Source organism: Haliotis rufescens, unplaced genomic scaffold, assembly GCF_023055435.1.
Source record: "Haliotis rufescens isolate VD_foot unplaced genomic scaffold, xgHalRufe1.0.p SCAF_2, whole genome shotgun sequence".
Taxonomy (NCBI): Eukaryota; Metazoa; Mollusca; class Gastropoda; order Lepetellida; family Haliotidae; genus Haliotis; species Haliotis rufescens.
In genome coordinates, this window is record NW_025963890.1 from 7,729,259 (window position 1) to 7,801,347 (window position 72,089).

A 72,089-nucleotide genomic window follows, 5' to 3' on the forward strand; every position below is an offset into this window, starting at 1 on the left:
CAGTTAACAGTAAGTGATCTATGCATCTGTCGGGAGTCAATCTCATTAAAATCAGATCTTAGTTCTCGCTACTTTGTTTAGCGGCAGCGAGAACTCAGATCTGATTTTCACGAGATTGATCGGTAGTGGTCTGAGATTCTAATTTGCTGATATGCACTTGGTTGATAAACACCTCACTGGGTTTTTTCGTCGGTCTGTTCGTTACTTTCGTGAAAGCCATAGCTATTGATAGAGAGATTAAGAGCTTCAAATTTTAAAATATGTTTAAGAGATATTGGAAACGTGATGTCAGTTATATCCAACTTATCTGCATGTTTCAAGTAATTGACGTCACATTCACGATGGGAAGAGGGCGGGCCTGGGTGGAGATGACCTATGCCAGAATACAAGAAACACCCGCCATAACTGTTTACAATATTTCCTTCAAATCTTTAATGCTATCGGTAAAGGTTGGTTGGTTGGTTGGTTGGTTGTTTAACCCCGCACTCAGCAATATTCCAGCTATATGACGGCGGTCTGTAAATAATCGAGTCTGGACCAGACAATCCAGTGATTGATATCATGAGCATCGATCCACGCAATTGGGATCGATGACATGTATCAAACAAGTCAGCGAGCCTGACCACCCGAAAGGGATATATGAATAACCCTGAACGGACAAAAACGAACCACAGTGAGTTTTTATAGACAGGACTTCTTCAAAATGAGATTTGAACCCTCCCCCTCAAATTAGTCTCGTTTCATGATGATTTTGACAATTTCTTCATATTGTTCTGTTAAACTATCTGCTTGTGTAGCACTAATCATCATGGCTTTAAAATAAGGTTCAACAAATTTGACCTTACCATTCTCTCGTTCTTTAGATAATCTGATTTTAACACACACACCACACTTCACCTAACCCTTTTTAATCTCCCTCTGTAGATGATTGATAGTACAGTTTTGTATGCGAGCTGTTTACAGCAGAACTCTCCTCATTCTTGTTCACGTGGATAAAAATCAAATCACGAGACTCGCCGTTAAAAGCATGTCGCGAACAACCAGTTGGGGTCGTTGAGAACTCTTTGAGGTTGACGTACTCCAATCAGTACTTTTACTTCTTTTCCCACCCGTTGTTCCACTCCAAGGCATAACCTTGCCCTTCTCGTGTGTTGATCTAATTTACCCTTACTTTAACGGGTATCTTAAATTGTTTGATAGGCATTACTTAGAAGTTGGCGGATGACAAGATAGACACAATTTTATGGATAACAACTTCTTTAATACTGTAAAAAGCGACGTTTCGGTATAGATCCTTATACCGTTGTCAAGCAAGACTGAATGAGGGACATAGTGCAGAATATATATAGCAAGTGGAGGATTAACAGTACAACGGTATAAGGATCTATACCGAAACGTCGCTTTTTACAGTATTAAAGAAGTTGTTATCCATAAAATTGTGTCTATCTTGTCATCCGCCAACTTCTAAGTAATGCCCACTCATGTATGCCCTTGTTGTTACTGTTAATCCTCCACTTGCTATATATATTCTGCACTATGTCCCTCATTCAGTCTTGCTTGACAACGGTATAAGGATCTATACCGAAACGTCGCTTTTTACAGTATTAAAGAAGTTGTTATCCATAAAATTGTGTCTATCTTGTTAACGTGTATGTTTACTCAGAGCGCAGGTAATTGCAGTAGGGTGGTGGGGAGTGATGTGCCATTGTCGTATACTGTTGACCACATCTGTTGCATGTAAAAAGGGTCTTCTCACATAAAGCTGTATGAGTACGTCAAGACGTTCTTTCGGAGAATTGTAGAGGACATGGGCATTTCAGTGAGTGGAAACGAGCAATGTGACAATGTATGTGATCTCTACCAACGTGTATACGTTCATGTTAAAAAACGATGCTGGGTAGGAACTGAATAGGCAGTCAGCTTGACTGTCGATGCATTTCGTTCCCCCGAACAGGTGAAGTGTTTGCCATTGTTAAAGAACTGCAATTGGTGAGTGCCGACGCTGCCACCGATCCCACAGCTACCACCACCACTCCAGTCACTAACGTGTGGGAACAGCTTCAACGTCAAAGCGATTTCACCCATACCAACGTAAGTATTATTTTAGTCTAAATAGTCTTTGTCAAAACATATGTTCTGTAACCGTTTACATAAAGTGATTGAGTGAGTTGGGTTTAACGCCGCTTTTAACAGTATTCCAGTTATATCGCTTAATGTGGGAGGAAAGCCCGAAGTGATGCAGGTCTCCGACGTTTACCACTTCGGTGAAACCCACGACCACGGGTATGGTGCTGACAAACCCAGAAACGTAATCGGGGCGAACCGGGATTCGAATCCACAATGATAGGTTTCTGGCGTGCCCAAGGGGCGCAACTCTGCATAGCGAATCGCGGCGCCTTAGACGACTGGGCCACCCGTGCCCCCTTACATAAAGTGTTGAACAGACAATACCTGGTTGAAGCGTATATAATGGTGAGGTGAGGTGAAATTGGGTTTAACGTTGCGTCCAAGATTATTGCACTTATATAGCGACGTGCATGCACGTGTATGTGTCTGCTTGTACTAGTCCGGACTGATGACGATTTATAGTGCTGGCTCACTGAGATACCATGCCGCATTTAATATGAATGTTCCAGGATAAATTTAGGATAGGCTTATGCACATGCAGCAAAGTCACCATTTGAGATAGGTTTTAAGATTTACTACGTCAATGAGAAGTAAATGTTATTTCAGACATATAGCTTTACCATGCAGCTTTATATAATACTGTGTTTGTACTGACATCGACGAGTACTGAGTCGGACAGCAACTATTTGGTTATTTACAGTTAGTGGAATGTTATTTAAGTCATAAGTATTGGCGATTAACCTATTGAAGGCGGGGCTTCATATGATCCACGTTACAATAATGTCATCGCGTTTAAATTTATCGTCTGCCCCGCTAATGAATTTAATATAAATCTCTATCTCTTTATGTTACTGTCGTCTGCTTTGTTTACATCCGGTAATCTGCCTTCCGATGCCATGGGTCGCAAATTCCGGAATTGAGCTGATGGGGTCATCCTCGACCTGGACACCATGGATATGAACCGAATTTACAATGCTTTCAAAAAGCCGATTTGTTCGTCTGCCCCGATCAGTCATATTCCACAACAATCTACAGTGTTGATCTAACTGACTGCCTTGAAGTTGTCGCGAACAAGATGCAGACTTCATTCTTCTCCGAGTCTGGCACGATCCTGGCGACCATCATCCTCTGATAGCAATTGGACAAGTTCTGCCAATGGAGAAGACCAGGGTAGGCGGAGGACGTTGTAACGATCATAATGGTGGCGGATTTCCAGTTTCATCGCTGTCAAGATAACAAGTTTCGACATGGCACCATAGAGGGCTATAAATTGGCTTTATAAAGTAAGTGAATCATTGAGTGATAGACTTAGTCTGACTTACAGACCCTGATACAAACATAATATAACCCATGCAAGTCTATAATGTTTGGCAAGTCTAGATTTCTGCAGTATTTGGAAATGAAGAGAGTCTCTGGGCTCCTTTTTAGTCAATGGTACCTTTAGTAAATGGTAGATTAACACTTCGTCTTTGAAAACTTTTCTTTGAAATAATTGTTATTTATTATTTAAAAAAAATCTTTCCTCCTCTGTTGATTTCATATGTGGAATAAAGGAAACTAGACTTGGTTCAGTTTTACCTAGACTAACGTAGGCTTTTAGTACAATATATAAAAAATGAATATATGTAAAAATTCCACAGTCATGGTGCAGGTGATGTAAAGCAGGGTGTAAATTAAAGTATTCAAGGAGTATCATATATACAGTTATGTATCCCATACAAGTATTGGAAAATATTATTGGACATGATTCATACTTTTAGTACTGTTATCAAATAGCCCTTGTGTGGGATGTTACTGTTTGTTTGTTGTCTAATGCCACACTCAACAATATTCGCGCAAAAAAACCATTGACTGTAAGTAATAAAGCCTGGACCAGACAATCGAGTGATTGGTATTATGGGAAATGGGGGCTGGTTGAGTAGCCAAGTGGTTAAAGCGTTCGCTTGTCACGCCGAGGCCTGGGTTCGATTCCCGACATGGGTACAATGTGTGAAGCCTATTTCTGGTGTCCCCCACCGTGGTATTGCTGGAATATTGCTAAAAGCAGCATAAAACCATACTCACTCACTCACTCACTATGAGCAATGGCCCCTCCCCCTCTGAGGTTACGTTATCCACTGAGTCATCAAGCGGTTGCTGCATTGGTAAGCAATATTGGTTGCTATGCAATGGTCGCTGCATTGGTTAGCAACATGGGTTGCTTGGCAACAGTAGTTGCAGGGCAGCGGTTGCTGCATTGGTAATCAACAGGGGTTGCTTGGCAATGGTTGTTAAGAGTTAAGCTCATTTCTGCATTCCATCAGTACCTCCTCATCCGCGACCATTTCATCCAAATAACACCTCGTCTCAATTTCAACTTCCGCTATAATGCAGGATAGCAGAGCCCAGCTTAATGGGGTTATGTCCTTATATAATGCACTAAGTTATAAATACACACGGTAATCCCAAGCTATACATACATAACAATGCCTAGCACTAAAGGAAATACAATTTATATGATAAATTAGTATGTCTTGTGATTTTTTTTATTGACCCCAGGTTTGTTATTCTCAGAAGGGATATGATAAAAAAAAAGTTCTCCCAAAAATTCTAAATCCCCTTGAGGGGGTGTGTGTGCACTATACCCGGTACTCAAGAAATATGGTACCTGTCAACATTATTTCATTCATGCTTTGCATGTGTGATGATGACATACATGCATCTTGCATGATAAGGGAGAAGATAAGGATGTGCTTGATAGCTGTTTATTACAATTATGCCTTGTACAATAACTCATATTATATACCGGTATGTAATTGTACTGATTTCCTTAACAACACAAGATTTGAATATAGAAACCCACCAGTATATAACGTCAAAAACATATACAAGGTAATTTAAAATGTCTGTGAGTGAGTGAGTTAAAACTTAAAGTCAGTATTTCAGCCATCTTGGGACTATGAAAAGTTATACTTTCATAATACCGTAGTCGACCCAATAAGCGCCCATGTCCCAATATTCTGTATATTTTAGATATTTGTGACTTAAGGCATACTGATGAATTTACGCCAGTTTGACTCTGAATTGGTCCCAATAAGCACCCACCCCTTCTGTCTTTATTTTAAGTGCCCTGGGCGCTTATTGGGTCGAATACGGTAAATAAATTTTGACGATATTAAAACCAACAAAGGACTGTAAAACAACTAGACAATCACAGACCTATTTTTAAAAATATCAATAAAAGATATCACTATACATAACAATACAATATCAGAGACCATATAATAGATTCTCTGACAATATGAAAAAAAGCTATAGAGTGACTTACAATCTCTGCAATAATTAGCTACAAGTTTATAAAACAGCTGCCTGTGCACATCAAAATTTAAGGCAGGCACTTAATGGTATATGAATGGTATACAAAATAGTTGCTTGAATAAGGCAGGACTTTAAACACTTTGTATGTTACATGATGACACTAGCATTGATAGTTGTCTTTGTAGAGCAGCCTAACACACCACTATTTTACTCTATGTCAAGGGTTCCAAACTGTCAGAAAAGTTCACTAATCATGAAAAAATCAAAATGAGAAAAATGATTTTAAAACTTTCTCTCATGTTTCTCTTTGGTATAAATTTTTGTCAAAAGTAGAATTTTCATTTGGAAAAAAGTCTTAAAAGTATCCTGGTACTGTAAGAACAATGTGTCAAAAATTGTGTTGAACAACTTTGTTTTATTCTGATCACACACAGAATTGTACTTTTGAAACACATGTGATGTCTTATTAATGTTTTGTCTGCAAGAGAAAGACAATTTCAAGTCCCCGTTTCTTAATAAGGGATCACTGCAATGACTTCACTGCAGAAGCAAGATACACAACACTTGAATGGTTTTCAGATGAGCCGAAATGTGAAAATAAAATATAAACAGAACTCAGACCATGGCCTTGTTCATAGCCTTTCTCCAAGGCTGTACAGAAAGATACGTCCATGGATATGTTGTATTTCTATCCTTATAATAGGCAAGTCTAGAGAAGTGGGGTGAGGATGCTAGTCATTTTGGGGGACAACTTGTTCTTATTATTTATATAATCTAGAAATAATGATTTTAAATGAATAATTATTGCCTTAGAAACTTGTGCAAGTCTGCCTTATTCATTACAGTACCAGAAGCATGTAATATGGATTGAAATATGTCAGTTTTTGATTTACCTCCAGTAAATACCAAGGGCTGCTATATAGTAAAGTGCTATTTTTTACCAACCAATCAAGCATGGTCGGAAGAGGTGCCAGAGAATTCTATGGCCAATGAACACTCTCATTATATTGGTTTTAAAAGAAATGGCAATTCCTCTAATGGACAGGAGGAGAAAAATCGCTTTTACAAAATTTGACATACATACTGCAATGGTTATTTGAAAAAAAGATGTCTTTTTATGTGTTGGAGTGAGTGAGTATGGTTTTACGCCGCTTTTAGCAATATTCCAGCAATATCACGGCGGGGGACACCAGAAATGGGCTTCGCGCATTGTACCCATGTTGGGAATCGAACCCAGGTCTTCAGCGTGACGAGCTGACGCTTTAACCACTGGGCTACCCAACTGCCCCTATATGTGTTGGAACCCATGGGAGAAAATGTCTTGGTACCAGACATTTCTGTTGGGATGATATAGAAATATCCATGTTCTTGCCCTGCAAACATTGGCTCTGCACATATGCTTCAATGTCAGGCAATGGTAGGCTTGAGAAAAGATCACACACACAGATTTCCGTGAGTTGTACAAGGCCTCATTTTATCAGCTGACAAACAATAGACTTGGTCGCCACTACACTGCATAATGGTCGTCTTATTTTATTCATTTGACAACCGTCTTTGCTTTTGAAATTATTGCTTTGGTAGAACAGAATGAAAATGATTGAACGTGTCTAAACTTTTGGGAATGAGTCTCTTATTATCTGGTTTTAAAGTTAGTTTTTATAATGCTTAAAGGAAAAGAAAAAACATGTCTAACAAGCACATTATTTGATATATACTAGTAATTAAAACCTCAACTTTGAGGTATTTACTGCCAGAAGCATGTGACAAGGTGATTTGCCACACCCACATGATTGACAGTTTTTTAAATGCAGAACAACATTTTCCCTTCTCCTATATCCATGCCACAAGATTCAAACTTTGTTAATATTTTAGGAAAATAGGAATCCATAAAGTGGAAAGGTGGCAAGGATTCAGTGAAGGGCTGCTGTGGTTCTGCATGTCTCTCATGATGCTGCTTCAGTCAGTGGGGGGATCGACAGATATAACGCAGGGTTCAGTGATGACATCTTCACCAGTGGTCAGCTCCCTCCTCTCTCCAGAGAGGAATTCCACCCTAACATTGATCGTGTTCTGAAAGAAAATAATAATGCGTCTGACATGTCCCATAATGGAGAAATCAAGAGAATCTGATTCAGAATCAGTGACCCCTGAAGGAGCTAGTTAATTTCCAGGATCAATGGATTCAAGTGATAATGATAATAATGATATAAATAACAACAATAATCATAATCATAATAAATATCAACAGATTCGATTTGAGTGATATCTCCTACCTAAACCATGTTATGGTTGATATTTATTTCTGTATAATGTTGCATGATGACCTATTATTGTGTCAGTTTTACTTGTTTAAAACGCATGTTCAGAAAGGCCAGGGAACCCCTGGCTCAGAATTAACTGCAACAACAAAAGCATTTATTATTGCTTGGCAATGTTTTTATTATAGTACTTTAACTGTGGCCCTTGTATTGCGTTAGTTAAAAATACTGTTGCAGCATTATTGCAAATGTAGTACAAAGAGTGGTTATGACGGACCACTAATTTTAGTTCGTAATAACCGTAATTCGTTTTAGCATAACTGTTACAATGGTGAGACCACCTCCGTGGTCTAGTGGTAGAGCATTCACACACTGTACATTTTCAAATTTGGGATTGAGAAAGAAAATACTTTTATTTTCGGTCCCTCAGACTTTCAGGATCCCAACCCATTTAACAATGTTTTAAAACAAAACAGATTGCAACACACATTCAAATTCAATTTTCAATTCAATTTTGTAACATCATCACAAAACTGGTTAAAGTGGATTGCAGATGATAGTGTCTGAAAGAAACTTATAGTCAAAATCAACTACAAAATGTTTCAGCTTTATCACTGAGATATTCTGAAAAATGTCTTTTCAGTTTTAAGAATTATAATTGACAATCCAAGACAATAACCAGTCAAGATTGTACGTTGAGACAGATTTCTTTTGCCAAAAAGGGCAAAATAGCTGTGAAAATTATGTTAAAGGACTGTTATGTTGTGTTGAAGCCAGTGATGACACAGCAAAAAGGGTAAGTAAAGACTGTCTGGGGTTTGTACCCTGCTGCACCACCACCAGGGGATCGAAACTATGGACACCCTGTACATCCTATAGAGCCACTTCTCGGAGGTAATGACTGTCGAATACCGTATCTGAGCGTCAAAGACAACCCTCCATGATGTATTTGATGGAACAGTTGCTGATTCTTAGCAAAGTAGTCCCAGCACAGACCAAATGCACTGCACCATGCGCTCTGTGCTCAAACAGCACTTGGGAGACGTCAAGGGTGTATAGCTCACTAACTGGAGCCAAGAGAAAGACCGTCTTCTTAATGAGATTAAAAAATTAGATGCGGAGAGTTTACCTGTGATAATTTCAACCCCAACATACATCTGTGTCTTAATTCTGTCAAGTTTTCCAGCGACCTGTCATACTTCCAACTGCATCTGAAATCATCCAAAACTGATCCATTTCGACAAGGAATCACTCTCATACTTCATCAAGTTGGCAATGCTATTTGTCCAGTAGCCAGCATGCTGAATGACACACGACAATATTATCGCAGATGCACTGTCGAGATTTCAGTGGGAACGATTCCGCAATGCAGCTCCATCAGCCAATCTGCATCCCACACCACTTCCAGACAATCTCTGGCAGGGCTAACAATCGAGGCAGAGAGGCTCCTTCAGCGATCATTGGCGGCAAACACGTGGGCAACTTACCAGGCAGGAACCCAAGCGTTGCAAGCATTCAGGGCATCACAAAACCTGGGAGATGTCTGGCCGGTTCCAATAACTCATCTGGTACATTTCATTGCTCACCTGTCAGTGTCAGGACATGCACCGAGTACGGTAAGAACGTATATGGCTGGTATCTCAACGTACCATAGGCTACACAGCATGGAAGACCGCACCGGCCACTTTGTTATTACTAAAATGATTACGGGGATGCAAAAGTGTCAGGGGAGGCAGGATCACAGAAAACCAATAACAATAGACCTGCTCAAAGTAATTGTAAACAACCTGCAATTTGTCTGCTCTTCTACCTATGAAGTAAGATTGTTCAAAGCAGTATATTGCTTGGCCTTCTTTGGTTTCTTTCGGGTGAGTGAACTCGTGCAAACCAAACTTTCTCAGCCAGGGTGCGCTTTCTTGGACCTAGAAGTCCAAGACACGACTAAGACAGTAACAGTCGCTCTAAGGCATTCAAAAACGGACAGGCACTCACATGGCATAGTTGTTTCCATTTCCGCCATACCTGGCCACAATCTGTGTCCAGTGGCTGCAGTTAAAGCATACCTAACAGTTCGATCACAGGGTCAGACTCAAGCTTTCGTACACTTTGATAAATCTCCCCTGACCAGGTATCAATTTCAGGCCGTGCTAAAAAGAGCACTGGCGCATAGCGGCATCTGCACAGCAGCATACTCTTCGCATTCCTTCAGGATTGGCGCAGCAACGACAGCAGCCGGTAATGGAGTGAGTTCAGATTTGATACAGCACTTTGGTAGGTGGGGGTCAGAATGTTATAAAAGCTATATACGCATACCTGCAAACATTTAAATCGCCAACCATGCAAGAACAGTTTTCTTCCTATTGATTCATGTTTTCAGTATGGTTGATTGGGTCCAGCTTCCTCACCCGGGCGAGACAGCACCTACAGGACAGTGACTTCGGTATTCCAGGGGGATGTCTCTGGTTGGCAAGGGGCGGCATGAGGTGGGAGGAGCTGACCGAGCTGATAGATGCCCAGGTCAAAGCAATGCAGACATCACCAAAGGCAGTGGTGATTCACCTTGGTTCGAACAACCTGGGTAAGGTAACCACGTGTCGGCTATATCATGAGATCAAGCTGGCACTCCTGAGGATACACCTCCTCCTACCTGGTGCTGTCATTCTGTGGTCAGACATGCTGCCACGGAGGTACTGGCATGTAGCCAGCTGTGCCCCGGACCTGGACGGGGCCAGGCAGAAGCTGAACAGACGAGTGGGGAACAGGGCCCACACAGTGTTCAACCGGCAGGAGCAGCAACTGTACCTGCGTGACGGGGTTCATTTGTCACCGGCCGGACTTGATCTTTTCACACAAAACATTGGCAGCTCCCTTTCCGCAGTATGCTTGTAGGAAACAATTTCAGTATAGGATAACACGGTGGGTGTACATGAGCGCGAATGGTCGTGGATGTGGGGAAGCACCTTGGTGCTTGTGGCGGGGTGCTGGTGGACTGCATTACAAGTTTCATTTGGCGTCTTGGGATACATCCCAAATTATAAATTATGTAGGATAGGGTTACCCGCTTTACAGCAGGAACCAATTTATCCATTCTGCTTTACAGCAGATGGCTTAGTGTCCGCTTTACAGTGGATGGTCAGCTTGGCAACAATAGTTGCCCTCGCTTATGGTTTGGCAATGGTACTTGCCTGGCAGCGATAGCTGCATAGCAACATGGGTTGCTTGGCAACGGTAGTTGCAGGGCAGCGGGCGCTGCATTGGTAAGCAACATGGGTTGCTTGGCAACGGTAGTTGCAGGGCAGCAGGCGCTGCATTGGTAAGCAACATGGGTTGCTTGGCAACGGTAGTTGCGGGGCAGCGGATGCTGCATCGGTAAGCAACATGGGTTGCTTGGCAATGGTTGTTGCAGGGCAGCGGTTGCTGCAGTTGGGGTTGCTTAACAGGGGTTAAGCTCATTGCCGTAGTCCACCAGTACCTCCACATCCGCGACCATTTCATCCAATAATATCTCTTGTCTTAATTTGAAGCTCTGCTATCATGCATGATGGCGGAGCCTGTCATAATGGAGCCATGTCCTTATATAATAAATTTTTGTTGCTATTTCTTTGTTTTGTCATTTATAAATTGCTGCTTAAGTCGTTAAGCATAGTTTATAAAGGCAAACATTATTTCGTTTCTACATATTTCAACCATTGTTACCTCACAATCTATATTTTAAAATTTAGCATTTCTGTCATTGTATTTTTGTATTGCTACATAATACGTAATTTATTGATCTGGTGCATCATGTCCGGATGTTTTTATCATTTGCACATGCGTAGTATTTCTCTGTCAGTATTGGCATCCGCGCATGCTCAGTAATATCTATTGTCAGGATGTCTATATTCCACGCATGCGCATCAGTTTGTTTTGCGCGCCATTGTTAGCAGCTTTTTTCTCACGACGTACCCACCACCATCCCCAATCGCCACCATTGCTGGAAATAACAATTCTTGTTAACATAAATATTATTTCTATATCTAGTTTTATCATGTGCCAAATCACATTATATGTATTTATTTCTTACATGCTTCTTGCCATATTACAATTCCAGCAAATGTACATTTACATTATATATCTATCTTACCCTGTGCCAAGCTCTACAATTTGTACTCATAATTGTCTAGATATTCATATCAAACTACATTGCTTATTCATTGCTCCTTCCAACCACCAAGTACTCAATTTCATTCTTTTTACTTGTCATGTATTTAACTTGCATCCATCATGTCCATTGCTTGTATAGTCACCACCAACTTTACAAATGGTTACATTTAGCAATTGTGCTTTTATATGTCATGTATTTCCACCTGGGTTCTCATTGTAATAAGGCTAGCATCCACACAAGTGGATCTTCTTCCCCCCTTCCATAAGTAATTCAAACCACCATTTTGCAAATTGCAACTTATCCTCTAGCAACCAGTGAAGTGCCCCTACCATCAGGGCAAGCTCGAGGTCTGGGAACCATGCTTGTAGCTTCACTGGACTACCTGGTCGCAGGTAGGCTGACCAGACTACCTGGTCGCAGGTAGGCTGGCAGCCATTCTAACCGGTGCATTTATACTCGGGCGCGAGTATATGCACATCATTTTTTACCCAGTCAGGCTTAATTATGGTATGCATATTGCAGTATGCCTGACTGGGTCAGTATTACAATGAGAATCCCCCTGCCAAACATTAATAAATTTTTGTTGCTATTTCTGTGTTTTGTCATTTATAAACTATAAAGTAAGAAATCATTGCAGTTTACAAGCCAAATTTTATTTAATTTAAGAATTATAGTATACACTTAAAAAGCCCAGGATAGTATTGTTAACAACACATGAACAAGAGCTAAAATAGAAATATGAAATATCAAAGCACCAGACATGCAGACAACGTGGCAAATCCCAAATGGCAGATGGAACAAAACATGCACAGAGTAAAGTGTGGCAGAGGGCCTAACTCGTGCTTAAATTACGCTAATTGTAAACCTGAAAGGACCACAATAACATGTCAAAACTATATTAAATACAATTATGAACGTATTAGTAACCAAAAGGAGAAGCAAAGGATGCTATCTGTTTTGTAGAAACTGAGAGTTTATTACTCAAACGTCTAAACAGTCTGATGACTAGCAGTTATGTGATTATATGTGATCTTAGTTCTCGCTAACGCTAAACAAAGATCTGAGGACATGCCATTACGGGTCATGTCAGACCGACCTTGCACGAACTTTGACCGACCAATGGAATGACCAATCAGAAGGCAGCTTTCTCGTGCTTTACGGCACTAATTTCAAATTAGCAACTACGCTTCGAAACATATTTTGACAAGTTCTCGATTACAAATTTGAACAGAAGGACGTTCTGGAATGGCTAATAGATGGTCTAGATTGTATGGATTCAGTCTTAAGCCCGTAACGATCGTTCGGAATATCCCGTGTTAAAGTTTTTGAGGTCGAATGATTAGAAATCACATTCTGACTGTCACGTTCATGATCTGGTAAGCGACGCTCTGATTGGTCGGATGAAAGGTCGTTCTGACATGAACCGTAATGGTATGTCCTCAGATCTTTGTTTAGCGGTAGCGAGAACTAAGATTGGATTTTAATGAGATTGGCTGAGGAAGGATATGAGCCATACAACTAGTTTGAACAACATCTTCTGCAGCTCGTCTTTGTAGTAAAAAAATCAGTAAAAGCATTAAGGTAGCAATGCAGTATAACTTACAAAATAATAATGTACACACACCATAATGTCAATCTCCTCCTTCCTAAGAAGCTTATTGAATGTGATTCTGCCTGTGCCCACCAGTCTGATGTGTCCAGATGTGATGTTTAGGAGCCAATTGTATCTGAAGATCCAGACCATAACTGCTCCTGCAATATACGAGGTATGTCAAATACAATCATTGACAAGCAGCAATCACAGTCTACGACTGTCATAGAACTGAACGACAGGATTTCATTACATTTGTTTAGAAAACAGTTAATTAGTTCTTGTGTTGACATGCAAGTTTTATAGACAATCAATGTAATGATATCTTTTAAAAAATCATTTGTATCATAAATGAGATTACATTTGCACATGAACTTATAAACTTATTGTGTGATTTCCTGTGCAGGTTTTATTAAAGATCAGGTGGACATATTGGTCAAAGTGAATTATCTATTACCATGATTACAGTTCAAATCGTGCAGTTCAATGTGAAGTTTGAATTTGCATTATTTCAGTAAAAAAGTAAATGGTTTATTTTAGGAATACTTTTATGAGGTCAATATAATTTACAAATAAACATGTAACTTCTATTTTGTTAAAATGTCTACTACTGCTGCCTCGTGCTTGAATACTTCGTGTGACAATGACTTAAGGTATCAAAGTGATGTTTAACAGATCTTAAGTCTTACTTTCATAATATGGAGTCAGGATGTCAATAAAGGGATGTCCATTGGTGTTCCCTTTAATACTTCCAAGCAACTTGACAGGAGAATCTTCTTCTGTGAGATCCATAATGTCTTCCAATAGAGGTGATGGAAGACTGAATCTTTGTGCCCTCACATCAAATGCCAGTCGTAGCTGAAAATGAATTTGATTTATTTCACAGTATACCAGATTTCTTGTATAAATGTATGTTGATGCAAAGTTGAACACAAAGTCTAAAATAAAAACAACTACAAAGATGTTTGCATTGCATGGGAAAACTACGGTGGCCCATACCCGCCACTGGTGAGATCATTTTTCACTGTATGCCTCTTTATTTTATCTGGCGGCCGCCAGATACTTCCACTGGCTAGATAAGATATAGAGGTTTACAGGAGAAAATGATCTCCCCAGTGGAAGTATATATATATATGCCAACATGAACAAACTCACATATTCCTAGGTTTGGTTAATTATGACATTCAAGAAAAAATGTTATTCATAATAAATCTAGTCATGCAGATATGTTTATTCTTTTGTGGTGGTTTATTGTATTAATTCTTTATAGTATCCAAATATGAATTCTCCTTTTCTACTATCATTACTTCCTGAATGAAACATTTCATTGCATCTTGTGACCTGGGCCCCAACCCACAAAGCGTTTGTAACTTACATATATCGTAAGAGTTTACAATTGAAATTAAGAGAATTCTACCAATATTTATGACCAATCCACAAAGCGTTCTAATCCGTTCGTAAATTCATTGTCTTACAATCATTGTAAATTAAGATCGTTAATAGCCATCTAATAAGCCAAGCAAAAAATATCTTGATTCTAAAGCTACGACAGAAATGTTTGATTTACAATAGGTACTGACCACTTGTAACTTTACTCTTAGCTTTACGAGATATTTTCCCTAAGTTGGCTTTGTGGATCGCTTAAGATTTTTGTCATAAAGTTATGACGGGCTTTACGATGTTTGTAGTGCTACAAACGCTTTGTGAATCAGGGCACTGGACTAGAAATTTGACTGAATCATCACATAGCATTCCTGACTGTTCCAATAAACTCCTCATGCAGGCCCTTACTTTTTCTATGAGTATGTATTTTTTGCTTGACAGTGCACATTTGACCTCCTTCAGATCCTTTATTGCATGTTACGTGAAACAGGTTGAGTAAAGCCGAACAACCATTTCACTGAAAATAAAAGGTAAAATAAAGTACAAAGTGCAGCTAAAATTATTCACATACCCTCATCCTTCCAACATATGGATAGAATATATTCTCTAGTCTTAGCAGTGTCACTTTATCTCCAATCTCCTGGACAGTTCTGCAACGGGCCTCTTCCAAGTCCCTAAGGCTGAGCTCCTGCAACAGATCATGTATATTTAGGAAAGAGACTGGAACACATTTCATGACATTCTGCACATACACTCAAAGTCCAGACAACTGATCATAACCATTTATTGACACCTGAAATACTACTTGTGTGAAGATTTAGAGTATTTTGCTTCACTGATTCTTCTAAGTCTGCACACAACAATACATTAATCAAGACAGACCAAGACAGTTTGATGATGTTTAAATCTATAAAGGGGTCACACAATAAATAATCACACCTCAATTTCTTTCCCTTCAAACTGCATTCCGGGTAGAATAGGTCTTCAGCAACCCATGCTTGCTGTAAAAGGTGACTATGCTTGTCGTAAAAGGCGACTAATGGGATCAGGTGGTCAGGCTCGCTGACTTAGTTGATGCATGTCATCGATCCCAATTGCGTGGATCGATGCTCATTATATTAATCACTGGATTGTCTGGTCCAGACTCGATTATTTCCAGACCGCCGTCATATAGCTGGAATATTGCTGAGTGCGGCGTTAAACAACAAACCAACCCTTCAAACTGCTCTCCTATTGAGGATTAACAACAGTTAGACATTTCACCACAACTAGTGTGAAGAACACAAAAATTTCTGAGCAGAATTAGACTTGATGTTTTGAATTTATGTAAAAGAGTTTTAGTTCACAATTATTGTACCTCCAGTCTTTGGCTCGTAAGCTTATAATCATCGGCAATTTCCGGAAGTAATCGTAAATGTCAATTTTTTCCTTTTTTAAATAAAAGCCTTTCTCTGCAATTTATAAGATTGGCAGAACTAATTAATTTCTATATTCAGTTTATTGATTAAAGGGGAAGTGTACACGCAAAAATCACTTTCTTTCTTTTTCTAAACAAAACGCAATTTTAGAATTAGTTAGTATCTGTGTTTGAAAATATACACTCATTTTTTTCACAGTGAAAGTAGGAAGCTCACAATAGTGTGAAAATGATATGCCGTTATGAGGCCTTCGTTTTACGAGCTAAACAGGCCTGAGTTATCCCCCTTAGATTATGACGTAATTGGTGCCAATTCAACTGGGTCCCTGTCTATTCTGAACGCAAAAGATATCAAGTACAAGTTTTCGGTAAAACAACATGGCCTACGACACACTCCGGCGCAGTGGTGACTCAGCATAACACTATGCTGGCTGGCATCTGAGACGCTAGAATCACACACCTGTACCTACACCACGTGAAGCGGCTCTAACAAAGCATGATGACGTCATAATGTTTATCAATTGGCACCAATGACGTCATATTGCAAGGGACATAAGCCATGGTGTTTTTGTTATGGAAATAGAACACTTGGTAAATGTGAAAAATATAAATCGTTTTAATGCGAAACATATGTTAATTAATTGTGATATTTTTATATTTTTGTCTATAACACTTCTAGGTTAACACTTTTATTGTGGAAAAAGTACAAGAAAATTAGGTTCATTTCCGTGTGAACTTGCCCTTTAAGTAGTATTTTCACTTTCTATATCTTGTAACGAAAATGTTCCACATTTTCCCATGGTGCATTTTTATTATCATCTCATCTCGCGCCAAGCTCATGCTGATGTAGTGTCTATTCCCAGCAAGCCATTTTCAACGTTTATACTTCATTTCCCAGAAAATAACGAGAGTCACCATGGAGATGTGTTGCTCCATCTGAAGTGTCTCAGCTGTTTGTAGACTCCTTGGGGGTTACGCCATGGGTGGCTACGATTCTAGCTACTACGGCGAATAAACGAGATTGAAGAGAGATATTTTGCTTGGTCCTCTTTAACCCCCCACAAAAATGGTGTCAGAAGTGGGATTCGCCAACAAGTAACCCCCAGGGAGAGCTGATGTGTCGTCATCATGGCAGAAGAAGATGTCCTGCACTTGCAGATGGACGACGAAAATGAATCTGGACCAGATGATGGTGCAGCTCTTAACCTAGCAGAGGAAGGTTCGATCTCCAATAGCAACATGGAAGCACTGGAAGAACAACTTGCTGCCCTTCAACTACAAATCGCTCAACAGAAGCAACTATTGGAGCAACAGTCATCCAAGCCAGCCATGGTTTTTGCCACAGGGAGTAAGCTCAGCCGATTCATGGACAGAGCAACGAAAATATCCGATGTCACGCTGGAGGAATGGCTAGCAGACCTCCAAGCTGCCAGCGAATCTCGCCATTTGACCACTGCAGACCATGCACAGCTGATGGTGGAACATTTGGGCGGATGGGCACGTCGTGAAATCCTCAACCGGGAGGAGTCTATCAAGAAAAACCCCACAAGAATTGCAAACCTTCTTCGTCGTGTTTTTGGTGATGGGGAGGATCTGGCGGCTGCCCAACACCGCTTCTACTCTCACAAACAACTGCCGGGTCAGGATCTTGTGACCCTTTCCTTAGATCTAGCGGATCTCTATGCAAACATTGTAGAAATAGACCCGTCCTGCAGATCCAAGCGAGACGCAGCCTTGAAGGGTAATTCGCCGAAGCAGCTGCCAGTGATGTCCATCGGCGCGAAATAAGATGACTTACTCGGGAACAGCCTGAGTTATCCTTCTTCGATCTATGAGACACATTGGTCAGCTGGACCAGAAGCTCCTCTAACTCCACTACCAGCGGCAGAGTCACTATGAATGAGCATACAGCCTTAGAGAGTGTCGTGGAAAAACAGCAGCAACAAATCGAGCAAATCCTCAACTCCCTCAAGGCTGTTCAGCAAAACCAGAGAGAACGGTCCTTTGCCTGCTGGTTCTGTGGACAAGAGGGACACTTCCAGCAAGACTGTTTGGAGAGACCGCGGCGAGAAGCTCCAAGAGGTCGAAGGGGTGGTCGAGGTGGTCGGGGTGGATCTTTAAACTAGATCCACCCACTGTGAAGGATCACACAGTGGGGACTGATGTAAGCGGTCCAACTTTTCCTAAGATCGTAGGGACTTGTCCTGTTACTGACTTGACATCGGACAGATGATTCGCATTGTGTCAGGCAGTGGATCCGAGATTCCCTACGTGGGCTGCATCGTCTTAAAAGTAAAAGCATACGACCACGACCTTGAAGACGTTGCTTTCCTAGTAGTCAGAGATACCACAGATTTAGAATTAGGGAAGCGCAAAACAGAAGTTCCTGGAGTCCTTGGGGCTAATGCCTTGCGAGATTTTAAGAGAACAATTGATCGAGACAAGCTTCAGATCTCGGATGAACTCCAACGAACTCTTGCTCTCTTTGAAGAGATCACAGTACCTTCCGAGTTGAAAGTACGAATTCCAGGGAAGAAACCAGTCCTCATTCCTGCACGCTCGCTTCAAGCCATCAATGGTAGCGTCAGAGCCAGCAAACAGCCATTCACTGGAATCATCGAGGCAAGTTCAACTCCACTGCCGAAAGGGACCCAGTTAGGTCGAAGTGTCGTGACAGTTGATCACAGTGGATGTGTCCCATTCCAAGTTGCTAACTTTACTGATACTGATGTCTACCTGCGTCCAAGGACTGTAATTGGTCTTCTTAGCAGAGCCGATGTTGAGCCAAGTGTCGACGTACATTTGGAAGAAAATGGGGTACATGTAGTCAATTTAAACCATTGCGCCAAGTCTGAGCTCACCAACCAGCTACTCCAGAGAATGGATGTCAATCAAACACTTTCTGACCCTGAACAAGAAAAACTTAAAGAAATCATTTCAAAGCATAGCAACATATTCAGCAAGGACAAAGATGACATTGGATATTGCGAAGCCATCAAACACCGTATTGTCTTGGAAGATACAAAACCTATTCGGGTTCCGCACAGAAGAGTACCACCAAGTCAATGGGAAGAGGTTCGGGATTATATCAAGCGTTCCCTGAGTATTGGGTTAATCCAGGAGTCTTCAAGCCCCTACGCGTCTCCAGTCGTCCTCGTCCGGAAAGGAAACAAACTAAGGGTATGTTGTGACTATCGTGCGCTAAGTCTCAAAACCCGTAAGGATGCCTATCCTCTGCCGAGAATTGACGAAGCCCTGACAGTACTGAAAGGTGCCAAATATTTCTGCTCCTTAGACCTCGCTCATGGTTTTAACCAGATTGCCGTAGAGGAAGAAGATGTTGAGAAGACCGCGTTCCGCATTGGTACTGGAGGCTTATACGAGTATTTACGGATGCCCTTTGGTCTGACTGGTGCTCCAGCAACATTCATGCGTCTAATGGACAAAATCTTTGGCGATCAAAATTCCCAAACTCTATTGATATACCTTGACGACATCTTGATATTCGGCTCGACATATGAAAAAACACTTGAACGGCTTGACATGGTGCTAGAGAGGCTGACAAAGAACAACTTAAAGGTTACACCAGAGAAGTGTCAACTTTTCAAAGAAAGATTGCGGTATTTAGGACATATCGTGTCGGCAGAAGGTATTGCACCAGACCCAGAAAAGATCCGAGCGATCACAGAGTGGTCACCCCCCAAAACCGACAAACAGCTCAGAGGATTCCTTGGCATCACCGGTTACTACAGGAAATTTGTGTCTGGATTTGCTTCTATAGCAGGACCCCTTCATGCTCTATTACAAGGCCCTACCTCTGGGAAGAAGAAAAAGAATACTAGGCAAGAGAAGCGTGGAATCGATGCTTGGGACAGCTCATGTGACGGCGCCTTCGAGGAGCTGAAGCGTCGATTGACCATGGCACCAATACTTGGTCACCCTGATTTTTCAAAGCCCTACATCTTGGAGATTAACGCGAGTCACTTAGGATTAGGAGCTGTGTTATCACAGAGTCAAGAGGCCGGGAAGGTTGTATTGGGATATGCTAGTCGTTCTTTGAGGCCAAGCGAGAAGAACATGGAAAATTACAGTAGCGTAAACTAGAGTTAGTAGCACTGAAGTGGGCAGTAACGGAAAAGTACCGGGATCTTCTCCTTGGAGCTGAGTGTGTTGTGTACACTGACAACGACACATTAAGCTATATCCAAACCTCTGCGAAGCTCAGTGCCACTGAAACGAGATGGATGGGAGAACTCGCAACTTTCAACCTCACCATCCGCCATAAGCCTGGAAGGAAAAACAAGAATGCAGACTCTCTAAGTCGGAAGGAACAGCATGGTCCAGAAGTTGTCAGGTTAGAGGCCATATATGTCCAGCCATCCACAACGAGATTACCCTCTGACCTGATCAAACAAGCTGAGACCGACATCAAGACTGTCAGGATCGAGTCCATCGTTGTTGGGATACCACAAAAACAAGCCCCACTGCCTTCCATACAAGTTCCTACTATAGCGAACAAAGAAATGTCAAAATTGCAGCGTGAAGACCCAACTATGGCCCGATTCCTAGTCTACAAGGAACAGGCTCGTTATCCTTCTCGACGGACTCTGAAGACTGACCACCCCAACACCAGAAAGCTTTACACCTTGAGAAAGAGCCTCATCACCAAGGATGGGATACTCTACAGAATTACCAAGGAAGGAGGCAAAGTCCGCGAGAAAGTTGTGATACCACAAGGCCTGCTTACCAGAATCCTCACGTCAGCTCACAACGACAGTGGTCATCCTAGCACAGCTCGGACATTGGCCATATTGAAGGACAGATGTTTTTGGCCATACATGGCAATAGATGTGGAGCAACACTGTTCTCAGTGTCAACGCTGTATGCTGGGAAAACATGATCCAAGTGTAAAACCAACCTATGGTTCCATCATCACATCCAAGCCTCTTGAGATTCTTGCCATGGACTTTACGATGTTGGAGAAGGGATACCACAGTTTTGAAAATGTCCTTGTCCTCACTGACGTCTTCACAAAGTATACCCAGGCTTATCCTACTCGAGATCAAACGGCAAGAACAGTAGCAAAGATCCTCGTCACTGAGTGGTTTGTAAAGTTTGGTGTCCCTATCAGGCTTCACAGCGATCAAGGTCGATCCTTTGAAAACAAGATTGTACAAGAACTATGCTCTATCTATGGAATATCGAAAATGAAGACCACTCCCTACCACCCAGAAGGCAACGCCCAATGTGAGCGATATAACAGGACGCTTCACAACATGTTGAGGACTCTTCCACTTGACCAAAAGCAGAAATGGCCAATCTTGCTGCCAGAGCTGTGCTATGCCTATAACAGCACTCCACATGCCTCCACTGGATACTCTCCATACTATCTGTTCTTTGGCCGGGATCCTATACTACCAATCGATCTAATCATTGGCAGCAGCTCAGAAAACAGTCAAACAGAGTCTGAGTGGGTCACCGAACACCAGGAGAGGTTACAGACAGCCTACCAACAAGCTAGCAAACGAACTGAAGCAGCAGCGTTGAAACGTAGAACAGTTCTTAACAAAAATGCCAACAATAAAGAGATTCCCATAGGCGCTAGAATCTTCCTCAAGAACCACCCACCAGGTCGTCACAAGATACAGGACATGTGGCGTCCAGAACCCTACAAAGTGGTTGGAAAACAAGAGCCAAGCGCCTACATCGTTTCACCCTTGAATGGTGATGGAGAGAAATGGGTTCATCGCTCAGAAATGCTAGACTCTCGTACTCTTGTGCCGGACATCCAACGAGTATCGTTAGATCAACAGACGGAAGTGGCAGATGATGTTTGCTTGAATGGGTTAAGTGAACAGGTCGATGAGGTCTTGCCAGAATCTACTCTATTCAGAATATTGAGTCCTTGTGAACCTGAACCGGAAAATGTTCCTGCGAAGAGAAGTGCTTCTCCTACAGCAGGGGAGGAAGAGATCAATACCGGTGTTCATGATCAGGTGAATGTCCAACCTGAAAGTGTTGACTCCACTGAACAGGTGCCTAACGTTCAGCAGATAGAGGACACCGAACCTGTAATCAAAACTGTGATTACAGATTGTGATCATGACAGTGTCATAGTGAACCATAATATTGTTGACAATGTTGACTTGCCTGACTGTGACTGTACAAGTGTAGTTCATGAGGCTAGCCTCCCTCGCAAGTCAACACGTTCGACTGCAGGAAAGCATTCAAACCCATATGCTTTGCCGAAGTCAGCAGTGCAAGAAGAGATTGTCATGACACCAGTTGAAAATCCCAAAGAGACTGTTGATTTAAAGTTGCTTTTGGAAATGAGCAAAGCTCATTTATTGCTGATGGAGATGCTATCAAAGTCCAGCAAATAGTTGTCATCCGTCCATCCATTGATTATACATGTATAATACGGGTATATTTGCATTCTAGTCATATCCTAGTCCTGTTAAAGTTGGAATGTCTTTCTTGGTTATGTTTTATTATTGACATTTATGCTGGTGCTGAAAAACTAAAAGAAATCTCAGGATGCATACGAAATACATTTTCTTGCAACTTGCTAATTCTATAGAAGTTTGTACATGTACTTCACGAAGATTGTGCAACACATTCATTGTTAGTCTTTCATGTTCATGATGTAATGAACAGTATAGTTAGTTGTCAGGGGCCAACTTTGTAGCAGGGGAGTGTAAAAGAGTTTTAGTTCACAATTATTGTACCTCCAGTCTTTGGCTCGTAAGCTTATAATCATCGGCAATTTCTGGAAGTAATCGTAAATGTCAATTTTTTCCTATTTTAAATAAAAGCCTTTCTCTGCAATTTATAAGATTGGCAGAACTAATTAATTTCTATATTCAGTTTATTAATTAGTAGTATTTTCACTTTCTATATCTCGTAACGAAAATGTTTCAACGTTTATACTTCATTTCCCAGAAAATAACGAGTGTCACCATGGAGATGTGTTGCTCCATCTGAAGTGTCTCAGCTGTTTGTAGACTCCTTGGGGGTTACGCCATGGGTGGCTACGATTCTAGCTACTACGGCGAATAAACGAGATTGAAGAGAGATATTTTGCTTGGTCCTCTTTAACCCCCCACAAAAAAATGAAGTATAAACGTTGAAAATGGCTTGCTGGGAAAAGACACTACATCAGCATGAGCTTGGCGCGAGATGAGATGATAACAAAAATGCACCATGGGAAAATGTGGAACATTTTCGTTACGAGATATAGAAAGTGAAAATACTACTAATTAATAAACTGAATATAGAAATTAATTAGTTCTGCCAATCTTATAAATTGCAGAGAAAGGCTTTTATTTAAAATAGGAAAAAATTGACATATACGATTACTTCCGGAAATTGCCGATGATTATAAGCTTACGAGCCAAAGACTGGAGGTACAATAATTGTGAACTAAAACTCTTTTACATTTATACATTGTTAAAGTGCCCTCTATTTGACATTTGCATTTTGGCCATGCTCCTAATTTCCTCAAAATGCATAATTGACACCATAAACTTTTCCTATGAAATTGCCACACTGAGGGAGCTGAACTTTGCATGCCTTCTTGTGATGACATTAGATTTCAGTGTTTAGATCTCAGTATATATGCAGGAGATATTTGAATATTTTGAATGGTTGACAACATATCTGTTGAGCTGTCGTACTATGTTTCTTAGGTACACCCACCTCACTCATGAAGACATGAAGATACGAGTATTGGCTGATTTGCAGAAGTTTAGCATATAGATTCATTCGGCCTGTCACTGTCCTGTTATCCTCCTGTTGTTCATCTTGGACTGGTGTTGATTGGAATCCACTGTCATCTGATGTTAATACAGCTGAAGCTAATTGATAAATAGTCATTAAGGTTCTTCTCCTACACATCATGTATGAAGGATAGACAGTCCTCTTACAGTGTTGTCATTGCAGGAGTTACAATGTATGTATATTGTGTGATTGAGGAATGACAGTACTTTGACATGAATGAAGTTAGTGTTACAATGTATGTATATTGTGTGAGGAAGGAACGCCAGTACTTTGACAGTGTTGTGAAGGCAGTTTGTGTTACAATGTATATGTATATTGTGTGATTAAGGAACGCCAGTACTTTGACAGTGTTGTGAAGGCAGTTTGTGTTACAATGTATATGTATATTGTGTGATTAAGGAACGCCAGTACTTTGACAGTGTTGTGAAGGCAGTTTGTGTTACAATGTATATGTATATTGTGTGAGGAAGGAGCGCCAGTACTTTGACAGTGTTGTGAAGGCAGTTTGTGTTACAATGTATGGTTATTGTGTGATTAAGGAACGCCAGTACTTTGACAGTGTTGTGAAGGCAGTTTGTGTTACAATGTATATGTATATTGTGTGAGGAAGGAGCGCCAGTACTTTGATAGTGTTGTGAAGGCAGTTTGTGTTACAATGTATGGTTATTGTGTGATTAAGGAATGCCAGTACTTTGACAGTGTTGTGAAGGCAGTTTGTGTTACAATGTATATGTATATTGTGTGAGGAAGGAGCGCCAGTACTTTGACAGTGTTGTGAATGCATGCACAGTTTGTGTTACAAATATATATGTATATTGTGTGAGGAAGGAACGCCAGTACTTTGACAGTGTTGTGAATGCATGCACAGTTTGTGTTACAATGTATATGTATATTGTGTGAGGAAGGAACGCCAGTACTTTGACAGTGTTGTGAATGCATGCACAGTTTGTGTTACAATGTATATGTATATTGTGTGAGGAAGGAACGCCAGTACTTTGACAGTGGACTCGGGAGATCCATGGTAGAATAGGTTTTCAGCCACCCATGCTGTTGTAAGAGGCGACTAACAGGATCGTGTGGTCAGGCTCACTGACTTGGTTGATGCATGTCATCGTATCCCAATTGTGTGGATCGATGCGAATGATGTCGATCACTGGATTGTCTGGTCCAGACTTGATTATTTACAGACCGCCATCATATAGCTGGAATATTGCTGAGTGGGGCGTTAAGCAACAAACAAACAAACTTTGACAGTGTTGTGAATGCAGTTAATTTTACAGTGTATGTATATTGTGTGAGGAAAGAAAGTACTTTGAAAGTGTTGAGAGGAAGTAATGTGAGTGCAGTTTAAGTGTTTTCATATCTTGTGTGAATGAGGAAAGAAAGTACTTTGAAAGTGTTGTGAGAAAGTGAGAGTCAGTGAGTAGCATTTGTGAAACTGAAATGTTTATTTCCTAGCCCAGCACTAATTGATCAAGCTCTACATTTTTGCAGTATCTATTATCGTCATTCAATAATTTAGCTGCTCTAAGAGTGGAAGGCCTGTGGTTCAGTCCTCTGACCATCTCATACCAAAAGACATTTATAGGTGATACTTGCTGTTACCCCTCCTGGCGACCAGCAATAAGAGCTGAGTCATCTGTGTTAAACTGTGGGCTGGAACTATAAAACCAGAATAAATCTGGGCTAGTACAAGCAGCCACACACACATATGCATGCACAGTGCTATATAGGTGCAATAATCTTGAACGAGATCTTAAACCCCATTTCACCTCATCTCACCTCATTGATTTATGTGAGGTGAGGTGAAATGGTGTTTTAAGTCATGTCCAAGATTATTGCACTTATATATAGTGACCTGCATGTATATATGTGTGTGTGGCTGCTTGTACTAGTTCATACTGATATTATAGTGCTACTCCACTGAGATAACATGCTGCAGTTTAACATGAAAACCCCACTCAGACACAGTATACCGACTCTGAGCCAACCAGTCTTTGTCTTAGCCCCTTTATACAGAGCGCCTGGCAGGGTAATAACAAATACCATCTTTTAACATCTTTTGGTATGACACGACTGGGGATCGAAGCCCCGACCTTCCGCTCTCCGGGCAGATGTTCTAACAATAGACCATGGAGGTGGTCTCATTGATTTAGCCCTACATCTATATCTATATATCTAGTATTGTCATTCATTGTTGATCTAGACTGCAATATACTTAGATAGTAGAATACTCACAATCTAGTTCAGGGAAACCCACACTTTCTCCGTCAGCCATTCTTGATCACTGAAAGATAAATGCATATAATTTTTTAACTTGAAGTTTACACGATATACGGCTTTTCCATTGGATGAGAGGTCGGTCACATGACCTCGAAATTGACGTTCATATGTTTTTCACGAGACCGTGTTCTTGAAATGACGTAAACACTGACGGACTACTTCCACATTCCTGGGGAAACCCCTTGGAATTACCTAGCACGAAAACATACATAAGCATTCTTTCTGATTATTTAGAACCTTTATTCTTGGTCTCCGCGTTTCAGTATACGTTGAGAAATGTCAGAGAGCGTGACTGCATGATTGTTCACGAATAACCTCTCTACGGCCTATCCTATTAAACAAACGAAGAAATGCACATCTAAACTAGCTTAGTATCGACTCGATTCGTGTATAGACTGACACTGATCGTCTCCAGCAATCTATGAATTTACCTTAGTGTCTGTTTGACGCATCTTTATTCACCTTTCAATGATCGGCCAGTTGATCAATGATAACTAAAACATGTAACCGCCACAGGTTCATTAACAACTTCGGAAATCTCTCCCGTCACGTTTATCGTGTCGGCCGTTTTGACGTCTTGTGCTTGATGTAAATGTATTATGACGCGCTGTCATTGTGACTGACTTACTGAGGTAGTTCTTTACAGAACTTTCTCATCTAATGAGGATATGATTTGAACCCATGTGCTGCGTAAGATGTTTCTGATGAGCAAGTTGTGCATCCATACGTTCATGTCACCACTCTCTTTGAGGAACTATTTTACTCCGCGATATAGCTGGTTGTTGTATGGCTGTCAGTGTAAACATGAAGTCACACATACTAAATAAAATTGGGTTTAGATCTTGGCCTAAATCCTTTGAGGTAAGAAATTGTGATAATTTTTTTTATAAGAATTGACTTTCACTTTGTGTGAGTTCATTGGAGTATGAACCTTCATAGAGTGAGGGCCAAATATTGTATAAACGTCGTCGCAAGCTCCGATGTTCAAACAGTTTGGCGCTCACTCTATGAAGGTTCATAATCCAATGAACTCACACAAAGTGAAAGTCATTTCTTAATTGAAAAAGTAACAGTAACTTCATGACAAATGAACAAAATTGCTTATTCCATGAATCCCTATCTTAACATACACCATAATACACCTTGCACTTATGATTGGGGCCACAGATGACCCAGTCAGTATTTATCATAACAGAAATGGGGATAAAAATACACTGGCTTAGCAAGGATGCTATATTATGTGAGTAAGAGGATTGTTTTGGCTTTTACTTATGATGAATTATAAGCCAACGGTTATGTTGGGGTTCTTTTAGTTTCTTTTGGCCACTATCATCTTCCTGAGACAAAGGAGTTACCTGACCTAAAAAGATCAGTTTCCAACCTTGGCCAAACTAGGCTTGATCGTAACTCCACCAGTGGTTATTACGAGTTACATCCATTCTTTGCCCCCACGACTGACCAATCAGATTGACCCAGAGTAATATCAACGCGTGTCGGTCTGACGTTGATTAATGAATAATTTGCACACTCGTATATGCAAGGGGCCGACGTATGGTTCTCAGTAGGAAGTGACAACTTGGAGACGATGGCTTGCAGTATATACAGTTTTACTTTATACATGTAGATAGATACATACAAATGACACTATGTGCCAAGTCAGCACATAGTGGTAGTGCTTGTTGTCTTGGTGCCCCGGAGCACCCAGCCTAACCCTAGCTAGGCTAAGGGTAAGACCTTTCTTTCTCCTTTCTGGACCAAGGCTTATATAGCCAAGGTCACCTGACATTTAGTAAGTAATAAATATAAATGTAAACAGTAAATCATCAGTGACATACTTGCACATCCTGTTCAGGATTGCAGACGGTCGATGAACACAAAAATGGGGATTAACAAATAGGATTAGCATCTAATAAATAAAAGCAATTAAGTGTTTCAAGGCATATAGATGTCATGGCTCCAGGGTAATGAGCCTTTGCAATCAAATGTTCTTCAGACAATGGATGTCGTAAATCAGTCGCTATGACAGTAAATTAGATTATGCCAGAATGTGTAATTTACAGCTAATAGAGCATGAGTACCATTTTATTCTCATTTGTCCATTTTATCAGAATTTACGAATTGCATCCCTACATCCATCAATGAAACAATTTCCAAATATGTTTAAGTTTAATGTATTGATGTCTCAATATTAATGTACTGAATTTTAAGGCTTTGACTGTGTATATATTCCATGCAATGAATTTTAGAAATAAGATGAGTGACTTAAATAAGTAGAAATTAATATGTCCGCCCACTATTCACAACAATATGTACTATAGGACTATGGCCTTTCAGTATTTCTGTAATAAAGATTGACTGATTGACCAATCATATTCCATATCTCATATCACTTGCATTTTCTTCAAGCAAAATGGCAGTGCCCAGTCAAGATGATCTCATCGATAATAAAGATCTTTACTGTAATAAAAAACGGGCTTAACCTCGCAAAGTGCATCTCATCACTTGAGCACTTGATTAAAAACATGAAAACATTTAGAAAATATTAGTTGATGCTGAGTTGATGGTACACATTTTCTGCAAATCCTGCAATCGAACGAAATTGGCACGGGAGTTGCCATGTTGTCGATTCGAGTCTAGTTCAGCAATGGTGAAAACTGGACTTTTAAAGTCAGATAACTCACTTGCTTCAGGAAGATGGACCAATATCTGTGCACAGGGTAAGGTAGCAAATGGGATGTGTTGAGGATTTGTTTTCCCATATCAAATAGTGAGTGCGTGAGTGGGTATGGTTTGACGCCGTTTTTAGCAATATTCCAGCAATATCACATCGGGGGACACCAGAATTGGGCTTCACACATTGTACCCATGTCGGGAATCTAACCCGGGTCTCCTGCGTGACGAGCGAACGCTTTAACCACTAGGCTACCCGACCGCCCCCCCCATTTCAAATAGAACTCTGATAAGTAAAATACAGAAACATGTATGTTGCAGTGGTTTTCTTAAATGCTAGGGGGAGCTAAAAGTCACATCAACATTCAACGTATTGTTTAGTCAAAAGTCTTGGGTTGAAGGAGGTGGGTTTTTTTAATTTTGAGGTGTTATAATAGTTATTATATAGTTATACCAAGGTTCCGTCCGTCCGTCCGAAAACTTTGTCCGCGCGATTTCTCTTAAACCATTCAGTGGATACATCTCAAACTTAGTACATATAATCTGTGTCATATTGAGGGGGTGCAGTCCAATTTATTTATTTTCCATTTTTTATGAATTTTTCAAACCCTAACCCTATCCATTTTCTGATGAAACAGAGTGACTTCCATCAAGCATCTCACACAGGGCAAGTTGAGAGTGATGGACTGGCTCTACAGCCACCTCTACAAACTCATGCTGTATCTGGAGATTGGAACTGTGGGCAAATTCATGTATTTAATGAATATCATAGCTTGATAATAGTTTTAACCTAAAATTTGTGGATTATCAATACATTGGCATATATCAGATGTAGACTGCATTCATGTTTTTTTTCTCCTTTATATTGTGGTACTCTTTTTTACAACAACAGGATAAATGTATAACAGTTTAACAATCAGCGGTATTTGTAGGCTCGATCTGGTTACATTTTTACCAATTTATATTAGTACTGTGAAAATAGCTTGCATGACTAAAGTAGAGTTGACACTGAAAAGGTTGAAGTTGGGGGTATTAGTAAGCTCTGCTAACTTTTTCACTTTTTATCCCCCCGGCATATAATGCGGGTGGATATAGCGATCAGCCAGTCTGTCTGTCCGTCCATCTGTCCGTAATCATTTCGTGTTCCGGGGCAGAACTCGAAAATAATTCTGTGTATTTGATCAAAACTTGGCATATCTATCAGTCACATACTGAAGTTGTGCCTTTTGCTATTTAGGAATTTTAGAAATTTTTATATTTTACGTTTCCATGGTAACAAGTTGGACTTAGGTTGTATAGGGTGGTGTTCGTTCCCGGAGCGTAACTCAAAAAACGTTAAATACTTTCTTACAAAACTTTGCATGTCTACCAGGCACATACTGAACTGGTGCCTTTTGCTATTTAGGAATTTTTTATATATTTTTTTTTTACGTTTTCATGGCAACCAGTTGGACTTAGGTTCTATAGGGTTTAGTTTGTTTCCGGAGCATAACTCAACGCCCATTCAAAACTTTCTTACACAACTTTGCATGTCTATCAGACTCATGCTGAACTGATGCCTTTTGCTATTTAGGAATTTTAGAAATTTTTATTTTTTACGTTTACATGGCAACAAGTTGGACTTAGGTTCTATAAGGGTGGTGTTCGTTTCCGGAGCGTAACTCAAAAACTGTTAAATACTTTCTTACAAAACTTTGCATGTCTACCAGCCACATACTGAACTTGTCCCTTTTGCTATTTAGGATTTTTAATTTTTTAATTTTTTTACGTTTCCATGGCAACAAGTTGGATTTAAGTTTTCATATAGGGTGGGTTAACTTATGGAGTATAACAAATAAACTGTTAAATATTTCCTTGCCAAACATTGCATGTCCGTAGATAAAGTACATACTGAACAGGTGCCATTTGATATTAAGGAGTTTTAGAAATGTTTATTTTAGAATATCAATTGCAGCTATTTTGACATGGGCTAAGAGAAATGTTGGGTCAGTTACCTGGTTTGGGACCATAACATGTTAAAATGGGTGGGGGATATAGATGACTTCATTGACTATACACTTGTTTCTTGTAATTTGTCATTTGTTTGCATAAAACCCCCCGACAGAAACACACGTTTTACTTTCCATTTCATATGGATGCGACCATGGTGAATCTTTTGTGGGTAAACAATGTATGCTTCTTAAAGAACATTCAACTCTTGACTCATAAACAGAATTGCACTTTTACTTGTGGTTACTTTACAGACAGCTGCCTGGGGATATGTCATCTTTCTGATGACTCTTGTTCAGTTATTTCACTGAAACTTGGTATTTCCAGGTGAGCTACAGGGCCACGCGTGGCACTATGTTTAAGCTATTTAATTTGAAACTACTGATACACTAGGCGGGTCGGGGGTATTAGTGAGCCACGCTCACTTTTGCTCTTGTTTTATTCATTACTACATTTTGTGTTCATTGTTAAGGACATGAAGGAAAGAAATATTATAATCAAACATTTTTTAATTCAAGAGCTCAATACCATCAACTGAACTGATTTAATGATTGTTAATTTATTAGAGGGACTGAAAATGAGAAAGAGATTTTTCACTAAGTCCTTTTTCCATATGATCCCCCTTGATCTCACCCAAATTCCCTCACAACAAATTGCAATATAAAAGGGACGTAACTCCTTCCTTCTTGTTATGAAACACTAAGTGTTGTTTTGAAATAAATCTTGAATTAGCAGGTTCATTATTTAAAAAATAAAATATTCTTAGAATGAAATATGAAGTTATTTCTGTCAAAAAACATAATTTTTTATTGATGCTCAATGTATAATCAGTGAGTTTATAATATAAGTTACACTGCTATTTCATCATTTTTTCATATTTTCAGGGTGCTAAAAACTTAGCAAACGAGCATATTAACATGTTACATGGTTTTTATCCACACTTCCAACTCTTGGCTTTTCTCAAGTTGATACATAGAGTTTGAATGAATGTTTCAAACTCCAGGTGACCAAAACCTTTTAAATATTCAAGGTAGTACAGCAAGACACTATTTCCTTTCTTTTTCCAAGGATGCAGGTTGTAAACACGCATATTGTCCCCATTCTAACACATTTCAATAAAGATTAAGCTCATTTACACGGCTAGTGTAAAGTGTCAGTAGTGGAACATACCTGATCCTATGAGATATGGTTGAAAACAGACCTTTTGGTGTCAAAAACTGAAGCAGTGTAGAATTGAATTGTCATGCGCAATGAATATTGACATCACGTGATTCACGTCTAAATATAGTGAGGAAACTTCTTGTCACGTGGATTCTTTTCACTTGGCAACTTACATTACAATGACGTTTGCCTTTGAGTATATATATTTCCGGTGTGACGTAACTTTTGTAGCACTACTACAAAGCCATGCTACACAGCACAAAAGAGTTCATTTACTGCAGTTACCATTGATATGAGGGAGGTAGTTGAGTTAAATCTCTACGTGTCGAGTGAGCCTGAAATGTTACAGGCCTTAGACATTTACCGCTTTGTAATACCCATGAAAATAGGTTACATCATGCTGACAAACCTAGAAATATAATAAGAGGAATATTTGAACTGACAATCAGTGCACTTTGGTACAACTGATAGAGGCAAATCAAGACGCTGTTTACAGGGCCTTATGTGGTTTGAAAATAAGTTGTAACATACTGTTTTATGATGGAAATGAAAATAGTTTTCAAGCCATTGTTAGGTTGAACTTAAACTATTTGAGGTGTTAATATTTATGAAAAAAATAGGAATTAAAATGGCCTATGGCCATATTAATGACTACAAATACAGTTTAACATCATGATGCCTTGCTATATTACTGATAACATCATAGACCTTATAAAAACTTAAATTAAATGCTGATAATCATGATCTTGTCCATTTGTTTTCACCCAATTATGGCATGCTTGGAGAACCTTGTAGGCATTCATTCAGAATGTGTTCAATAGTGTGCACTTGTAAATGCATCTCCTGGACCCATTAACCACTACAGTCTGTTTCTGAGTGACATTACCAGCCCATCTCGACCCGTGAACATTCAAGTTAGGAAAGGTCTTCAGCAACCCATGCTTGCTGTAAAAGGCGACTATGCTTGCTGTAAAAGGCGACTATGCTTGTCGTAAAAGGCGACTATGCTTGCCGTAAAAGGCGACTATGCTTGTCGTAAAAGGTGACTATGCTTGTCGTAAAAAGCGACCATGCTTGTCGTAAGAGTGGAACATATAATGCACTAAATGTGAACGTTTAAAGTACTATAGCTAAAATGGAAAGAATTATCATAAAAATGCCCTCATGTTAACAGAAATCTTGGGGCCACTGTAACTTGATTGCAGTCCACTTTCTCCTGTCGGGCTGCTGTCTATTCTATTGCTATGTGATGCCATTGGCATCAGAAATCCAAAATGGCAGTTACTGATGGTATACGGTCTTAATTAGGTTAGTAACAACCATCTTGGATTTCTTTTACTGACGGTATACGGGACCATATGGGGTAAGTAGGTCTGCCCTCAGATTGGTCAATCTCACTTTGAGTCATAATAAATGTATGTGTATGTAATATACAAGACAGATAAATACACTCAGTAACAAAAGTTTAGCAACACCGTATTTAAATACACAAAATAAGAAAACTCAACAGAGAAATGTTTTTTTTATTATCTTGACCATTGTGTTGTTCAATGTGACATTCATGAATGTTCGACACAGTTGTGACAGCAATAGGAGAGATTAGGAAAAGTCATTCAAAGGACATGGGGGTTTGTTGACCATTTTCACACGTGTACTGTTGCTATCCCTCAGTAGCGAGTGTGACGCCCACCGGCCTGTTGTACCGCCACACAACGTTTACGCATTCCTCTAATGAGCTTCCTGATCTCACCAAGAGTGATGGTTGCCCATGCTTGTTGGAGGGCAAGGCCAAGGTCACGAATGTTGTTGACGTTAGGATGGTTCCTTCTTAAACGTCTCCCAAGGATATCCCAGGCGTGTTCAATGGGAGCAAGATCTGGAGATCTAGCCGGCCAATCGAGGACGTCAACGTTGTGTTGTTGCAACAGATTCTGAGTCAGTTGAGCTGTGTGGGGGCTTGCATTGTGTTGTTGGAAGATGTGTCCAGGGTGAGCTCTCATGAACGGTAGAACCACTGGCGTTATCACCTGATCGCAGTACCGTTGGGCAGTCAGAGTGTGTGTTCAGCACAATGAGGTCTGTTTTCCCACCCCAGTGGATTCCTCCCCAAACCATTACACTTCCTCCACCATATCGATCTTGTTGAATGACGTTATTAGGGTCAAATCTCTCTCTACGTCGTCGCCATACGGGGGCTCTTCCATCCATAAACCGAAGGCAGAAGTGGGATTCATCTGTGAATAACACTTTTCTCCATTGTGCATGGCGCCATCTATGGTGGATCCATGTCCATGCGACTCGGTCTTGGATGTGACGTGGCGTTAAGGGGATGCGTCGAAGTGGATGTCGAGCCCGCAAACCGGCAGAATGGAGGCGATTACAGACAAGCTGTGCATGTACACGTGTTCCAGTTGCGCGATGAAGTGCTTGAGCAAGTTCTGGTGCACTGTTTAGTCGATTATGTCGTGATGATGTCACAATGTAGCGATCTTCCCTTGCTGTGGTTTTACAGGCCTACCGCTGCAGGCTCAATCTGTCATGGTCCCAGTCTGTGCAACACGTGTCTGTAGACGGGAAATGGTGCTGTAATGCACATTAAAGTGTCTCCCAACTTGTCTCAAGCTCATTCCTGCCCTTATCATGCCAATGGCTTCATGTCTGGCATTTTGGGGCATTCCTTTGCCTCGACCCATAATTTAAATCATGTAGCGTCCAGTGTTTTCCTTTCAACAATGAGTGCCACTAACGTTTCATCGAGGTTTTATAGCGATTCATGTGAAGAGATTCACGGGAGTCCCGATGTGAATAAAATCATGTGCAATGGACGTGTAATTGAAGATGTCATTAAAAATCAGCGTAACTTGGTGTGTTGGTGCGATATGTTCTCTCCGTGAAGTCAGTGCATTAGTCCGTTTCTGACATTTTCTCATTTTCAAATAATGCTCAAGATTTGGGTGTTGCTAAACTTTTGTTACTGAGTATATATACTTCTTGTGTGAGATAATATATGTATGTGTATGGAACATACAACGCATATGATATTCTCTGTAACCATAAAGTATTAAATGATATAAGGGATTGTTCTAATGACTAGCTAGCTAATGAGATACATACTTTGAAATTGACCAATATCAAACAGTAAATGTTCAAGGTTATTCACAAAATCAGGATTATATCTGCATATATATGTCAAACTAAACACACATTTTGAGTCTTGTATCTAAGATTGTTTTTTCATATTTTTTTATATTTATGGAGGTATATATGTAAAAACGTGTGTGTTTATGCAAAGTGTTAATGCTTTTTTTACATTTATGATTCCATTAATGCATATTGGCATCCCTAATTAGTTAATGCCATGGGTCATATTTTGAGATTGTGATACATACTTTGAAATTGACCAATATCAAACAGTAAATGTTCAAGGTTACCCTTTTTGCAATCGCCTGGAGTCACGCAAGATTTTCAGTGATCCATTCATAAAATTTTGATGTTACATTTTGCCTTTTACTCCAAATCTGTTTTGTTGGCTAATCAAGACTTGTTATACTCTGGCATTGTCATGTCTACATTTATGCATCTATATGCAGTATAATCAAATTATACAAATACCTGCAACTTGTGTTAAGTTGTGCTTTCAGTTTGACTTATCAGTCATTCTGTTTTACTTATGGGGACCATGGGACTATATATTAATCAAGTTTGATACAGACAGAAATTCAGAACATTCAGCTTGACATATCCTGTTTCACATAGTGTTAAATGTAGTAACAGTTTGACGGGATCAGACTGTGATTTCGACACAACGCGATATTCGACACACCGGAGTTCGACACAATGGGGTTTGAATGGATATCTTCTTCCTCCTAACTCTTGACTCATGGATGATAGCCCAGCTACCTGCTCAGCATAGTTGGCAAGGTAACCATTGTTGAAAATGTCATTTTGACCCTTTACAATAGCTAAAAATAAATAATAGAAAGGACTATGACTTCATTTAATCGATTTTGTTAATAATATGCATGATATGCAATTTACAGGTTAAGTGGTTTAACTTTCCATATAAACATCAGAATCCTCTATAACGATGTCAGATAGTATTGTAATGCATTAATTTGAAATCATCTGCCTTGACACGAATTCATTATGCAGACTGAAAGCTCATTGTTCAGAGCCAGGTGAGCAGCAGGTACTTAAAGGGGCACTGATCTAACGGACTGGTTGTTGCCTTTGTTATTGTTTTTCCCCCGTGAGTACCCGGATGATACGCAACGCAACTGAGCGTGACCAGAGACTGGGGTACCGTCTGCAAGGACAGCTAAATAAACTTGGAGGCTGGAGGCAATATTTGTTTTACGCATTTTTGAACACTGATTGGTTAACTGTGATCTATAAAGATTTCGACAAAGGGCGCATGTTAATTCATTTCTTCAGCCTAAACAAACAGAAAAAAAGAACAAGGGAGCTCATCGGATGTCGTCATTTGGAAATACCCCAGATGGTTATAGTTTATACTAAAAACAGTATCCATGCAGTGAAAGCATTTTCGGATTTCGGCTTGCGTCGATAATACGATTACTACTCCCTTGTTGTCATCCACGTTTTCTCGTATAACCCTACACTTGTGTATTTGTCGTCATTCACTTGATGCTCAGTTAATGAATTTATTACAGGTACAATTAGTGGTAGCACCACTTATATTACCTGACAAAGGTTCCCAGTTGGCATTTATTGTGTCTGGGGTAATTATTCAATCTAAATCCAGGTTTGAAGTGAGGTGAAATGTGTGTTATGTAATATGCACGTGGCAGCCCAGCAAGAGATGAATGATCAGTTGATTTACTTTTTTTGTAAATCAACGGATCGTTCTAGTCATCAAAGGATTAACAGAAAATACGTTGATTGATTAATCACTGTTATCTTGCACAGTGGATATGTCAAGAGTGAGTGTTTACATGTCTAGGTTTACTAAAACAAAGGGAATACACTCATATCATGGCGCGAAGTGCCGATGTAAAAACAACATACTTTGTTCAAAGGGTTAACTGATAATACGTTGATTGATTGATCATTGTTATCTATCACTCAATGGAATTTTTAGGAACCGTGGACGCTATGAAAATAGTTGTCACGTGGGCTTTCTCAGCCGACCACTGAGACTTGACACCTATGTAAAACACCTGAAACAATCCAAGCGATCAGTTGAGAAACGAACACGGGTTATAATATCCCGAAACGATAAATATCTTTTAAAATATTTGATTGTTACTGAGACACGTGACATCGAATAAGTTTCTTTGTACAGCTGCAGACGAGTGGGATATTGTTCCTTTGTGTGGATATTCACGGATACATTCCTCGAACAAGGAAGCTGCCTAAAACTTATACACATAAATTTGGTAGGTTGTAATTATGATATCTGCATTTTGTTTTCCTTCATTTGAACCGATTCATTCTTGTTTCTCTGCGTCTTGGTTGGGAAATTCTTCAATGTGCGATAGATGTTGTTGTCACAGGTCTTTTCCTTTGTAAGCGTGTAAATATTACAGTCAGTTTGTAAAATGTGATTCTCTCAGGCAATTTATAAAATGTGTAAATATTTCAGTCATTTTGACTAAAAAATCTGTCCAGATTGATCAAGACGATCAAAAGGGCCTACAAACATCACAACAGATTATTATGTAGGATTAAAAGCCAAACAACTTAGAAATGTACTTTTCAACGTTACGTTTTCAGTCTCTTGGTGATGACATTAAACATCAAAATGTTTGGAATTCATTGTCATAATAATAAAGATGGAAATGTTTTTCAGTCACTTTGTAAAATAACTGAATATTTAGACGTTTAATAAATTTGTTACACATTTGACAGTAAAAAAATATACACACTATAAAAAAGCATTTGCTCAGGTGAAATATATACTTTGTGTTGCAAGTCAAAATAGTGTAAACGAAAATCGCAAAATTACCAAGCAAGTGACTTATCAAAACTTCGACACCATTACCGATGCTATTCACAAAGATGCCTACATTTCCTTATTATCTCGAAAACTGTATTTGATTTTGTTGATCAATGTGACCATACGCCCTAATTACTACCCATAAAAGTGACTAATGCGCTTACGAATGGCGCAGCAGAGGTCGCGAACTAGTCTAGATTTCTGCTATACATCCGGGTACTCACTGGGAAAAAACAATAACAAAGGCAACAACCAGTCCCGGGGAATTGCGTTAGATCAGTGCCCCTTTAAATAATGTCCCTTGTGACATGGATATTGAGCGGTATATAGAAAGTCACATGCCATGCTATGATAGTTGCTCTACCTGAAAAGATACTTTGAGGATAAACTGCACATGCATATTTCCACAGACTGCTACACTGGTGCAGTATCCATTACCGGGTACATGATATATTGACATGTAAATTATGTGTTAAAACAAACTTAAAGAAGTAAACAAAAAATACAACCTGACTATTTCTGCATTCAGAACACACCAGGGTAGAGGAAAAATGTATATCTTGGATTTTAAATATTATTTTTAACATTCATATTGGAGACTGCATCCAGGTAATCAGATGAAAAAGGAATTTTTGGAATTCTTTTCATTAGTTGGAAGCAGGGTACATCTTGTGCAATATATTAAATAAATAATATTTGGATTTAAAAAAAATATATTGTTATGAATTAGCATACAACTTCTTTGAGTGGCATTTAGAAGTTGGAATGGTAACTAAAACAAAATTTGCTTGATAACGGTGTTAGAATCTACACCGAAACGTCGCCCAATTGTAATAAAGAAGTTGCTCATCCATAACAATTTTGTCTTGATTAGCAAACAGTTAGTTTACTCGGTGTATACAGTTACTGATGTACACCTCGGCTTGACATCTTGGTTGATCTTACACTGGATGTTATCCAACATAGTATCTTCATCCTTCATTGATGATAAAATACCAATAACTAGCCAACAAATCTGTTAATTTTCAAATTCTTTCAGAACATTACATAAAACATGTTACATCAAGACATCACAATTTTTTGTTGTTATTTCAGTTTATTTACAATTTATTGCAGCTATTTTATACTTCAGGTCTTTGAAAGGCATTTAGAAGTGATACACATTAGGAAGAGAATATATGGATGTCAACTTCTTTATTATGAGGAACACAATGTTTCGGAGGATATGCTTACTCCTCCATCAGGTGAATGATGAAGGAGTAAGCATATACTCTGAAACGTTGTGTTCCTCATAATAAAGAAGTTGACATCCATATATTCGATTCCTTATTTTATACTTGATATACTTACATGAGGCTTAAAATTGAAATCACATAAACCGATATACCATATTGCCTGACATATGTGAAATTTGACTTCCTAGAGGAGACATGCTCATAGCATATACATGTATATCAATTCAGTCCAATGAGTCATTGATCTGATAATATTGTCACACAATGATGCAACAATCACACTTGAACATAATGTCATGTAAGCATATCCCATTGTAAAAGGGTTGTTATACTACTTATTTCCTACAACTAAATCCGGGCTCACACACCAGATGAATCATCCAATGAGGTGTCAGCTGGTCATGTTTTGATCAGTATCTTCAGTCTTGACAATATAATGGAGACCAACAGTGGTGCATGTGTAAGCAAGGATTATGTCCTACCTAAATATTATCCCTGGGGAGGTTTTGCTCTTGAGTATGGTATTCTTCCTTAGTGTGGGAAATTGGGGATAGGTTATGTCCAAAAATTAAGTGTAATTCATCCCAGTTATACATACCTAAGTGGAAATAGGAAAATGTATCCTGGGATAATTTACACTAACTTGAATCAGTGTATATTATTAAGCTCTGCTTACTTTTCCACTTTTTATCCCCCCGGCATATAATGTGGGTGGATATAGCGATCAGCCAGTCTGTCTGTCCGTCCATCTGTCTGTAATCATTTCGTATTCCGGGGCAGAACTCGAAAATAATTCAGTGTATTTGATCGAAACTTGGCATATCTATCAGTCACATACTGAAGTTGTGCCTTTTGCTATTTAGGAATTTTTGAAATTTTTATATTTTACGTTTTCATGGCATCAAGTTGGAATTAGGTTCTATAAGGGTGGTGTTCGTTTCTGGAGCGCAACTCAAAAACCGTTAAATACTTTCTTACAAAACTTTGCATGTCTACCAGGCACATACTGAACCTGTGCCTTTTGCTATTTAGGAATTTTTATTTTTTTATTTTTTACGTTTCCATTGCAACAAGTTGGATTTAAGTTTTCATATAGGGTGGGTTAACTTATGGAGTATAACAAATAAACTGTTAAATATTTCCTTGCCAAACATTGCATGTCCATATATAAAGTACATACTGAACAGGTGCCATTAGATATTAAGGAGTTTTAGAAATGTTTATTTTAGAATTTCCATTGCAGCTATTTTGACATGGGCTAAGAGAAATGTTGGGTCAATTACCTGGTTTGGGACCATAACATGTTAAAATGGGTGGGGGATATAGATAAATTTGTTGACTATACGCTTGTTTCTTGTAATTTGTCATTTGTTTGCATAAAAAACCCCGACAGAAACACACGTTTTACTTTCCATTTCCTATGGATGCGACCATGATGGATCTTTTGTTGGTAAACAATGTATGCTTCTTAAAGACTCATAAACTCATAAACAGACTCATAAACAGAATTGCACATTTACTTGTAGTTACTTTACAGACAGCTGCTGGGGGGATATGTCATCTTTCTGATGACTCTTGTTCAGTTATTTCACTGAAACTTGGTATTTCCAGGTGAGCTACAGGGCCACGCATGACACTATGTTTAAGCTATTTAATTTGAAACTACTGACACACTAGGCGGGTCGGGGGTATTAGTGAGCCACGCTCACTTTGGCTCTTGTTTTATGAATTACTTCATTTTGTGTTAATTGTTAAGGACATGAAGGAAAGAAATATTATAATCAAACATTTTTTAATTCAAGAGCTCAATACCATCAACTTAACTGATTTAATGATTGATAATTTATTAGAGGGACTGAAAATGAGAAAGAGATTTTTCACTAAGTCCTTTTTCCATATGATCCCCCTTGATCTCACCCAAATTCCCTCACAACAAACTGCAATATAAAAGGGACGTAACTCCTTCCTTCTTGTTATGAAACACTAAATGTTGTTTTGAAATAAATCTTGAATTAGCAGGTTCATTATTTAAAAAATAAAATATTCTTAGAATGAAATATGAAGTTATTTCTGTCAAAAAACATAATATTTTTATTGATGCTCAATGTATAATCAGTGAGTTTATAATGATAAGTTACACTGCTATTTTATCATTTTTTTCATATTTCAGGGTGCTAAAAACTTAGCAAACGAGTATATTTACTTGTTACATGGTTTTTATCCAAACTTCAAACTCTTGGCTTTTCTCAAGTTGATACATAGAGTATGAATGATTGTTTCAAACTCCAGGTGACCAAAACCTTTTTAAATATTCAAGGTAGTACAGCAAGACACTATTTCCTTTCTTTTTCCAAGGACGCAGGTTGTAAACACGCATATTGTCCCCATTCTAACACATTTTAAAAGATTAAGCTCATTTACACGGCTAGTGTAAAGTGTCAGTAGTGGAACATACCTGATCCTATGAGATATGGTTGAAAACAGACCTTTTGGTGTCAAAAACTGAAGCAGTGTAGAACCGAAGGATCCTTAATTGTGAATACGGGTATTCTGTTTCCGAGTGACATTACCAGCCCATTATACGGGTATGTCATACGCAATAAATATTGACATCACATCTAAATATAGTAAGGAAGCTCCAAATGCCACGTGGATTCTTTTCAATAGGCAACTTACGTCACGATGACTTTTGCATTTTAGTATATATATTTCAGGTGTGACGTAACTTTTGTAGCACTACTACAAAGCCATGCTACATAGCACAAAAGAGTTCATTTACTGCAGTTACCATTGATATGAGGAAGGTAGTTGAGTTAAATCTCCACGTGTCGAGTGAGCCTGAAATGTTACAGGCCTTAGACATTCACCGCTTTGTAATACCCGTGAAAATAGGTTACATCATGCTGACAAACCTAGAAATATAATAAGAGGAATATTTGAACTGACAATCAGTGCACTTTGGTACAACTGATAGAGGCAAATCAAGATGCCGTTTACAGGGCCTTATGTGGTTTGAAAATAAGTTGGTACATACTGTTTTATGATGGAAATGAAAATAGTTTTCAAGCCATTGTTAGGTTGAACTTAAACTATTTGAGGTGTTAATACTTATGAAAAAAATAGGAATTAAAATGGCCTATGGCCATATCGATGACTACAAATATTTACAGTTTAACATCATGATGCCTTGCTATATTACTGATAACATCATAGACCTTATGGCATGCTTGGAGAACCTTGTAGGCATTCATTCAGAATGTGTTCAATAGTGTGCACTTGTAAATGCATCTCCTGGACCCATTAACCACTACAGTCTGTTTCCGAGTGACATTACCAGCCCATCTCGACCCGTGAACATTCGGGTTAGAAAAGGTCTTCAGCAACCCATGCTTGCCGTAAAAGGCGGCTATGCTTGCCGTAAAAGGTGACTATGCTTGTCGTAAAAGGTGACTATGCTTGTTGTAAAAGGCGACTATGCTTGTCGTGAAAGGTGACTATGCTTGTCGTGAAAGGTGACTATGCTTGTCGTAAAAGGCGACTATGCTTGTCGTAAAAGGCGACTATGCTTGTTGTAAAAGGCGGCTATGCTTGTCGTAAAAGGCGACTATGCTTGTCGTAAAAGGCGACTATGCTTGTTGTAAAAGGCGGCTATGCTTGTCGTAAGAGTGGAACATATAATGCACTAAATGTGAACATTTAAAGAACTATAGCTAAAATGGAAAGAATTATCATAAAAATGCCCTCATGTTAACAGAAATCTTGGGGCCACTGTAACTTGATAGCAGTCCACTTTCTCCTAACGACGGGCTGCAGTCTATTCTATTGCTATGTGACGTCAATGGCGTCAAAAATCCAAAATGGCAGTTACTGATGGTATACGGTCTCAATTAGGTCAGTAACAACCATCTTGGATTTTTTTACTGACGGTATACGGGCTCATATGGGGTTAGTAGGTCTGCCCTCAGATTGGTCAATCTCACTTTGAGTCATAATAAATGTATGTGTATGATATATACAAGACAGATAAATATATACTTCTGGTGTGAGATAATATATGTATGTGTATGGAACATACAAAGCATATAATAATCTCTGTAACCATAGAGTATTAAATGATATTAGGGATTGTTTTAATGACTAGCTAGCTAATGAGATACATACTTTGAAATTGACCAATATCAAACAGTAAATGTTGAAGGTTATTCACAAAATCAGGATTATATCCGCATATATATGTCAAACTAAACAAACATTTTGTGTCTCGCATTTAAGATTTTATTTTCATATTTTTTTAATTTATGGAGGTATATATGTAAAAACATGTGTGTTTGTGCAAAGTGTGAATGCTTTTTTTACATTTGTGATTCCATTAATGCATATTGGCAACCCTAATTAGTTGATGCCATGGGTCATATTTTGAGATTGTGATACATACTTTGAAATTGACCAATATCAAACAGTAAATGTTCAAGGTTACCCATTTTGCAATCGCCTGGAGTTGCCAAAGATTTTCAGTGATCAATTCATAAAATTTTGATGTTACATTTTGCCTTTTACTCCAAATCTGTTTTGTTGGATAATCAAGACTTGTTATACTCTGGCATTGTCATGTCTACATTTATGCATCTATATGCAGTATAATCAAATTATACAAATACCTGCAACTTGTGTTAAGTTGTGCTTTCAGTTTGACTTATCAGTCATTCTGTTTTACTTATGGGGACCATGGGACTATATATTAATCAAGTTTGATACAGACAGAAATTCAGAACATTCAGCTTGTCATATCCTGTTTCACATAGTGTTAAATGTAGTAACAGCTTGACAGGATCAGACTGTGATTTCGTCACAACACGATATTCGACACACCGGAGTTCGACACAATGGGGTTTGAATGGATATCTTCTTCCTCCTAACTCTTGACTCATGGATGATAGCCCAGCTACCTGCTCAGCATAGTTGGCAAGGTAACCATTGTTGAAAATGTCATTTTGACCCTTTAAAATAGCTAAAAATATATAATAGAAAGGACTATGACTTCATTCAAGCAATTCTGTTATTAATATACATGATATGCAATTTACAGGTAAAGTGGTTGAACTTTCCATATAAACCTCAGGATCCTCTATAATGGTGTTAGATAGTATTGTAATGCATTTTTTTAAATCATCTGACACTAATGCAAACAGTAACAACCCCTTGTATAAATGCCTGTATTATGCAGCCTGAAAGCTCATTGTTTAGCAAGGTGGGCAGCAGGTACTTTAACAATGTCCCTTGCGACATGGATACTAAGCGGTATATGTGTAGGATAAACCATGTCTCGGAGGGATTACTAGAGATTCGTTCCCGAATGTGAGGGTTTACAATCTCTAGAAATCTCCAGGAGACATGGTTTGTCCAACTTATAAACCGACTCATCGTATAGACAATGTTTTTAATTAAATAACTGTAATAAAAACTCTCAAGTGTGTAACCTGTATTTGAGATGAAATATCGCCTGCAGTCGTGAACTCGGTTCATTGAAACCGGTGACCTCAGCGTCTCGTAGGCTGTTCGTAGTTTTTTCTATCAAACACAAACACAAACAGCCAGTAGGTTTTTTGTTTTTTTTGTTTTATACATTTTATTTCACCTTTTCCCTGTTACATGAGGAGGATGGCCATCCAGGGCAATGGTCACCCTCACATTCTGAAGACAATGTATGTATACATTTGGGGAAAATTAAATACAAGTATTGGAAATGGTGCCAAGGTGATTTTTAAGAAATATAACAAAACATACACACAGTCAAGCATTCAAAATATTCTTCAAACACTGATCCTGGCAAGAAACAAATATGAGAAAGAGATACATATGTTATTGCTGTTCTGCTTCTTCAAACAATATGTGATAAAAGATCCATGATTTATAAAATGTTTCTACATTACCATTTGTAAAGGCTATATTCTTCTCAATTTTGTATCTCAGACTAACATCTTTTTGAAATATTGCGAAGCAAAGATTTGTTTTTTTGAATCTGCAAAAATATATAAAAGATTTAGCTATTAAAATAAGAAGATCAAAAACTCTGTCAGTAACAATATTTTCTTTAACACCAAATAAAACAAGTCCAGCACTTAATTTCATATGATGTATATGGCTACATTTATTTATCCAATCTAAGAAGGTTTTCCAAAATACTTGTACAAGTTCACATTCCCAAAAAATGTGTACAATAGTTTCATCATAACATTTGCAAAAAGAACAAAGCGTGGTATCAGAAATATTCATTTTAAACAACAAAGAATTAGTTGCAAGTATTCTATGTATGATTCGATACTGAAACCAACGAAATTTCACCTCTTGTGTTGCTTTAGAAGGCTTAATACAAATAATATTCCAATTCAATTTTCCAAACTGTAACTCCCACTTTTCCTGGCCTCTTGTTTTCATATCAACAAATACAAGAAGATTATAAATATATTTAGAGCCTGTCCTATGAGAGAAGATCTTTTTAATAGCACAGCGATGTTCTTCTTCAGAGTCAGTAGGGAGTTTAGTCAAATTCAAACTGGTCAAATATCTCTTAATACCACAAACAATACCATAAAAAGCCAAGAAAGTAGATTTTATCCTGTACATGTCTTTGAATTCTTCAAAAGATATGAATTCATGATTATGATTTACAATGTCTGCTATTTGGGTGATACCTTTATCAACCCAATCTTTCAAGAATATTGGTAATTTATTAACTTTGATGTTGCGATTGAAAAAAATAGGTTCAGCTAAAAAACTGCTGAAAGTATCTGGTACAATCTTCTTATCAAAATCTACAAAAGCTTCATAACAGTTTTTCCAAAATAAATTATAAAACAAACACAGTTTCTTTTCTATAAAATGAGATCCAAACTCTTCGACTTCATTAACAAAAGGAAATGCAGCCTTGTGGATGTCTTTCCACTTTTTGGTATCTCCACATAATAATCGCCTTATCCAAGTAATCTTAATAGATTTTGTGTACAAAAATATATTAATCATACCTAACCCTCCCTGTTCTACAGGTTGACAGACTTTTAGTCTTTTAACTTTATCAGTCTTTCCGTTCCACAAAAACTTAAAGAGCATGTTATTTAATGTTTTAAGAAATTCTTGGGAGGGATCCGGCAATGATAACAACAAATAGGTAAGCTTGGATACAAGTAGAGATTTTATAACCACAATTCTGCCAATTGGTGTAATAACTCTTTTCATCCATTTCTGAATTATTACTTTCAATTCATACAACTTATCTTTAAAATTTAAGTCTGACATTTTTTTCAAATCAACTGAGAATTTAATACCTAAAATTCTAAATACCTCTGGGTTCCAGCTTATTGGACAATTCTCCATGTACTTATCTTTACAACCTCTTTTGGAACCAGTCCAAATTGCCTGAGATTTATCATAATTAATTTTCAGACCAGAAATATTTGCAAAATAATTAAGTGTTTCAATAGTAGCTTCAAAAGAGGACTGACTACCATCTAAAAGTAATTCAGTATCATCAGCATATTGACACATCAAAAATTCTTTGTCTTCAATAAAAACACCTTTGATATTAACATTAGAGCGAATCAAATTCGACAATATTTCTGCACATAAAATAAATATATAAGGAGACAATGGGTCACCCTGTCTGCAACCTCTCTGAATATTAAACCAAGAGGACATGTTACCATTTATAGACATAGCACTCTTAATATTAACATAAAAAGTAGAAATATATTTTCTTAAGTTATCTCCAAAACCCCAAAATTTTAAACATTTGTCAATGAAAGACCAAGCAATAGAATCAAAGGCTTTTTCAAAGTCAATCAAAAGAAGTAAGCCAGGTATTTTTTTCTTTTCAGTATACGATAACATATCATATATCAAACGAATGTTATCACCAATATAACGGCCAGACATAAAGCCAGTTTGGTCTTCATTAATAATAAATGGAAGTTTTGCTTTAATTCTATTTGCAATACATGATGAGGCTAATTTATAAGAAACATTAAGTAATGAAATAGGTCTCCAATTTGTCAAAAAACGTTTTGGCTTGTCACCCTTTGGGATACAAACAACGACCCCCTGTTTTTGAGTAACTGACAATTCTCCTGTCTTTAAGCCATAATTTAGAGATCTCAATAAAAATTGTCCTATATCTTTCCAAAAGAACTTGTAGAATTCTGAAGGAAATCCATCTGAACCTGGGCTTTTTTGATTTGGAATGTTTTTTAATGCTATAGCTAATTCTTCTAAAGTAATCATATTCTCCAAATCTTTATTAGCCGATTTGTCTAAAATTGGTAAAGTATTAACAGCCAGTAGGTTTATAAAGAAAGTCATATGCCATGATATGTTAGTTGTTCTACCTGAAAAGATACTTTGAGGATAAACTGCACATGCATATGTCCACAGACTGCTAGACTGGAGCAGTATCCATTATACAATATAATGACATGTAAATTATGTGTTAAAACAAACTTAAAGAAGTAAACAAAAAGTACCACCTGACTATTTCTGCATTCAGAACACACCAGGGTAGAGGAAAAATGTATATCTTGGATTTTAAATATTATTTTTTACATTCATATTGGAGACTGCATCCAGGCAATCAGATGAAAAAGGAATTTTTGGAATTCTTTTCATTAGTTGGAAGCAGGGTACATCTTGTGCACTATATTAAATAATTAATATTTGGACTTAAATAAAATATATTGTTATGAATTAGCATACAGTCTAACACCTACATGTATGTGTTTACTCGGTGTATACAGTTACTGATGTACAGCTCGGCTTGACACCTTGGTTGATCTTACACTGGATGTCATCCAACATAGTATCTTCATCTTCATTAATGTTAAAATACCAATAACTAGCCAACAAATCTGTTAATTTTCAAATTCTTTCAGAACATTTACATAAAACATGTTACATAAAGACATCACAATATTTTGTTTTTATTTCAGTCTTGACAATATAATGGAGACCAACAGTGGTGCATGTGTAAGCAAGGATTATGTCCTACCTAAATATTATCCCTGGTGAAGTTTTGCTCTTGAGTATGGTATTCTTCCTTAGTGTGGGAAATTGGGGATAGGTTATGTCCAAAAATTAAGGGTAATTCATCCCAGTTAAACATACCTTAGTGGAAATTGGAAAATGTATCCTGGGATAATTTACACTAACTTGAATCAGTGTATATTATCACATGACAGACTTCCTTTGCATATGTATTTATGCATTGCATGCTGTCAAATTGTTCAAATGTAAAAATTCACCAGTGTATCCGATCCTATGATAAATACAACTAGCAACAGGTTAAAATATTCTAGTGTTATTTATGTTGATACTTGCATTTTCATCATGTTTGGTCAGGGTGTGGTGTGAGAAATGAGGGGGGAAATATATGTTGATAGGATTAAACACACTGGTATGGGTTCAAATTCACTAGGGAGAATCATCCTGACACTAGAGAATTTCATCCCCGGGATGAAAAATAGGGTAGGATAATATTCACTCTTACACATGATTCGTCACATTAGCAGTGGTGAAATTGATCTCGTCTATCAGACAACTATTGTGTTGTTCATAACAACAGGATTGGCCTTATTTGCCATGTTGTTTGTGTGATGAGTTAAATAAACATTTACTTTTGTAAGGTGGGTAATAAATCACATAACTTTTGCGTGTATTATAGTCACCATTTTTACACAGACCCGGAATACATGGTATTGGGCATGACTTTGAGTTGGGGTTGACTCTGCCTGGAAAAGTATTTCAATTATTTCAGGGATTTTGTTAGAAACATATCTTATCAATCACTGCACCAAAACACACAAACCCTTTCCAAATTTCGTTTCCTCAACACATTTATTCAGCCGAGACAATGACTTAGTTTAACACATGGCACTTATGATTATAATGTCTAGACATACACTAGAAACAGACTGTGTAGCGTTATCAGATCTAATACAATGTCAATGTCGGTAAAAGTGGCTTCTATAGTTCAGCCATATTGAAAGTGTCACTGCGTGTGTTTGATTTCAAAACCCAAGACAACCTAAGTTATCCCATGTTGAGCAAAGTATACATAAGTTAAACTGTTGTTTTTAACAGGTCACATTTGGTCTTGTAGTTCTTCAAGTTCTTGATATTTTGATAGCTGTTCATTCGAAAATTACTCTTTTATGACCTAAGAGAGATAGGATACAATAACTTTAAGCATGGAACAAATACTTGCAATATATTTGTTCCGGTCAGAACAAATGGTCTATGTGTGAAAGTTCCTTTTTGACATTTCTTTTTTACATTTTAAAAAAAACAACGAATTCTGTAAACATGGTAAAAAAATTCCTTTTCTCATTTTCTGTTAAGTCTTCAGGATACTTCATCCCTACAGCCGTAGTATTTACTGGCAATTGCCTTCTGTTTAGTTTACTTGACATAAACACAGTCACAGGAATTCTCGTGCAGCACGCCTTCAGATTTCGGATGCGTTTGGGCTCTGCATAGTCTATCCGTTTACAGTGTGACTCATCACATAAGCGTTAACAGTGTGACTCATCACATAAGCGTGACAGATTGTGTGTACAGAGAGAGGGATCATGTGGAACAGTAGCTTGGAGGCACTGCTCTCAAACTAATTATTGTAGAGGAATATGTTACATTGACTTTAATTATTAATCTCAATCATATCTATTCAGATTCCTGAATCTGAAAACTCTACATACTTCAATACACATGGTCTATTCAAAACCAAACAATGTTCATAAAACTGCATGCCAAAAATGCAGATTGTATTTATACCCACATGATGTTTCACCGAGGACAAACACAGAATGAAATCTTCAAACTATTGAAAATTGGCAACTTACAACTCTCATATCACAATTCATAACTCGCAAATTTGTGTGTCTGCCTGTATGAGTCCTGACTAATTCCGATTTTATAGTGCTGAGCCCACTGAGATACCATGCTGCAATTTAATTAATACCCAGTATACACAGTATACACAGTATACTGACTCAGAGCTGACCAGGGGTACTTGTTTTAGCCCTTTAATGCCGAGCGCAAGACAGGGTAACAACAAGACTTTTAACCTCTTTTGGTATGACGCGACCGGGCATCAAACCCCGGACCTTCCGCCCTCTGGGCGGACGCTCTACCAATAAAACCACAGAGGTGGTCCGTTCTAGCAAGACCAAATACATATAGATGTTATCTATTCCTGCCATAAAAGAAGGAATTGTGTGTAATACAGAGATAATACTAGATTCGGTTGGTTGGTTTGTTGTTTAACGCTGCACTCACCAATATTCCAGCTATATGCAGCGGTCTGTAAATAATTGAGTCTGGACCAGACAATCCAGTGATTGATATCATGACCATCAATCCACGCAATTGGGATCGATGACATGCATCAACCAAGTCAGCGAGCCCGACTACCCGATCCTGTTAGTTGCCTCTTACGACAAGCATAGTCGCCTTTTACGGCCAGTATGGGTTGCTGAAGACCTATTCTACCCCTGGTCTTCATGGGTCTTCTGGATTCGGTGCTGTTGATCTGTCCTTCATCTTCTCTGACATTGTTAGCAGGATAACAGGAACAACATGGGACAATAGTTCTGAAATGTTTCAGGGGGATCTCTAATGAGTTTAATACACTTAAAAGTCTGAAAATTGGAATAGTTGGAACAGGTGTATACCATCTTCCCAGAAGGGACATAACTCATAATAGCCACTGGCGGTAATTGGGAACCCTGTATGGAATCAAGTCTAGACCAGGTTGAACAATCCACACTTCAACCTAGGAGTTAATATAGCACACATGGGGATGGTGGGTGGCTGGGGTGGGCACCCTGATGGAATCAAGTCTAGACCAGGTTCAACAATCCACACTTCAACCTAGGAGTTAATAAAGCATACATGGGGATGGTGGGTGGCTTGGGTGGGCACCCTGATGGAATCAAGTCTAGACCAGGTTGAACAATCCACACTTCAACCTAGGAGTTAATATAGCACACATGGGGATGGTGGGTGGCTGGGGTGGGCACCCTGATGGAATCAAGTCCAGACTAGGTTCAACAATCCACACTTCAACCTAGGAGTTAATAAAGCATACATGGGGATGGTGGGTGGCTTGGGTGGGCACCCTGATGGAATCAAGTCTAGACCAGGTTGAACAATCCACACTTCAACCTAGGAGTTAATATAGCACACATGGGGATGGTGGGTGGCTGGGGTGGGCACCCTGATGGAATCAAGTCTAGACCAGGTTCAACAATCCACACTTCAACCTAGGAGTTAATAAAGCATACATGGGGATGGTGGGTGGCTTGGGTGGGCACCCTGATGGAATCAAGTCTAGACCAGGTTGAACAATCCACACTTCAACCTAGGAGTTAATATAGCACACATGGGGATGGTGGGTGGCTGGGGTGGGCACCCTGATGGAATCAAGTCCAGACTAGGTTCAACAATCCACACTTCAACCTAGGCTTTATTATAGCACACATGTGGATGGTGGTTGGTTGGGGTGGGCACCCTGTATGGAATCAAATCAAGATCAGGTTGAACAATCCACACTTCAACCTAGGAGTTAATATAGCACACATGGGGATGGTGGGTGGCTGGGGTGGGCACCCTGATGGAATCAAGTCTAGACCAGGTTGAACAATCCACACTTCAACCTAAGAGTTTCTTTAGCACACATGGGGATGGTGGGTGGCTGGGGTGGGCACCCTGATGGAATCAAGTCTAGATCAGGTTGAACAATCCACACTTCAACCCAGGAGTTAATATAGCACACATGGGGATGTAGGGTGGCTGGGGTGGGCACTCTGTATGGAATCAAGTAAAGATCAGGTTGAACAATCCACACATCAACCTAGCAGTTAATATAGCATACATGGGGATGGTGGGTGGCTGGGGTGGGCACCCTGCATGGAATCAAGTCTAGACCAGGTTCAACAATCCACACTTCAACCTAGGAGTTAATATAGCACACATGGGGATGGTGGGTGGCTGGGGTGGGCACCCTGTATGGAATCAAGTCTAGACCAGGTTGAACAATCCACACATCACCCTAGGAGTTAATATAGCATACATGGGGATGGTGGGTGGATTGGGTGGGCACCCTGTATGGAATCAAGTCTAGACCAGGTTCAACAATCCACACTTCAACCTAGGAGTTAATATAGCATACATGGGGATGTAGGGTGGCTGGGGTGGGCACTCTGTATGGAATCAAGTCTAGACCAGGTTGAACAATCCACGCTTCAACCTAGGAGTTAATATAGCACACATGGGGATGGTGGGTGGCTGGGGTGGGCACCCTGTATGGAATCAAGTCTAGACCAGGTTCAACAATCCACACATCACCCTAGGAGTTAATATAGCATACATGGGGATGGTGGGTGGATTGGGTGGGCACCCTGCATGGAATCAAGTCTAGACCAGGTTGAACAATCCACACTTCAACCTAGGAGTTAATATAGCATACATGGGGATGTAGGGTGGCTGGGGTGGGCACTCTGTATGGAATCAAGTAAAGATCAGGTTGAACAATCCACACTTCAACCTAGGAGTTAATATAGCACACATGGGGATGGTGGGTGGCTGGGGTGGGCACCCTGCATAGAATCAAGTCTAGACCAGGTTGAACAATCCACACTTCAACCTAGGAGTTAAAATAGCATACATGGGGATGTAGGGTGGCTTGGGTGGGCACCCTGATGGAATCAAGTCTAGATCAGGTTGAACAATCCACACTTCAACCTAGGAGTTAATATAGCACACATGGGGATGGTGGGTGGCTGGGGTGGGCACCCTGATGGAATCAAGTCCAGACTAGGTTCAACAATCCACACTTCAACCTAGGCTTTATTATAGCACACATGGGGATGGTGGTTGGTTGGGGTGGGCACCCTGTATGGAGTCAAATATCGATCAGGTTGAACAATCCACACTTCAACCCAGGAGTTAATATAGCACACATGGGGATGGTGGGTGGCTGGGGTGGGCACCCTGATGGAATCAAGTCTAGACCAGGTTGAACAATCCACGCTTCAACCTAGGCTTTATTATAGCACACATGGGGATGGTGGGTGGCTGGGGTGGGCATCCTGCATGGAATGAAGTCTAGACCAGGTTGAACAATCCACACATCAACCTAGGAGTTAATATAGCACACATGGGGATGGTGGGTGGCTGGGGTGGGCACCCTGATGGAATCAAGTCTAGACCAGGTTCAACAATCCACACTTCAACCTAGGAGTTAATATAGCATACATGGGGATGTAGGGTGGCTGGGGTGGGCACTCTGTATGGAATCAAGTAAAGATCAGGTTGAACAATCCACACATCAACCTAGCAGTTAATATAGCATACATGGGGATGGTGGGTGGCTGGGGTGGGCACCCTGCATGGAATCAAGTCTAGACCAGGTTCAACAATCCACACTTCAACCTAGGAGTTAATATAGCACACATGGGGATGGTGGGTGGCTGGGGTGGGCACCCTGTATGGAATCAAGTCTAGACCAGGTTGAACAATCCACACATCACCCTAGGAGTTAATATAGCATACATGGGGATGGTGGGTGGATTGGGTGGGCACCCTGCATGGAATCAAGTCTAGACCAGGTTCAACAATCCACACTTCAACCTAGGAGTTAATATAGCATACATGGGGATGTAGGGTGGCTGGGGTGGGCACTCTGTATGGAATCAAGTAAAGATCAGGTTGAACAATCCACACTTCAACCTAGGAGTTAATATAGCATACATGGGGATGGTGGGTGGCTGGGGTGGGCACCCTGCATAGAATCAAGTCTAGACCAGGTTGAACAATCCACACTTCAACCTAGGAGTTAAAATAGCATACATGGGGATGGTGGGTGGCTGGGGTGGGCACCCTGATGGAATCAAGTCTAGACCAGGTTGAACAATCCACACTTCAACCTAGGAGTTAATATAGCACACATGGGGATGGTGGGTGGCTGGGGTGGGCACCCTGTATGGAATCAAGTCTAGACCAGGTTCAACAATCCACACTTCAACCCAGGAGTTAATATAGCACACATGGGGATGGTGGGTGGCTGGGGTGGGCACCCTGCATGGGATCAAGTCTAGACCAGGTTCAACAATCCACACTTCAACCCAGGAGTTAATATAGCACACATGGGGATGGTGGGTGGCTGGGGTGGGCACCCTGATGGAATCAAGTCTAGATCAGGTTGAACAATCCACACTTCAACCTAGGAGTTAATATAGCATACATGGGGATGGTGGGTGGCTGGGGTGGGCACCCTAATGGAATCAAGTCTAGACCAGGTTGAACAATCCACACTTCAACCCAGGAGTTAATATAGCACACATGGGGATGTAGGGTGGCTGGGGTGGGCACTCTGTATGGAATCAAGTCTAGACCAGGTTGAACAATCATCACTTCAACCTAGCAGGTAATATAGCATACATGGGGATGGTGGGTGGCTGGGGTGTGCACCCTGTATGGAATCAAGTCTAGACCAGGTTGAACAATCCACACATCACCCTAGGAGTTAATATAGCACACATGGGGATGGTGGGTGGCTGGGGTGGGCACCCTGCATGGAATCAAGTCTAGACCAGGTTCAACAATCCACACATCACCCTAGGAGTTAATATAGCACACATGGGGATGGTGGGTGGCTGGGGTGTGCACCCTGTATGGAATCAAGTCTAGACCAGGTTGAACAATCCACACATCACCCTAGGAGTTAATATAGCACACATGGGGATGGTGGGTAGCTGGGGTGGGCACCCTGCATGGAATCAAGTCTAGACCAGGTTGAACAATCCACACTTCAACCTAGGAGTTAATATAGCACACATGGGGATGGTGGGTGGATTGGGTGGGCACCCTAATGGAATCAAGTCTAGACTAGGTTCAACAATCCACACTTCAACCTAGGAGTTAATATAGCATACATGGGGATGTAGGGTGGCTGGGGTGGGCACTCTGTATGGAATCAAGTCTAGACCAGGTTGAACAATCATCACTTCAACCTAGCAGTTAATATAGCATACATGGGGATGTAGGGTGGCTGGGGTGGGCACCCTGCATGGAATCAAGTCTAGACCAGGTTGAACAATCCACGCTTCAAACTAGGAGTTAATATAGCACACATGGGGATGGTGGGTGGCTGGGGTGGGCACCCTGTATGGAATCAAGTCTAGACCAGGTTCAACAATCCACACATCACCCTAGGAGTTAATATAGCATACATGGGGATGGTGGGTGGATTGGGTTGGCACTCTGTATGGAATCAAGTAAAGATCAGGTTGAACAATCCACACTTCAACCTAGGAGTTAATATAGCATACATGGGGATGGTGGGTGGCTGGGGTGGGCACCCTGCATAGAATCAAGTCTAGACCAGGTTGAACAATCCACACTTCAACCTAGGAGTTAAAATAGCATACATGGGGATGGTGGGTGGCTTGGGTGGGCACCCTGATGGAATCAAGTCTAGATCAGGTTGAACAATCCACACTTCAACCTAGGAGTTAATATAGCACACATGGGGATGGTGGGTGGCTGGGGTGGGCACCCTGATGGAATCAAGTCCAGACTAGGTTCAACAATCCACACTTCAACCTAGGCTTTATTATAGCACACATGGGGATGGTGGTTGGTTGGGGTGGGCACCCTGTATGGAGTCAAAAATCGATCAGGTTGAACAATCCACACTTCAACCTAGGAGTTAATATAGCACACATGGGGATGGTGGGTGGCTGGGGTGGGCACCCTGATGGAATCAAGTCTAGACCAGGTTGAACAATCCACACTTCAACCTAGGCTTTATTATAGCACACATGGGGATGGTGGGTGGCTGGGGTGGGCATCCTGCATGGAATGAAGTCTAGACCAGGTTGAACAATCCACACATCAACCTAGGAGTTAATATAGCACACATGGGGATGGTGGGTGGCTGGGGTGGGCACCCTGATGGAATCAAGTCTAGACCAGGTTCAACAATCCACACTTCAACCTAGGAGTTAATATAGCATACATGGGGATGTAGGGTGGCTGGGGTGGGCACTCTGTATGGAATCAAGTAAAGATCAGGTTGAACAATCCACACATCAACCTAGGAGTTAATATAGCATACATGGGGTTGGTGGGTGGCTGGGGTGGGCACCCTGTATGGAATCAAGTCTAGACCAGGTTGAACAATCCACACTTCAACCTAGGAGTTAATATAGCATACATGGGGATGGTGGTTGGCTGGGGTGGGCACCCTGTATGGAATCAAGTCCAGACTAGGTTCAACAATCCACACATCAACCTAGGAGTTAATATAGCACACATGGGGATGGTGGGTGGCTGGGGTGGGCACCCTGATGGAATCAAGTCCAGACTAGGTTCAACAATCCACACATCAACCTAGGAGTTAATATAGCACACATGGGGATGGTAGGTGGCTGGGGTGGGCACCCTAATGGAATCAAGTCTAGACTAGGTTCAACAATCCACACATCAACCTAGGAGTTAATATAGCACACATGGGGATGGTGGGTGGCTGGGGTGGGCACCCTAATGGAATCAAGTCTAGACCAGGTTGAACAATCCACACATCAACCTAGGAGTTAATATAGCACACATGGGGATGGTGGGTGGCTGGGGTGGGCACCGTGATGGAATCAAGTCCAGACTAGGTTCAACAATCCACACATCAACCTAGGAGTTAATATAGCACACATGGGGATGGTGGGTGGCTGGGGTGGGCACCCTAATGGAATCAAGTCTAGACTAGGTTCAACAATCCACACTTCAACCTAGGAGTTAATATAGCACACATGGGGATGGTGGGTGGCTGGGGTGGGCACCCTAATGGAATCAAGTCTAGACCAGGTTGAACAATCCACACTTCAACCTAGGAGTTAATATAGCACACATGGGGATGGTGGGTGGCTGGGGTGGGCACTCTGTATGGAATCAAGTAAAGATCAGGTTGAACAATCCACACATCAACCTAGGAGTTAATATAGCATACATGGGGTTGGTGGGTGGCTGGGGTGGGCACCCTGTATGGAATCAAGTCTAGACCAGGTTGAACAATCCACACTTCAACCTAGGAGTTAATATAGCATACATGGGGATGGTGGGTGGCTGGGGTGGGCACCCTGTATGGAATCAAGTCCAGACTAGGTTCAACAATCCACACATCAACCTAGGAGTTAATATAGCACACATGGGGATGGTGGGTGGCTGGGGTGGGCACCCTGATGGAATCAAGTCCAGACTAGGTTCAACAATCCACACATCAACCTAGGAGTTAATATAGCACACATGGGGATGGTGGGTGGCTGGGGTGGGCACCCTAATGGAATCAAGTCTAGACTAGGTTCAACAATCCACACATCAACCTAGGAGTTAATATAGCATACATGGGGATGGTGGGTGGCTGGGGTGGGCACCCTAATGGAATCAAGTCTAGACCAGGTTGAACAATCCACACATCAACCTAGGAGTTAATATAGCACACATGGGGATGGTGGGTGGCTGGGGTGGGCACCCTGATGGAATCAAGTCCAGACTAGGTTCAACAATCCACACATCAACCTAGGAGTTAATATAGCACACATGGGGATGGTGGGTGGCTGGGGTGGGCACCCTAATGGAATCAAGTCTAGACTAGGTTCAACAATCCACACTTCAACCTAGGAGTTAATATAGCACACATGGGGATGGTGGGTGGCTGGGGTGGGCACCCTAATGGAATCAAGTCTAGACCAGGTTCAACAATCCACACTTCAACCTAGGAGTTAATATAGCACACATGGGGATGGTGGGTGGCTGGGGTGGGCACCCTGATGGAATCAAGTCCAGACTAGGTTCAACAATCCACACATCAACCTAGGAGTTAATATAGCACACATGGGGATGGTGGGTGGCTGGGGTGGGCACCCTAATGGAATCAAGTCTAGATCAGGTTGAACAACCCACACATCAACCTAGGAGTTAATATAGCACACATGGGGATGGTGGGTGGCTGGGGTGGGCACCCTGCATGGAATCAAGTAAAGACCAGGTTCAACAATCCACACTTCAACCTAGGAGTTAATATAGCACACATGGGGATGGTGGGTGGCTGGGGTGGGCACCCTGATGGAATCAAGTCTAGACCAGGTTGAACAATCCACACTTCAACCTAGGAGTTAATATAGCATACATGGGGATGGTGGGTGGCTGGGGTGGGCACCCTGATGGAATCAAGTCTAGACCAGGTTGAACAATCCACACTTCAACCTAGGAGTTAATATAGAACACATGGGGATGGTGGGTGGCTGGGGTGGGCACCCTAATGGAATCAAGTCTAGACCAGGTTGAACAATCCACACTTCAACCTAGGAGTTAATATAGCACACATGGGGATGGTGGGTGGCTGGGGTGGGCACCCTGATGGAATCAAGTCTAGACCAGGTTGAACAATCCACACTTCAACCGAAGAGTTTCTTTAGCACACATGGGGATGGTGGGTGGCTGTGGTGGGCACCCTGATGGAATCAAGTCTAGACCAGGTTCAACAATCCACACTTCAACCGAAGAGTTTCTTTAGCACACATGGGGATGGTGGGTGGCTGGGGTGGGCACCCTGATGGAATCAAGTCTAGACCAGGTTGAACAATCCACACTTCAACCTAGGAGTTAATATAGCACACATGGGGATGGTGGGTGGCTGGGGTGGGCACCCTGTATGGAATCAAGTCTAGACCAGGTTGAACAATCCACACTTCAACCTAGGAGTTAATATAGCACACATGGGGATGGTGGGTGGCTGGGGTGGGCACCCTGTATGGAATCAAGTCTAGACCAGGTTCAACAATCCACACTTCAACCTAGGAGTTAATATAGCACACATGGGTATGGTGGGTGGCTGGGGTGGGCACCCTAATTGAATCAAGTCTAGACCAGGTTGAACAATCCACACATCAACCTAGGAGTTAATATAACATACATGGGGATGGTGGGTGGCTGGGGTGGGCACCCTAATTGAATCAAGTCTAGACCAGGTTGAACAATCCACACTTCAACCTAGGAGTTAATATAGCACACATGGGGATGGTGGGTGGCTGGGGTGGGCACCCTGATGGAATCAAGTCTAGACCAGGTTCAACAATCCACACTTCAACCTAGGAGTTAATATAGCACACATGGGGATGGTGGGTGGCTGGGGTGGGCACCCTGATGGAATCAAGTCTAGACCAGGTTGAACAATCCACACATCAACCGAAGAGTTTCTTTAGCACACATGGGGATGGTGGGTGGCTGGGGTGGGCACCCTGATGGAATCAAGTCTAGACCAGGTTCAACAATCCACACTTCAACCGAAGAGTTTCTTTAGCACACATGGGGATGGTGGGTGGCTGTGGTGGGCACCCTGATGGAATCAAGTCTAGACCAGGTTGAACAATCCACACTTCAACCTAGGAGTTAATATAGCACACATGGGGATGGTGGGTGGCTGGGGTGGGCACCCTGTATGGAATCAAGTCTAGACCAGGTTGAACAATCCACACATCAACCTAGGAGTTAATATAGCACACATGGGGATGGTGGGTGGCTGGGGTGGGCACCCTGATGGAATCAAGTCTAGACCAGGTTCAACAATCCACACTTCAACCTAGGAGTTAATATAGCACACATGGGGATGGTGGGTGGCTGGGGTGGGCACCCTGATGGAATCAAGTCTAGACCAGGTTGAACAATCCACACATCAACCGAAGAGTTTCTTTAGCACACATGGGGATGGTGGGTGGCTGGGGTGGGCACCCTGATGGAATCAAGTCTAGACCAGGTTCAACAATCCACACTTCAACCGAAGAGTTTCTTTAGCACACATGGGGATGGTGGGTGGCTGTGGTGGGCACCCTGATGGAATCAAGTCTAGACCAGGTTGAACAATCCACACTTCAACCTAGGAGTTAATATAGCACACATGGGGATGGTGGGTGGCTGGGGTGGGCACCCTGTATGGAATCAAGTCTAGACCAGGTTGAACAATCCACACTTCAACCTAGGAGTTAATATAGCACACATGGGGATGGTGGGTGGCTGGGGTGGGCACCCTGATGGAATCAAGTCTAGACCAGGTTGAACAATCCACACTTCAACCGAAGAGTTTCTTTAGCACACATGGGGATGGTGGGTGGCTGGGGTGGGCACCCTGATGGAATCAAGTCTAGACCAGGTTGAACAATCCACACTTCAACCCAGGAGTTAATATAGCACACATGGGGATGGTGGGTGGCTGGGGTGGGCACCCTGATGGAATCAAGTCTAGACCAGGTTCAACAATCAAGTTCAACTAGACCAGGATCACAAGACAAATCTGTAAAATAACTCCAGATTTTTTATTGAATTTGTTGAACAAGGGATCAATTATTCATGTAATTGACACTTTCCAAACCAGATTATATCTCACACCAAACAAGCACATATCACACACACTACCTACTAAATCAATACACAAGTGTTTACAAAGTAACTGACACTCAGCAGTGATACCCCTTGACTGACAGACTAAACACTAAATGTCAACTCATATTGCTTATGGAAAATATGTGGTATGGAAATAGTAGTAACATCCCAATATACTTAACTGTTGTTTACCAGGCATATAATTGTTATATAGATATGGTATTTTCACTGTCGTTACTTGATTATACAACCATTGACCCTAAAAATCAGCTTGTGGAAAATTAATCAAATTTGATTGTAAAGTGTGTTTTTTATTACCACCAAGCCTGAGAATGACACCAATCTCATTAAAATCAGACCTTAGTCTGACGTGACCCATAATGGGATGTCCTCATATCTTTGTTTAGCGGTAGCGAGAACTAAGATCTGATTTTAATGAGATTGGAATGACACTTGCAAAAGAATGTCAGGAATTGTTTCGCTAGTATTGAGTAATAATGCTCAATGATCCATTCCCTCAAAGCTTGAGATGAATGCTGAAGCCATGACAAATACTATTAATAGCTTCACTGCTACTCAGAGAGAGGTGTGTCTTTTTGTCCCATGGAAAAACCTCAGTAATGCTTTATCATTCCTGTCACATTTCACAAAAATTCCAAATCAAGAAAAGAGAATTTGATAAAAAACTATCTCATCCAACAGATACTATTTTAGAATTTCTAAAAAATGGAGGTTTGAGGGTTTGAGGGAAAAAAATCTGAAAACCTGCTAACAAATAAACAGGCTCACTAAAGGAGTCAAATGTCTGTATAGAAAATATAAAGCATGACCTAATCATTGCTTTGTCAGCAAACAAATCTCCTCTGCAGATGTCGCTCACAAATCAATTGCCTGTCAGTGATAAGGGCTCACAAGCTTTCTCTACAAGGGCTTTTATTGATTCAAATATCACCACATTATGTATACTTGAAATGTCACTGATACAACAATTATATCATCAACAGGTGCTCAACAGCTCTCATTTGTCGCGCAGTGAGTGTGTCAATGGTTTATCAGGTACCGTATTCGACATGATAAGTGCCCAGGGTGCTCTGAAAATTGGAAATAGGGGGCTCTTATTAGAATTAGAAGTTGAATTTTGTGAATTTTGTGGTTTCTACTGACAGCCTGAAATGTTTATATACGACAGATATATGTTTCCAGAATTTAATTTCTCATAATTATGGATGCATATAACACACGTATTATACACGAATAAATAAGTCTTGTGTACATTGATCAAGGGGAAGGGATGCTAATTGGGATTGTTCACTAGCCAATATATTAGCAAATATCGCAGTGGGCGCTTATTACAGCGGGGCACTTATTACGTCGAATACGGTAAATATTTTTAAGCATATTTATGAGAAAGACATGTTACTTGTGTGTCTGGGTAATAGGGCTGAGATGAGTCCAAATTTAGTACCTGGTTACCCGACCGCTGTAGGTGTCAAGAGTTGGATACCCAATGTCTGATTGGGAATTGTTATTCCAGAGCCTTGTCAGAAAGTATTTAGATACATGTATAAAACGATCTGGTCATGACTACACCGAGGTTGATTGAAGCTTGAGGTGAAATTGGGTTTAACCTCACGTCCAAGATTATTGCACTTATAAAGTGATGTGTGTGTGTGTGTGTGTGTGTGTGTGTGTGTGTGTGTGTGTGTGTGTGTGTGTGTGTGTGTGTGTGTGTGTGTGTGTGTGGCTGCTTGTACTAGTCCGGACTGATGCCGATATATAGTGCTAGCTCACTGAGATACCATGCCGCAGTTTAACATGAATACCCCACTCAGACACAGTATACTGACTCCCAGCCAACCAGTCCTTGTTTTAGCCCCTTACTGCCGAGCGCCAGACAGGGTAACAACAAGTACCATCTTTTAACATCTTTTGGTATGACGCGGCCGGGGATCGAACCCCGAACCTTCCGCTCTCTGGGCGGACGCTCTACCACTAGACCATGGAGGACAAGTCAGAAGGAATGTATGCATAGTCAGAAAGAAATGCCGACTTCAGTGACTTAAAGTGTAACCATGGAGTTACAGTGAATTTTCTCATTAAACAATATATCACATGACTGGAGGTACCCGGGGCCTACTCAGTACCAACCTGACCCGTGAAGATTCAGGGTAGATTAGGTCTTCAGCAACCCATGCTTGCCGTAACAGGCAACTCTGCTTGTCGTAAAAGGTGACTAACAGGATCGGGTGGTCAAGCTTGCTGACTTGGTAGTTGCATGTCATCGATCCCATTGTTGTTGCATCCCATCGATGAATGTTCATTATGTCAATCACTGGATTACTGGTCCAGACTCGATTATTTACAGACCGCCGTCATATGGCTAGAATATTGATGAGTGCAGCTAAACAATCACACAAACAAACAAACTGATGGAACTTTGTCCCACTTTAAAGTCCGGAAGTAGGAGTATTGTCAAATAGTTGACACATTCATACTTGTGAACATGGCAGAGAATCGTTCAGGTCTAGCGTTCAGGTCTAGCAACCCATGTCATTGATTCCATTGTTGTTGCATCCCATCGATGAATGTTCATTATGTCAATCACTGGATTACTGGTCCAGACTCGATTATTTACAGACCGCCGTCATATAGCTGGAATATTGCTGAGTGCAGCATAAACGGGACACCAGAAATGGGCTTCACAGATTATACCCATGTGGGGAATCAAAACCCTGGCCTTTGGCATGATGAACAAACGAACGCTTTAACCACTAGGCTACCCCACTGCACATTGTGATGTCAGTGAAGACAAGGTCAATACTGTTTGAACATAGTTGTTAAGGATATGATTTATCACCACCAGATAACCCTCTGTTGAAGCCGAGTGTCATAATACACTCTGCCACAGATAACTATTAGATATATTTCTATAAATGGCCAATCTCATTAAAATCAGATCTTAGTTTTGGCTACTGCTAAACAAAGATCTGAGGACATCCCATTACGGGTCGTGTCAGAACGACCTTTCGCAAATTATTTTTGACCGACCAATGAAATGACTGACAAGAAATCGACATTGGCCAATCAGATGGCAGCTTTCTCGAGTTTTACGACACTAGTTTCAAACTGATGACTAAACTTCGAAACAGATTTTGAAGTATTCCCGATTAAAAATTCTAAAACTGATAAGAAGAACATTCTAGAATGGCTTATAGATGGCCTTGATTGTATGGATATATTCATAAACCCCACCCCCAACCCCCCCATAACTATCAGCATTAACCAAGCCACGTGTTAAATATATCGTGGTTGCATGATTAGTAAACACATTCCGACTGTCACTTTTACGATCTGGTAAGCGACGCTTTGATTGGTTGGATCAAAGGTCACTCTGACGTGATCAGTAATGGGATGTCCTCACATCTTTGTTTAGCGATAGCGAGAACTAAGATCTGATTTTAATGAGATTGATAAATGGCTACAATGTTTTTGTTTTGCCAAACAAAGCTTCATTTCACTACAGTCAAATATATAGACAAGGTTGCTTTGGCTTTCTCAAAAACATTTTTGTCAACAAACATTGTTATTTTGTGTATTTTCATGTTTTTTTCTTATTTTTTGGTACTATCCTCCTGTTTGAATTATCAGAACTTTCCTATAGGCACAATTCAAATTTAGCATAATTCATGTAATGTATGTCATATAGTCATGAGAGATGTAAAACTTTCTCAACTGTCGACAATTTATCTGTTGTGAAAGACCTTAAAAACCTTTCATGTTTATGCTTATTATTTCTAGTTATCATTTCCTTAAATAGATTACAAAACAGGAAAATAATGAAACAACATTTCTTTCGCAAACAATTCCTGTTTGTTGGTATGGTTCAATGACCTAACACCTCCAGCCTTGAGCTTGACTTTGTTCCCTGTGGATAAACATTTGGGAGTGAGTGAGTGAGTGAGTAAGTAAGTGAGTGAGTGAGTGAGTGAGTGAGTGAGTGAGTAAGTGAGTGAGTGAGTGAGTGAGTGAGTGAGTGAGTGAGTAAGTGAGTGAGTGAGTGAGTGAGTGAGTAAGTGAGTAAGTGAGTGAGTGAGTGAGTGAGTAAGTGAGTGAGTGAGTGAGTGAGTGAGTAAGGTTTTACGCCGCTTTGAGCAATATTCCAGCAATATCACGGCAGGGGACACCAGAAATGGGCTTCACATATTAGGAATAAAATTCATGTCTTTGTCGTGAATGGCCTCTATTGATGAATGTTGATCATTGTATAATATGTAATAGTTTTCCCATATCTGATACATTTATTTTGTCTATTCTTGGAAAAACATATTTATTTTGTGTGTTCAAGATCATATAACAAACAAAGAAAAATCTAGAAGTTCCTCATTCACAGAATTAACCAAGCCAGAAAACAGGAAGGAAAAGATTATATTTACCAGCATGACTTATTTGGGACATGGCCACATTGTAGCAACACTCTCCTACTACAATACACATAGAGACGTATGAGGGTCCTGATGGGGGTGTCACAAGTCAGTACTCGGTAAAAGTTGGGGCCTTTAGTCCGTAAAAGCATTGTGAACAGGTTTTCCATATCATCTTTAGTCAGTAAAAACATTGTGAACAGGTTTTCCATATCATCTTTAGTCAGTAAAAACATTGTGAGCAGGTTTTCGATATCATCTTTAGTCAGTAAAAACCATTGTGAACAGGTTTTCCATATCATCTTTAGTCAGTAAAAACATTGTGAATAGGTTTTCCATATCATCTTTAGTCAGTAAAAACATTGTGAGCAGGTTTTCAATATCATTTTTAGTCAGTAAAAACATTGTGAACAGGTTTTCCATATCATCTTTAGTCAGTAAAAACATTGTGAACAGGTTTTCCATATCATCTTTAGTCAGTAAAAACATTGTGAATAGGTTTTCCATATCATCTTTAGTCAGTAAAAACATTGTGAACAGGTTTTCCATATCATCTTTAGTCAGTAAAAACATTGTGAACAGGTTTTCCATATAATCTTTAGTCAGTAAAAACATTGTGAATAGGTTTTCCTTAACATCTTTACTAGATTTGACCATGATTATGATAAATAGTAAAGTTTTAATTTACGCTACACTGATTTTAATTATCCTTTTACGTTCATCTTTTATGATAAAGATTTACTCATCTCACGTTTTTGATACATGTTTTAGTTGTTTTACACTAAACAGTACGGTATTCCCCATCAGGACCCTCGTATATGTGTTCCCAGACAGCCTTTAGATAGACTGATGCACAGCAAAGTCAGCAAGTGAGATCGGTTCTGTGCCGGCGTCAGTATCAAAGTGTTACTTCAGACAAATAGTGTAGCCAGCTTTATGCTGTGTTTCTGCTGACATGGGTGAGTACTCTTTGGCTATTTAACTTCACTGGCACCTGGTGAATCTGTACCCTGTAGAGGGTCACGGGTGGCCCAGTCGTCTAAGGCGCTGTGCAGAGTTGCGTCCCTTGGGCACGCCAGAAACCTATGATTGTGGGTTCGAATTCCGGTTCGCCCCGATTATGTTTTTAGGTTTGTCAGCACCATACCCGTGCTCGTGGGTTTCACCGAAGTGGTAAACGTCTGAGATCTGCATCACTTGGGGCTTTCCTCCCACATTAAGCTGGCACGCCGTGATATAACTGGAATACTGTTAAAAGGGGTGTGAAACCCAACTCACTCACTGTACCTTGCAGACCTTGACCTTGGTAAGCTGGACACTTATGTGTATGTTTATGGGCTGAAATATTCTAACCTTCAGTAGCTCTAAAAGTGTAAGCGATTTTTCTGGATTTCTATTCATTTGGACCCTTGGTAATCTGGAAACCTGTTTATCTGGAAGTCTCTCCACCGAGACAACCACTGTTGGGACATATACATGTATTATTGAAAGGTCATTATTTCTCGTCTAAAACTTTGTTCATGTGGTTGAATTCACTGAAACTGTCCAGATTAACAGGGTATCACTACAGCCCTCACAGTTTGATTTGATCCTTTTTCACTGCTTTCGTCTTAATGTTATTTTCATGGCTGCCAAAATCAAACTTTCAGGAGCCAATTTTACAAACAGCTATAAGTCAGGTTTAAGATTTATGTCAGCTGAACATGTTGCAGTAACATGATTGTTACAAAGTCAAAATATCAAAACATGTTTAATTTTTTGTCTTGTTTATTATATGTATGTTTTTACAGAAAAAATATAGTTGTGAAGAAGGCATAGTAAAGCAGAAACATTATCTTTTGCATGCTTACAAAGTAAACAGAAAATCCACAGTGAAGTATGCCAACATGCACCATTATTACACTAAGTTTGGGTATTAAAGTGGGTACTAAAGTGCACACTTAACAACAACACACCACCCACCACCCCATCCCCCACCCACCCACCCCCACCCCCACAGCTGTGTAGAGGGGGTGTGCATAATAAACTCAGAGTTAGTTTTCACCAATGCAACGACATTACCTTGAACACTATGTCAACAAATCCATACTGAAGTACACAAATTAATCCTGTAATTCATAATAAATGACCAGTTCCTATATAATGTTCAAACTTAAAACTTTTTTTATTTCAGGAAATTGAACTGTTCTTGACTTTTCACTCAACACCCTGAAAATATACCGACAACGTCAAAACGAATACCTGTAACATAACAGGGACTTTTTATGAGACTCCTTCCTGTGCAAAGTTAAAAACTTTAGTCAGTAAAAACATTGTGAATAGGTTTTCCTTAACATCTTTACTAGATTTGACCATGATTATAATAAATAGTAAAGTTTTAATTTAAGCTACACTGATTTTAATTATCCTTTTACGTTAATCTTTTATGATAAAGATTTACTCATCTTATGTTTTTGATACATGTTTTAGTTGTTTTACACTAAACAGTACAGTATTCCCCATCAGGACCCTCGTATATGTGTTCCCAGACAGCCTTTAGATAGACTGATGCACAGCAAAGTCAGCAAGTGAGATCGGTTCTGTGCCCGGTGTCAGTATCAAAGTGTTACTTCAGACAAATAGTGTAGCCAGCTTTATGCTGTGTTTCTACTGACATGGGTGAGTACTCTTTGGCTATTTAACTTCACTGGCACCTGGTGAATCTGTACCCTGTAGAGGGTCACGGGTGGCCCAGTCGTCTAAGGCGCTGTGCAGAGTTACGTCCCTTGGACACGCCACAAACCTATGATTGTGGGTTCGAATTGTGGTTCGCCACGATTATGTTTCTAGGATTGTCAGCACCATACCCGTGCTCGTGGGTTTCACCGAAGTGGTAAACGTCTGAGATCTGCATCACTTCGGGCTTTCCTCTCACATTAAGCTGACACGCCGTGATATAACTGGAATACTGTTAAAAGTGGTGTTAAACCAAACTCACTCACTGCACCTTGCAGACCTTGACCTTGGTAAGCTGGACACTTATGTGTATGTTTATGGGCTGAAATATTCTAACCTTCAGTAGCTCTAAAAGTGTAAGCGATTTTTCCGGATTTCTATTCATTTGGACCCTTGGTAATCTGGAAACCTGTTTATCTGGAAGTCTCTCCACCGAGACAACCACTGTTGGGACATATACATGTATTATTGAAAGGTCATTATTTCTCGTCTAAAACTTTGTTCATGTGGTTGAATTCACTGAAACTGTCCAGATTAACAGGGTATCACTACAGCCCTCACAGTTTGATTTGATCCTTTTTCACTGCTTTCGTCTTAATGTTATTTTCATGGCTGCCAAAATCAAACTTTCAGGAGCCAATTTTACAAACAGCTATAAGTCAGGTTTAAGATTTATGTCAGCTGAACATGTTGCAGTAACATGATTGTTACAAAGTCAAAATATCAAAACATGTTTAATTTTTTGTCTTGTTTATTATATGTATGTTTTTACAGAAAAAATATAGTTGTGAAGAAGGCATAGTAAAGCAGAAACATTATCTTTTGCATGCTTACAAAGTAAACAGAAAATCCACAGTGAAGTATGCCAACATGCACCATTATTACACTAAGTTTGGGTATTAAAGTGGGTACTAAAGTGCACACTTAACAACAACACACCACCCACCACCCCATCCCCCACCCACCCACCCCCACCCCCACAGCTGTGTAGAGGGGGTGTGCATAATAAACTCAGAGTTAGTTTTCACCAATGCAACGACATTACCTTGAACACTATGTCAACAAATCCATACTGAAGTACACAAATTAATCCTGTAATTCATAATAAATGACCAGTTCCTATATAATGTTCAAACTTAAAACTTTTTTTATTTCAGGAAATTGAACTGTTCTTGACTTTTCACTCAACACCCTGAAAATATACCGACAACGTCAAAACGAATACCTGTAACATAACAGGGACTTTTTATGAGACTCCTTCCTGTGCAAAGTTAAAAACTTTAGTCAGTAAAAACATTGTGAATAGGTTTTCCTTAACATCTTTACTAGATTTGACCATGATTATAATAAATAGTAAAGTTTTAATTTAAGCTACACTGATTTTAATTATCCTTTTACATTAATCTTTTATGATAAAGATTTACTCATCTTATGTTTTTGATACATGTTTTAGTTGTTTTACACTAAACAGTACAGTATTCCCCATCAGGACCCTCGTATATGTGTTCCCAGACAGCCTTTAGATAGACTGATGCACAGCAAAGTCAGCAAGTGAGATCGGTTCTGTGCCCGGTGTCAGTATCAAAGTGTTACTTCAGACAAATAGTGTAGGCAGCTTTATGCTGTGTTTCTACTGACATGGGTGAGTACTCTTTGGCTATTTAACTTCACTGGCACCTGGTGAATCTGTACCCTGTAGAGGGTCACGGGTGGCCCAGTCGTCTAAGGCGCTGTGCAGAGTTACGTCCCTTGGGCACGCCAGAAACCTATGATTGTGGGTTCGAATTGTGGTCCGCCACGATTATGTTTCTAGGATTGTCAGCACCATACCCGTGCTCGTGGGTTTCACCGAAGTGGTAAACGTCTGAGATCTGCATCACTTCGGGCTTTCCTCTCACATTAAGCTGACACGCCGTGATATAACTGGAATACTGTTAAAAGTGGTGTTAAACCAAACTCACTCACTGCACCTTGCAGACCTTGACCTTGGTAAGCTGGACACTTATGTGTATGTTTATGGGCTGAAATATTCTAACCTTCAGTAGCTCTAAAAGTGTAAGCGATTTTTCCGGATTTCTATTCATTTGGACCCTTGGTAATCTGGAAACCTGTTTATCTGGAAGTCTCTCCACCGAGACAACCACTGTTGGGACATATACATGTATTATTGAAAGGTCATTATTTCTCGTCTAAAACTTTGTTCATGTGGTTGAATTCACTGAAACTGTCCAGATTAACAGGGTATCACTACAGCCCTCACAGTTTGATTTGATCCTTTTTCACTGCTTTCGTCTTAATGTTATTTTCATGGCTGCCAAAATCAAACTTTCAGGAGCCAATTTTACAAACAGCTATAAGTCAGGTTTAAGATTTATGTCAGCTGAACATGTTGCAGTAACATGATTGTTACAAAGTCAAAATATCAAAACATGTTTAATTTTTTGTCTTGTTTATTATATGTATGTTTTTACAGAAAAAATATAGTTGTGAAGAAGGCATAGTAAAGCAGAAACATTATCTTTTGCATGCTTACAAAGTAAACAGAAAATCCACAGTGAAGTATGCCAACATGCACCATTATTACACTAAGTTTGGGTATTAAAGTGGGTACTAAAGTGCACACTTAACAACAACACCCCCCCCCCCCCCCCACCCCCCCACCCACCCCACCCCCCACCCCCACCCCCTCAGCTGTGTAGAGGGGGTGTGCATAATAAACTCAGAGTTAGTTTTCACCAATGCAACGACATTACCTTGAACACTATGTCAACAAATCCATACTGAAGTACACAAATTAATCCTGTAATTCATAATAAATGACCAGTTCCTATATAATGTTCAAACTTACAACTTTTTTTATTTCAGGAAATTGAACTGTTCTTGACTTTTCACTCAACACCCTGAAAATATACCGACAACGTCAAAACGAATACCTGTAACATAACAGGGACTTTTAATGAGACTCCTTCCTGTGCAAAGTTAAAAACTACCTGTAGCCATTATCTGAAAATGAGCTGAGGTCAAATCTTGACCTCCAAGCTCTGTCACATACAGGTGTGGCATCGGAGTTGCAACCACATAGAAATTGGATCCAGAAACAACTTCTCGTAGCATTATGGGTGAATGCACACACCATTCTATAGTCTATCCCATGGCTATGGCTATGAGACTGCATGCGATGATCAGTGAAGTTTGTACATACTGTCTTGGATCGCCATTTTGTGAAGAGAATGTGGAGTACTGACAACAGGGTCCTTTACTGTGAGTTATTTTCAAGTTTCATGTTTCAAATACATATTCATACATGCAGTAATTATAAACCTAAGCGACATGTTCATATATATGATCCATCCCATCAGTATTGTGGGGGTAGGAAATGGGTCAATGGCAGGGGGCCCGGAACTATCAAACCACATAACATGTGTTGCAGTATGGTTAGTTAGGGACCAGTTCAAAAGTTTGATGTTGGATAAAAAAACCTTAATTCACTAAGTTTTGAGACATATCCCCCACCCACACCAAAAACGTAATTCTGAATATGTTGAATTGAGTTTAGTGGGCTCTTATGTCACACCTTCTTGTGTTTTGCCCTGCTTTTTCCGAATACTTATTGATGCCCATTCACGCCCCATCCCTTAACATAAGGAATTATTATTATTTATCAGATATTGAACTTATAGTCCCTTATATTTTTAAGATGACATATAAACTGTTGGTAACATTTACAACAATATCCAAATGAGTTTGGCATATTTAATAATTATCATTTTCCAGATTTGTTGATTCATAAATTAATTAAGTTTGTTTGTGGTTGGAATAAAGTTTGTAGTGATCAGAATTCCACCAGCCATATTGCTGTATCGGGTGCTGCAGCACTCTGTTCATTGCTGCTGATGTCGCCGCCCCAATGCTGTAACAGTGAGAAGAACAGCAAGCAGTATATATGTTGCTGTGTGCTAAAGCCTTTTTTCTTCACTACAAAAAATACTTTTTTGTTCTACAGATTATATATTTTTCTTAATTTAAATTTTCTACTTGATTTCTTAAAATAGTATTGTTAAATTTAGTAAAATATAGAAAAGGTGAAATCATTTTTTTCATCACTAAAGTAAGTTTTAAGTTAAAAATAAGCCTCACAAAAATGTCTTAATCTTTTAAAAGATGTTATGTAAAAGAAATATCCAAT

At 40.0% G+C, this 72,089-nt stretch overlaps 2 protein-coding genes across 3 annotated transcripts in view; one reads left to right on the top strand and one right to left on the bottom strand.

Moving 5' to 3' along the window:
- Positions 1-6,715: 6,715 nt before the first annotated feature.
- On the bottom strand, positions 6,716-32,170 carry LOC124111106. Its single transcript, XM_048399570.1, has 7 exons — positions 32,109-32,170; positions 26,235-26,283; positions 23,916-24,073; positions 15,372-15,488; positions 14,107-14,275; positions 13,451-13,578; positions 6,716-7,494 (listed from the first exon to the last, which is right to left on the bottom strand). Exons 2-7 carry the CDS (start codon positions 26,272-26,274, stop codon positions 7,381-7,383), a joined length of 726 nt encoding a protein of 241 aa, XP_048255527.1. The 5' UTR covers positions 26,275-26,283; positions 32,109-32,170; the 3' UTR covers positions 6,716-7,380.
- Positions 32,171-70,773: 38,603 nt separating this feature from the next.
- The window catches only part of LOC124111108, a 20,406-nt gene continuing 19,090 nt past the window's right edge, over positions 70,774-72,089 (top strand). The window contains exon 1 of one of the 2 annotated variants that reach the window (XM_046470701.2): positions 70,774-71,164. The gene's annotated coding sequence lies outside the window, so the exon portion shown is untranslated. The remainder of the gene's footprint in view (positions 71,165-72,089) is intronic. The other variant, XM_046470700.2, reaches the window with a different exon arrangement.

Coding starts and splice junctions, on each gene's coding strand:
- LOC124111106 (XM_048399570.1), bottom strand. CDS start 26,274: ATGGCTGACGGAGAAAGTGTGGGTTTCCCTGAACTAGATT. Junction 15,489..23,915: donor TTCATGTCTTCATGAGTGAG/GTGGGTGTACCT, acceptor GATCTGTTGCAG/GAGCTCAGCCTTAGGGACTT. Junction 14,276..15,371: donor CATATGTTGGAAGGATGAGG/GTATGTGAATAA, acceptor ATTCATTTTCAG/CTACGACTGGCATTTGATGT.